The 72,089-nt window shown below is 29.5% G+C and overlaps 4 protein-coding genes across 4 annotated transcripts; 1 reads left to right on the top strand and 3 right to left on the bottom strand.

Moving 5' to 3' along the window:
- Positions 1 to 24,463: 24,463 nt before the first annotated feature.
- LOC124912896 ((3S,6E)-nerolidol synthase 1-like) lies at positions 24,464 to 30,188 on the bottom strand. The gene is made up of 6 exons (XM_047453533.1): positions 29,726 to 30,188; positions 26,010 to 26,394; positions 25,670 to 25,888; positions 25,453 to 25,591; positions 25,122 to 25,376; positions 24,464 to 24,778 (listed from the first exon to the last, which is right to left on the bottom strand). The coding sequence occupies exons 1-6, from the start codon at positions 30,186 to 30,188 to the stop codon at positions 24,491 to 24,493; spliced, it is 1,749 nt and encodes a 582-aa protein (XP_047309489.1). The 3' UTR covers positions 24,464 to 24,490.
- Positions 30,189 to 48,913: 18,725 nt separating this feature from the next.
- LOC124912895 ((3S,6E)-nerolidol synthase 1-like) lies at positions 48,914 to 52,116 on the bottom strand. The gene is made up of 7 exons (XM_047453532.1): positions 51,816 to 52,116; positions 51,222 to 51,609; positions 50,387 to 50,605; positions 50,177 to 50,315; positions 49,847 to 50,101; positions 49,570 to 49,770; positions 48,914 to 49,018 (listed from the first exon to the last, which is right to left on the bottom strand). The coding sequence occupies exons 1-7, from the start codon at positions 52,114 to 52,116 to the stop codon at positions 48,914 to 48,916; spliced, it is 1,608 nt and encodes a 535-aa protein (XP_047309488.1).
- A 12,087-nt stretch (positions 52,117 to 64,203) lies between these two features.
- On the bottom strand, positions 64,204 to 65,459 carry LOC124912894 (BTB/POZ domain-containing protein At3g22104-like). The gene has a single exon (XM_047453530.1). It carries the CDS (start codon positions 65,446 to 65,448, stop codon positions 64,204 to 64,206), a length of 1,245 nt encoding a protein of 414 aa, XP_047309486.1. The 5' UTR covers positions 65,449 to 65,459.
- Positions 65,460 to 68,090: 2,631 nt separating this feature from the next.
- LOC124912893 lies at positions 68,091 to 68,777 on the top strand. Its single transcript, XM_047453529.1, has one exon. It carries the CDS (start codon positions 68,091 to 68,093, stop codon positions 68,775 to 68,777), a length of 687 nt encoding a protein of 228 aa, XP_047309485.1.
- Positions 68,778 to 72,089: the final 3,312 nt, after the last annotated feature.

Below are 72,089 nucleotides of genomic sequence, written 5' to 3'. Positions count from 1 at the left end.
TCGGTTTTGAAATCCCTTGGTTTTTTAATTACGAAGGTTATACAAAGAACCTTCGGTTTTGAAATCCCTTGGTTTTTTAATTCCGAAAGTTTTACAAAGAACCTTCGGTTTTGCTCATTAAAAAAAAATTCTAAATTTGGTAATGGTTTTTTCCGAAGGTTTATTTGAAAAACCCTCGGTTTTGACTAATATCAAAACCGAAAGTTTTATGAAAACCTTCGGCCTCAACCTCTATAAATACAAACCCTAACCCTTCTCTTTTCATTTCGCTTCTCTCCTTTCTCTCTCTTCCGCCTCCGCCGCCGCCTGCCTCTTCCAAGCCAAGACGCGGGTTCTTCTCTTCAGGTAATTTGTTTGATTTGGTTTTTTTTGTTTTGGTTCTTGAAAGATTTAGATTTATGTTAGTTTACGTTATTTTGTTTGATGAATATATATATATACATATATGATCTGTAGGATATGGGTGATGATTCGACATGGAAGAGACTTCGGCGTACACCGGAGAAACTGCATCCGTGTTACCAGAATCTGATAACACAATCTGAAATTGCGGCACGTGAGGAAGAGGTCAGAAAGATGACGCTGGAAATGGAAGAAATCCGACTAAGGGATGCCGAAAGAGGTCGTTTGCTTAGTGAAATCAAAGCGGACCGGGCCGAAATGTCTCAGAGATTAGAGAATCTCGAACAGGAACTTGTCTTGTTGAGGAGTCGACTGAATCAACCACCCGCTCCTTCCACCCCCTCTAATAATTAATTTGTAGATTTATTATGGATTTTATGACGTACTGTTATGTTTTAATATTTATGAATTGTTGTTATTATGTTTGTTTTGTTTGGTTTAATATGTTTTATTAAATAATTATGTTTTGATTACTTTTCACAAATTTTTAAAAAAAAAACCGCATTGCCAAAACCGAGTGTTTATTTAAAAACCTTCGGTTTTGACCAATATTTTTTTTAAAATTGGGGTAAAAACCGAAGGTTTTCAAATAAACCTTCGGTTTTTGCCTAGCATTAAAAAAATCAGATTTTTTTCTAAGTATGGGAATGGGTAAAAACCGAAGGTTTTCAAATAAACCTTCGGTTTTTGCCTAGCATTAAAAAAATCAGATTTTTTTCTAAGTATGGGAATGGGTAAAAACCGAAGGTTTTCAAATAAACCTTCGGTTTTTGCCTAGCATTAAAAAAATCAAATTTTTTTCTAAGTATGGGAATGGGTAAAAACCGAAGGTTTTCAAATAAACCTTCGGTTTTTGCCTAGCATTAAAAAAATCAGATTTTTTTCTAAGTATGGGAATGGGTAAAAACCGAAGGTTTTCAAATAAACCTTCGGTTTTTGCCTAGCATTAAAAAAATCAGATTTTTTTCTAAGTATGGGAATGGGTAAAAACCGAAGGTTTCAAATAAACCTTCGGTTTTTGCCTAGCATTAAAAAAATCAGATTTTTTTCTAAGTATGGGAATGGGTAAAAACCGAAGGTTTTCAAATAAACCTTCGGTTTTTGCCTAGCATTAAAAAAATCAGATTTTTTTCTAAGTATGGGAATGGGTAAAAACCGAAGGTTTTCAAATAAACCTTCGGTTTTTGCCTAGCATTAAAAAAATCAGATTTTTTTCTAAGTATGGGAATGGGTAAAAACCGAAGGTTTTCAAATAAACCTTCGGTTTTTTCCTAGCATTAAAAAAATCAGATTTTTTTCTAAGTATGGGAATGGGTAAAAACCGAAGGTTTTCAAATAAACCTTCGGTTTTTGCCTAGCATTAAAAAAATCAAATTTTTTTCTAAGTATGGGAATGGGTAAAAACCGAAGGTTTTCAAATAAACCTTCGGTTTATACCCTACTTTAAACCGAGAGGTTTCCTTAAAACTTTCGGTGACACACAAAAAACCGAAAGTTTAACTATTAACTTTCGGTGTTACCAAATCATAATTTGGAAAATTATTTGTTTGATACACTCCAATCTAGGATCTTAATTAATCTAATAAAGTGTGTGTTGTTTTTTAAAAATTAAGATTGTGTTTAATGTTAAAATGTTTATGATTGTGTTTGATTATATAAAGAAGTGTATTTATATGTTTGTGTTTATATATGATGACATGTATGTGTATAAAGTTTGATCATATGGGTGATGTGTTAAGGTATTAAATGTGTTAAATTAATAATGTTCAAATCCATTAGAAGATTAGGAACCAATTAATTTAACAATTTGTGACATAGAAATTACGAGAGTTTAGGGTAAAACTTTCGGAAATACTCATAAAAACCGAGGGTTTTATGATTAACTCTCGGAATTAATATGTCCCAAATTGTTAAATTAATTGGTTTTTTTGGTTATAATCTAGACTCCTAACTAATATTATCAAGTGTGTGTTTTATTTTAAAATTTTAGTTTGTGTTTAATGTTAAAATGTTCAAGAATGTGTTAGATCATAAAGAGAAGTGTATATGAATGTTTATGTAGGATTATTCTATGTATTTGTGTAATGTTTGATCATATGGATTGAGAAATGTTTTAAGGATATCAAATGTGTTAAATTCATGTTGTTCATCGTTATTAGAAAGTGAGAATCCAAATAATTTAACAATTTGTCATTTTCTAAAACCGAAAGTTAAATAAATAACTTTCGGAAATATGCATAAAATACGACAGATTTACTAAAACCTCTCGGTTTTGTGCATTTAATTTTAATAGTGAAAATGTAAACAAATAATCAAAACCGAGAGTTATATGAAAACTCTCGGAATTTAAATATCCAAAAACCGAGAGTTTTCTTATAACACTCGGTTTTGATTATTTTCATAAAACCGAGAGTTAAATGAAAACTCTCGGTTCTTGGATATTTAAATTCCGAGAGTTATGCATAAAACTCTCGGGAATCAACTATTTAATTGAAAAAAAAACCCTTCTTTCTTTCTTCCCCGTTTTTTCTTCTTCGATCCGACTCTCTCTCTCCCGCCGCTTCTCTTCGCCAGCGCCGCTCTCAGCCGACTCCCTCCGCCAAGACGACACCCTTCGATCCTGAAGAAGACGACGCCGCCTTGAAGCCGCCAAGACGTCGCCATCTTGAAGCCGCCACCGGTCGAAGATCTGCCGCGGACACGATTGAAGTTCTGCTGCCGCGCCTCCGCCGCTCTCAGCCGCGCCTCAGCCAGCCTCCGCCGACGATTGAAGGTCAGTTCTTGGATTAGTGTTATATATGTTAGGATTTCAAGTTAATTTATATATATTAGTGTTATATATGTTAGATTTTAGGGTTAGTTTTTAGGATTTGTTAGAATTAGGAATTATTAATCTTATTATTGAATCTGATTGAATCTGTTTGAATGATTGATGTTATATAAGTGAGATTTGGTTTGGATTTGTTGATTTATGTTACATTTTGTTTAATTTAGGATTATGGTTTGATTTTTGTTTCACTTAGTTTAGATTGGTTTGATTTTGGTTGGAATGAGGTTTGATTTTTGTTTGATTTAGTTAAGATTGGTTTGATTGAGGTTTGATTGAGGTTTGATTGAGGTTTGATTGAGGTTTGATTGAGGTTTGATTTTGGATTGATTTATGTTTGATTTTGGTTTGATTAATGTTAACACTAGGTTTATATTGGGTTTGATTGATGTATGGTTAATTGGTTTGATTAATGGTTATTGATTTTGATTTAGGTTCGGTTATTAGGTTTGATTAATGTTAAAAATTTGTTTATATTGAGTTTGGTTTAGGTTTGGTTATTTGGTTTGATTGATAGTTATTGAGATTATGTTAGAATTGAATTGCTTCGATTAAATTTGATTTTGGTTATTAGATTTAGTGTGAAATTGTTTGATTAATGTTGGATTCATGTCGAATTTAAGTTACATTACATGGTTTGATTGTGTCTGATTTTGGATTAGGACCGTCTGTCTCTTGAAGATCGCCGGGGTTATTCCACCTTCAACTGCCTCATCCACCGTCCCCACGCCTCTCCACCGTCGCCGCGCCTCTCCATCTAAAAAAGGTCAGTTTTTAAAGATTTTTATGTTGTTAGGATTATATTGGATTTTAGGTATGAATTAAATTGTTTGAATTATGTATGATTGAAATAGTGTTTGACTAGGTTTGATTAGTTTAAAAAATTGGTTAGATTAATAATGATTGGTTATTTGAATTAGGCCAGATTGAGGACTGCCGTGCCAGATTGGTTGGATTAGGTTAGATTTGGATTGAAATGTTTATGATGAAATAATGTTTGTTTATGTGGAATTTGGTTTGGATAATGTCAGATTAGGTTTGAAATGTATATAAATGACATATTAATGTTTGTTTAGGTGGAATTTGGCTTGGATAATGTTAGATATTGTTGAAATGTATATGAATGAAATAATGTGAAATTAGGTTTGAAATGTATACATTATGTAAGCCTAACTAATTTAGACAAATGTAAGTAATTAATAATGCGGGTTGTTTTCCATTTTATTAGAAATATGGAAGTACCCGATAAAAGCTGGATGACCTTACGTCGAGATCATCCAGAATACGAGGAAGGTGTTGACAAATTCCTCGAGTATGCTGTTAGGAATACATCCCGACAAACCGTGAAATGTCCCTGCGTGAAATGCTTGAACACGCCGTTTATGGAAATAGACGAAGTCAAGACTCACCTCATCGTTTATGGAATAAATATTCATTATGAGTATTGGTATTTTCATGGAGAAAAGAGACGTACTACTCAAGTGGTTAATGAAGATGTCGATGAAGATGCCGATGACTACGATGATGATGACGACGATGATCAGTCGGAGGATGCCGTGCCGGAATTCAACGATCAGACACAGGAGATGAATAATACAGTTAATGAACAGGTCAACGAAGAACGTTATATGCACGAATTTATAAACGATATGTTCCCCAACGTTAATGACGTCCCGAGCAACGATCAACCAGTCGAAGATGCGCAAAGATTTTATAAATTACTTGATGATTCCAAACGACCATTGTATGAAGGTGCTCGAATAACGAAATCATCGGCACTACTGAAACTACTTCACATAAAAAATGTATGTCAATGGACGAATTCTTCGTTCGATATGTTGCTGCGTCTGCTTAAAGACTACATATTACCGATTGACGCTCAATTGCCAAACTCGTACTACGAAAGTAAAAAATTCATTACTGATATCGGGCTTAAATATAACAAGATAGACGCATGTAAGAACAACTGTATGCTATTTTGGAAGGACGACATAAATGAAGATTCGTGTAGAGTTTGCGGTCTTTCAAGATGGAAAGTCGACCAAACAAGTGGGACAGTTCGGGAGAAGCAAAACGGGAAATTCATTCCAAAAAAGGTGTTGAGATATTTCCCTTTAATACCAAGACTGCAAAGACTATACATGTCCTCAAAAACGGCTCCAATGATGAGATGGCATAAAGAAGGAAGAGTTGACAGTGATACGTTGAGACACCCCGCTGATTCCTTAACTTGGAAGACGTTTGATGAAAATTATACAGATTTTGCTTCAGAATCCCGAAACGTAAGACTTGGTTTATCAAGCGATGGATTTCAACCATTTGCAAATGGGAAAAAATCATACAGTGTTTGGCCCGTAATTCTCGTCCCTTATAATGTGTCACCCACGACTTGCATGGATTCTAGCAATTTCATTTTATCTATGTTAATTCCGGGTCCAAAGAGTCCGGGAGATGCAATTGACATATTTCTCCAGCCATTGATCGATGAGTTGCATGAACTGTGGCAAACAGGTGTGAAAACGTTTGATGCACACACTTCGCAATACTTTAACATGCGAGCGGCGTTGTTGTGGACCATTAACGACTTTCCCGCATACGCGAACTTATCAGGCTGGAGTACGAAAGGTAAATTTGCTTGTCCTTGTTGTAACAACGACACGGTATCCCTTCGATTGGTCCATGGTTCCAAACAATGTTACTTGGGTCACAGACGTTTCCTTCCACCGAAGCACAAATACAGAAGGGATAAAGAGTCGTTTGATGGTCGAACTGATTATAGGGATCCCCCTAGATTGTTAACGGGCCAAGAAAGTTATGAACAAGCACGAGACCTAGAAGACATTATTCTTAGTGCGGATATGAGCAAGAGAACCAAGATATATCATGAAACGCGGGGCGACAATTGGAACAAACTTAGCATTTTCTTCCGTCTACCTTATTGGAAATCCCTATTATTGAGACATAATTTGGATGTGATGCATATTGAGAAAAATATCTGTGATAGCGTGCTGGGAACAATAATGAATGTGAAAGAGAAGACTAAGGATGGTCCTAAAGCTCGTAAAGACTTAGAACTCTTGGGCATAAAATCATGGTTACATCCTATAAATGATGAAGGAGTTGTTCATTATCCAGAAGCGCCTTTCACTTTGACATCCGAAAATAAAATACGTCTTTGTAACTTCTTGAAAGATCTCAAGTTGCCTGATGGGTTTTGCTCAAATATCGGGGGTTGTGTAAATTTGGAAGAGAAAAAACTTTCGGGATTAAAAAGTCATGATTGTCACATTTTGTTGGAATACCTAATTCCTTTAGCAACTCGTGGATTGCTTCCAGAGTATGTGTATGATGCGTTAGTAAATTTGTCTCGTTTCTTTCGGTTATTGTGCTTCAAAGAGTTGATTCAAGAGGACCTGGAACAATTGTACATGGATATTACATTGACGCTTTGCAAATTTGAAATGATTTTTCCGCCGTCAATCTTCGACATCATGATGCATCTCCCGGTTCACTTGTCATTTGAGGCTTTGCTTGGAGGACCTGTTCAGTATCGATGGATGTATCCCTTTGAACATTACATGGGTACAATGAAAAGATATTTGCGGAATAATAACCACCCCGAAGCCTCTATAAGCGAGAGCTATCTTGTTAACGAAAGTATTAGCTTATGTGCCAGGTATATGGAGGAACAAGATCAAGAAAATGCACAACCTGAAATCTCGGGGATTTCAATATTTGCATCATTGGAAGACCTATCCAACGGAAAAGTATACAACTTGGATTATATAGATCGAGTGACAGCTCATTCTTACATTTTGAAAAATTGTCCCGAAGCAGAACCTTTTTACATGTAAGTTTCAAAGTTGCTGTTACTAATTAGCATTAAAGAGTGTTACTAATTAGCATTCGATCTATTTGTAGAGATTATAACAACGAGTCCAGTGGAGAAACGTTTGCCGCATATTTCAAGCATCGAGTGAGTAAATTACAAACCATATATCCTAACTCTTCTTATTTATATTAACAACTACATTTCGGATACATATATAGGTCGCCCATTTAGCAGAAAGTAACGACATATCAAGAGACCTCAAGATCTTAGGAGAAGGTCCAAGTATCTACTCGTCTATGTATGTTTGGTGTAAAGTAAATGGATTCAAATTCTGTACAGAAAAACACGACGAAGGTTTGACAACTCAAAATAGTGGGGTGGTTGTTGAGGGATACAACGGATCTGAAACTATGTCATACTACGGAGTTTTGACGGATATAATCGAATTACAATACTATTCTCACAAACGAGTTGTTTTATTCAAGTGTAAGTGGTTTGATACACACTCGGGGGAACTAGGAGTGAAAGTGGATAAATATGGCTTCGTTAGTGTAAATGTAAACCGAATATTGAAAACGCAAAGTCAAGACCCGTATATATTGGCGAGTCAAGCAAAACAAGTATTCTACGCCCCTGATATGTCAGCCCGACCCGGTTGGAAGATTGTGACACAAATAAAACCGCGGTTTACAAACATATAGTTCATATTAATTAATTAGGTAGATTTAATTATGTTTTTAACTTTATATTCATTTTTCTTACTACTTTATTTCAAGTATTCACTCATTTTTATTAATGGTGTGAATTAAGAATGTCTGAAGGTCCTAAAACAGTTTGGAAGAGTATGAGGAAGACACCCAAGAAATTGGATAAGAGTTACCAAAACCTACTTGCCCAATCCGAGGCGTTAAAGCAACGAGGATCGTCTTCGAGAGACCAACCAGCGATTCCTGTGGTCCCGATAGCTACTGCGCCTCCCCGAACATACGAGAGTGAAGACGATATTGATGACATCGCAGAGTATATAGAGAGCACATTCGCTGCTGATAACCTGCCTAGCGCTGAGGCTGAAGACGAGGGTCTTGAGGAGCCTATCGAGGAGCAGGGTGACGAGGAGGAGCACGGGACCACTCCCGACCCATCATCGACAGGTATTTCGTTTACAAATTAGTTAGTGTTTCAATTGATTGACATATTTAATTAAGATTTTGATAATTTTGAAGAATCTTCTGCCCGCAAGAGACGGGGGAAGAACAAGAATATTGCGCTGTCTAAGAGGCAAGCGGGGACGAGGATCCCTCTAACGTTTAGAGACAAGGATGGGAGGCCAGGCGGTACAGACGTGGGAAGGACACGTTGGTCTAGACATGTGGGGTCGATTATCCGGAGCCCTGCAGCCGTCTCACACCGTCTTCTCAAGTGGAAGGCTTTAAGTGCAGACCAATTGGATTCACTGTGGACTGCTATCAAGGTTAATAATCCTTACTTGATTAAACATTACGTTATTAAATAATTATTTTTCACATTTGGATGTTATTTTTTTCAGGATCCGTTCGAAGCGACTAATGGTGACATTGACTCTTTTCGAACGAGGGGGTTGGGACACGCCAATCAGATATGGGATAGATGGCGGTCGGATTTGAACACGAATTATATCCGCGTCCACAACGGAGACGAGGCGGCGGTACTGGCTAATCCTCCACCGGACTACGATAGAGACGATTGGGAATTCGTGTGTCGCAACCATTTCTTCACAGAAACGTTTAAGGTAAGGTTTCATAATTCAAATAAGAGTTGATATTAATTAATCTAACTTCATTTGTTATTTCAAATACAGAGACACAGTACTACAAATATGAAGAATCGGAAGAAGCTGAAATTCCCACATCGAACGGGAAGTAGACCGTTTGCACAAATTGAAGACGAGTTGGTAAGTAAATTATTTGTAATAACTTAATATAAAGATTGTTATTAATTATATAAATCATTTATTTCAACAGGCGATTGAAATGGGACGGCCACCGTCTGTAATTGAAGTATTCAAGAGGACCCGTACACCAAAACCGACACAAGAAAACCCAACACCCGTCCCGGACGAACACGTGCAAGAGAAAATTGTAAGTGAATTGAATATGCCTAGTTTTTTATTATATAAATGATATTTTATTTGAATTGTGCAGGCTGAGATGGAGGAGGTTGTTAGTAACGAACCCGGAATATCGGATTTTGAATTGACGGAGAGGGTGTTCGGACAACAAAAACACGGGGTAGTGTTCGGAATGGGATCAGGCGTCCGGCCCACACAATTTCGTGATGATCGTCGGAGTGGAAACAGTTCACAGCGAAACAATGAGCGCTTGTTAGAAGAGAATCAAATAATGAAGCTCAAGCTGGAGGAACTGGAGAAGAGAGATGAAGAAAGAAGGCAGAAAATGGATGAATTGCAATTGGAAAAGCAAGAAATTGTGGAAAGAATGGAGAGGGAGAAGGCAGAGATGAACGAGAGAATGGAGAGGGAGAAGGCAGAGATGAACGCGAGAATGGAGAGAGTCGAATTATATATGAGGCAACAACCACCTCCTCCCCCCACAAGCTAAGGTTGTTTCGTTTATGAACATGTTTTCAGTATAGTAGTTGAACTTATAACAAATTGTTCGGAATATTTGTTTGGTTTCGAATTTTGTAATGTTCACGATCAATTAATGTGATCGTTTATTGTATGCTGCATTTCTTTTATCATTAATATATTGGTTTGGCTGAACAGGTTTTGGTTAGGTTTTGGTTGCGAGCAAAATAATTCGCACATTTTTAAAAATTTAGGGGAAAAAACCGAAAGTAATATTGAAATCTCTCGGTTTTTCTCTTTTTCGAAAAAACGAGAGATATTAGAAAACTCTCGGTTTTTAGACAAAGAGAAAACCGAGAGTTATATGACAAACCTTCGGTTTTTATCCTAAAGAGAAAATCCGAGAGTTTTAATATAACTTTCGGTTTTCCTATTCGGGTAAAAACCGAGAGTTTTGTAAATAACTTTCGGTTTTCTTGAAAAGGAGAAAACCGAGGGTTTTGCAAAGAACTCTCGGTTTTACAAGAAGAGGAAAACCGAGAGTTATTTACAAAACTTTCGGTTTTAACCGAAGAGGAAAACCGAAAGTTTTGTATATAACTCTCGGTTTTCCTCTTCGGGTAAAACCGAAAGTTCTTTGCAAAACCCTCGGTTTTTCCACACAGAGAAAAACCGAAAGTTATTTGTAAAAAGAAGAAAACCGAAAGGTCTATATACAACCCTCGGTTTTTCCACAAAAGACAAAAACCGAAAGGTCTGTATAAAACCCTCGGTTTTTCCAAAAAAGAAAAACCGAAAGTTCTTGTAAAACCTTCGGTTTTTTCAAAAAGAGAAAAATACGAAAGTTTTCATATAACTCTCGGTTTTTCTCTTTATGGAAGTCCCGAGAGTGTCAATAGCGAGGGATGGCGAGGGTTACTAAAACCTTCGGTAAGGTGTCTTCACCGAAAGTTATAGGGTCAAAACCGAGAGTTTTAACTCTCGGTTTTGACCCTTTTTTCACCAGTGAATATTATTAAATTGTAAATGAGGAATTAACATTTTGGAGTAAAAGTTGAAGTTGAGATAAAAAGGGGTTGAATACTAATAATATTAAGTAGAATTAAGGAGGTGACAATTATTTATGTGTCACTTGATAGTCATGCAAAGAAAGATGGGTGCATGGTCTTTAACCCATTTCTCTTTTTTTGTTAGGATTATCTTCTCATCTATTTTTCTTGTTCTTAAACCAATAGCCCTCTCCATCTCCATTTGAATTGAATTTCTCTGTATCTTCTTCAAAGTTGAAGTCTACACGGTAAGTTACAACGGGAGGAAGCACCCAACATCGCTAAGGGAATTTTAGGTAAGTGAATGTATATATATTTGGCCTTTAAGGCTCTACATTCAAAAGTACCAAGGTTGATTTGGTCGAGGTAAGTGACGAGTAGTTTTAACGTTAGGTGATTCTTATGTTGTGGCTATGTAATGTAAATACAGATGTGTTATATTAGTATGTGTAAAACCATTAAGTGTGGGTAAGAATTAGTTGATGCATGTTAGGTTCCTTCCACTTAATGGATGCATGTTATGCTTCTTCCACTTAGTGAATGCATGTTATGTATTTTCCTTAGTCGGATGCACATTATGTTATTTATTGTATACTTTTTCCGAAACCTCTTAACCTATGTTAAGTAAAAAGTAAATTAAATAATATAGATGTTATCATGATTCATTATGCACAAATATATAGTTGCATTTACATCGCTTACTTAGCATTAGGCTAATAGTTCAACTTTTGTTGTAGGTGAGATTGCTAAATCGCATTCTGATGTTTAAGTGCATTCAAAGATAAGTGATCATTAGGTGATTTTGTGCTTAGAAAGGCCTATAGACCTGTATAGTACGTCAAGTAAAGTATTTTGGTAATTGTCATAGTAATTGACAACTAGATGTAGTAAAGATATTTTGTGATTAGATTTTGTAAGAAAATAAACAATTTTGCTATGTTATGTTGTGGAAAAATTGTAAGGCAATTGGAAGTGTAAATTATGGGAAGTTTGAATGCTTTTACTTTTTCTTCTTGAAAAAATTAGAAGTTAAGAATGAAAAGATATGGCAAGAACAAGAATGTTTTAAAAACCATTTCTTTTACAAGTAATACTTACCAAACCTACATGTTTCTTTAAAAATCTTTTTATACTAAATGTCGAGTCACGTGACGATCTTTGGGTCGTTACAATTATTCCTTAAGATAAGAGCCAAATGGATGACTAACAACTTCAAGTAAGCTCTCCGGATCGATCTATCATTACTAACAAAATAAAAAGGATGGGTCATGATTATGGGGCGTCATGCTACCTCTCCTTTAATTCCCAAAAATCAAAATAAAAAGGTGTAATTTATTTGATTTCTAATAAGAAGAAATTTGTTTTTCTTAATGGAAGAAGCATATGATATATTTCCCATTTCATATGAGTTGGTGAGGACTACACAAATACAGAGGCAAGATGCAATGTCAATCTTGATAGCTAGAAAGCTTATGACATGGTGAGATGGGACAATTTTCATGGTGCTCCAAAGTGATAATGGTGGTTAGAAATATAAGAATATATGAATTGAGATGTGCATTTGACAGAAATATGAGATTTATGAGATGAGAGATTGTTTGGATTGTGGAGGTTTTTCAAAGTGGAGGTAAGCTGTCATGATAATGATATGAGATGAGTTTTGGTGCAAAATACTCGAAATGAGGTCAATGAGAAACAAAGTATATTGATGGTTAAATATGTGATGATGATGACAACGATTATAAAGATGCGAGTATCTTATATTTAAATTTTGATATGTTGTATTTTATATTCAATTTTTCATGATATGACAATTTTTTTAAAGTAAAAATTCTTTAGAGTTATATTAAAACTGAGATGGTTTATTTTTAAACCTTTTTAGATAGACGATTACAAGACTAATGAAAACGATAATGATAATGATAATGATAGAGACGAAAATGTAAAATTTATTAATCCTTGCAACACAAGGGCATTATGATAGTATATATATAATAATTAATTTGAATTGTCTTGGTTTGTCGGGTTGAGAGTTGTTCTTAATTTAGATATATATGTGAGAGTAAATGTATACTTGGATTGGATCGTGGATTGACCCCCCGCCCATAAACTTGAAATTGTTAAAAATAAAATTAAAAATGTTATATGTATGTTTCGAAGTTGCAACATAACAAAATAATTACAACATTTTAACCAACTAGGGTAATAAGACTTTATAATTTAAATTCAACACTAAATTTGATAAACGTGCGACATTCCTAACAATATAAGTTAAATTCTGTAACTAACTAATATATATATATATAATGCTTAATTTTAATTTGTTTGGTTTGTCTAATCGAGAGTTGTGGATAATTTGGATATATATATGAGAGTAAATGTATATTTGAGTCGGATCGTGGGTTCACCTGCCTATAATTTTGAAATGGTTAAAAAAAATTAAAATGCTATATGTATTTTTCGAACTTGTTCTATATATAAAATAATGCTTAATTTTATTTTTTTTGGTTTGTCGGTCGAGAACTATGATTAATTTGGATATATATGTGAGAGTAAATGTATACTTGAGTCGGATCGTGGGTTGACCCGCTCATAAACTTAAAACGGTCAAAACTAAAATAAAAAATGCTATATGTATTTTTTGAATTTGCAGCTTAACAAAATAAATACAACCTTTAACCAACTAGGCTAATAAGCCTTTATATTTTAAATTTAACACAAAATTTGATGAACGAGCGACATTTCTAATAATATAAGTTTAACTTTGTAACTAACTAATATATATAATAATAATACTTAATTTGAATTTACTTGGTTTGTCATGTCAAGAGTTGTGGTTAATTTGGATATATATGTTAGAGTAAATTGATACTTGGGTCGGATTGTGGGTTAACCCTCCCATAAACTTAAAACGATTAAAAATAAAAATAAAAATGCTATATGTATGTTTCGAACTTGCAACATAACAAAACAAGTATAGCTCTTCAATCAAGTGTGTTTGGGATGTGGTTTTCTGAGGGATAAAAGGCCGATAAAAAATGATAGTGGTTAAAAAATATGAATCAAGTATTTGATTAACCAAAGTCTGAGGTCACAAGGTTAAATATCAATTGATATTGGTGGTTAGTTTGCCTAGGGATAATGAACGTGTGATTAGAATGTGGTTTACCGAGGGATAAGAGGCATGTAACAAAGTAGCATGAGGTCACAAGATTAGTGGTCGATTGAGATTAGTGGTTGGTTTGTTGAAGGAAAAGAGGCGTGTGAAAGTGTGATTGAGATTGGTTGTTGGTTTGCCAATGGATGAGAGACATGTGAAAATGTGAATAAGATTGGTGGTTTGTTTACCAAGGAATAAGAGATGTGTGAAAATATTATTGGTGTTAGTGATTAGTTTAACGAGGGATAAGAGACGTGTGAAAGTGTGATTGAGTTTGATGGTTGGTTTGTCAAGGGATAACAATTGCTAACATCGGTTTGTCGAGGGATAAAAAACTTGTGAAAGTGTGATTGAGATGTGGTTTGCCAAGGGATTCTTTGTTTTTTGAAAAAAAATGATGACCAGTGACAAAGGATCATGAGGTGATGAGATTAGAGGTCGATTGAGATTGGTGGTTGGTCAGTAACAAAGGATCGTAAAGTCACAAGATTATAGGTCAATTGTGATTGGTGGTTTGTTTGCCGAGGGATTAGAGGAATATAAGTGTGAAAGTGTGATTTTACAAGATGAGAGGTTGATTGTGATTGAAAATTGGTTTATCGATGAATTAGAGACCGATAACACTAGAATTGGTTATTAGTTTTATGAGGCTTAAGAGGTCGATTCAGGTCGTTGGTTGGTTTACTGAGAGATAGAAGATGCGTGTGAAAGTGTGATTGAGATTGGTGGTTAGTTTGTCGATGGATAAGAGACGTGTGAAAATGTGATATCACGAGATAGAGAGGTTTATTAGGATTGGTGGTTGGTTTGGAAAAGATAAGAGGCGTGTGAAAGTAATGAGAGGTCAATTGAAAATGGTGGTTGGTTTACCGAAGGATAAGAGGCCAATAATAAATGATCATAAGGTCACAAGATTAGAGGTCAAATGTGATTGGTAGTTGGTTTGTCAAGTGATTAGAAGCATGTGAAAGTATGAGGTCACGAAATGAGAGGTCAATGCAATTAGTGGCTAATTTACCAAGGAATAAGAAGTCGATAAGATTGAGATTGGTGGTTGATTTGATGAGGGATAAAAATCGGTAAGAAATGATCGTAAGATCATGATATTAGAGGTTGATTGTGATTGATGGTTAAAATTATATGTGAATGAGATGTTCATTAACCGAAGTGTGAGGTCACAATATTAGAGATCGATTGAGATTGATGGTTAATTTATCGAGGATTAAGAGGCATCTAAAAGTGCAAGGTCAAGAGATGGAGAGGTCAATTGTGATTTTGGTGATTGGTTTGGCGAGGGATGAGGACGTGTTAAAGTGTGTGAGGTCATAATATTAGTAATGATAGTTTTCCATTGGGGAAAAGAATATTGGTGGTTACATGTGTGATTGAGATGGTTGGTTGACTAAAGTGTGAAAATGAGATCACGAGATGAGAGGTTGATTGGATTGGTAGTTAGTTTGTTAAAGTGAGCGTAAAGAGGTCACGGTAATGATATTAGATGGTTGAGGTACAAAATAATCAAAGTGAGGTCACGAGATTAGTAATGAGATGTTAATTGGGGAATAAAAAATATTAGTGATTAAATATATGAATAAGTTTCTTGATTTACCGAAGAAGTGAGGTAAAGAGGTTGGTGATATGATGAGATGGTTAGTTTGCCAAAATTAATGGTAAAAGATGTTGGTATTGTTAAGATGGTTGAGTACAAAAGTGAAGTCATGAGATTTAAATATGAAAGGTCTATTATGTAAGAAAGGATATCTTTGGCTAATCGAGTAATGAGAGTAAGAAGTTAAAGAGGAAGTGGTTGGTGCTTATGAGAAAAAAGTTAATTGAATACCTTTTTATAAAATTTGTTATATTTTTTTTATGAATAACAATAAAAACAATGCATGAGAGGAGGAAAACAGTCATTAGGTTATTCCAACCATTAATGCCCCCTCATGTTCAGACTATAAATGTTGACGACGAAGCGGATAATGAAAGCGATGAAAACGTTGATGATGGCAACCACAAAGATGTGAGTATTATTTATTTCAACTTTGTAAATGTTATTTTTATTTATCCTTGCAAAGCAAGGGCATTATGCTAGTTATATATAATTTTTGTTTTTTTCGAACACTTTATTCTGAGATTAATGTTCTTGAATCACTAATTTTCATTCATGATGTGTCCGATGAGGAATTAGTGGGCTGTGAGGAAAATTATGATGTCAATGAGAATATTCAAGGAGAATTCTCAGCACATAATATGACGATGGATGGAAAGAAATCTCTAGGAAGGAGGTCATTGAATTAAAGACTGAAGTGTGGCCCAATGTGCATGAGATTCCACCCATCCCGTATAATTTTCACCCAAGTCCTTCTTCATAAAAAACTATCAACATTGTCAGTTGAAGAAGCTAAATGATCTACCGCAAAGTTCTATGCAAGTAGGAAAGCGTGTCTCAAAGCCGATAAAAAGTTATTTCGACTTAGATTTATCAATGATTGGAAAAATTATTGCTTGAAATGTTTATGGGTTAAATGATGGTGTGAAGAGAGATATCATTAAGCCACTAATGAGAACCCTTGGTTATGGCATATACTATTTTAGTGAAATTCAGAAGATTGATTAGTGGATCGTCAATGATCTATGTAATTGGCGGTTGTGTGGTTGAGAGACTCTTGATTTTATTGGGGCGTCGGATGGAATTCATATTGCATGGAATGAAGACATGTATAAGAAATTGAATGTTAATTTGGGTAGATACTCGGTTAATGTTCAATTAAGAAATTGGGAAGATAATTTTAAATGGATAATTTATATATGTAGTTTATGGACCAATTTTTTCATAATTTAAAAACAGAGTTCTTTAATGAGATGAAGAACTTGGCTAGTCTTTGAGAATTACCAATTCTTTTTGCGGGCGACATGAACGAAATTAGATTCTCGTCTGAAAGAAAATGAGTCAATAAACATAGTATCTTAATGCAAAAATTCTCTTAGACAATTTAAAAACTTGAACTTGTCGATTTGTCTTTGGATGGTGGCTAATTCACCTTTAGAAGAGGTAATGTAAATGCGATTCACGTTCATTCTTGTATCGACAAATTTATAATTAGTGAATCAATTTTTCGAGGGTTTTTTATTAATACATTTCAAAAGGTTTTTCCATGGAGTTGTTCAGATCACCGGCCAATCTTGACGGAACGTCGAATGATTGAGAGAACATGTCGTCCATTTAGATTAAAAAATAAATGGTTGATCAAGGATGACTTTATACTGTGTGTATAATCATGGTGGGTGAATCAAACATCAATTGGTTCTCCATCGAGTAACCTCTTTGTAAACTTAAGGAATCTACGTAAGTTTCTCAAAAGTTAGTTCGTGGTAGATCGTGCTTTATTTTGTGATAAAATCATTGATTTGGGTAATGAAAATAATGTCATTGATGAGGATGAGGAGATTCGTGAACTCTCCGATGATGAGGTTAGTTCTCGAATTCACATTGTTAGTAAGTTGTTCGATATGTGTAAGGAGGAAGATATTGGGTCAAGCCAGCGAAGTAGAGCTACATGGTTAAGAGTCAGAGATAGAAACACAAAGTTTTCTAATGGAATCTCTAAAGCGCCATCAATAAATAATGTGATTAATTTGATCTCGATTGAGGGGGAAGTTAATGATAATGAACCTGAAATCTCTATGAGTATTGTCAAATTCAATAAGAGTTTATTTAAGGAACCATTTAAGGTCATACCAAAATCGAATAGTATTACTTTTTATTAATTAGTTCAATGCAAAAGGATATGTTGGAGACTCATTTTACGTTAGAGGACGTTGTGGAGACCATTAAGGAGTGAGGAAGTGAGGAAGTGATAAAGCATCGGGATGCGATGAGTTTATTTTGGATTTTTTTAAAAATGCGTGGTCATTCCTTCAGACTGAAATTATGGAATCAATTGATCGTTTTTATCGATTTTCATCATTTGATAAGAGTTTGAACTATACTTTGATATGTCTCATTCCTTCATACTATTGATGTGAAAAACTTTAAGTCTATTAGTCTCGTTTTGTCTTTTTATAAGATTATCGCAAAATGTTTGATCAATAGGTTGTAGGGGTGTTAGAAACATTCATATCTAATAATTAGAAGGCGTTAATCAAATATCGTCACATTTATAATGTCGTGTTAATAGTCAATGAGTTCATTGACTCAATTACTTCAAGAGGTGAAATTGTGTTTTTGTCAAGTTAGACATTAAAAAAGCTTGGGATTATGTAAATTGAGATTTTTTGTTTGATGTAATGGACAAAATAAGAATGGTGCAAAATGGATTGGTTGAATTAGATGTTGCCTCTCGATGGTTAAATTTTTTGTCATTGTTAATGAGAATTTTCTAGGATTTTTCGAGAGCTCCCGAGGTTTCAGATAGGGTGATCCACTCTTTCTTTTTTTTTTTGTCATTATTTTGGAAGCTATCTAAAAATTATGGCTTTCTCAAAAACTCGGGACTTATCCGCGGACTGAGTTGTGGGTCAAGAATATATCATTTTTTCATATCACGTTTTCTTTTTGCAGACGACACGCTCTGCATGGTTCAAGATAAATATAGGATTTTTAAACACATTTGAAATATTTTATGGTTATTCGATGAATGTTCTAGTCTTCGAGTTAATATTAATAAGTTAGACATATTTTTTAAAATTATGTTTCAAAATGAAGAAGTATGAGGTTGACAAATGTGGTGGGGTTCAAAATTTGTGGTCTTCCGTCAACATATATTGATATGCCATTGTGTGCTAAATTACGATCCAATGTCTCTTGGGACCCAAATATCACTAAAATGGAAATTTAAATGTCTAGATAAAAAAGTAAAATAATATCGAAAGTGGGTTGACTAATCCTTATTAAGAGTGTTTTGTCATCTATGCCCATATATGAATTCTTTATTCATTTTTCCCAAAAGCATGGTGGTGAAAATGGAGGGAATAATGTGTAAATTTATATGGGGATCTTTTAACTCATTGTTTTGTCATCTAGTAAGTTGGGATAAGGTATTTTAAAGATCAAGAAAGTCTGAATATTCGAGATCTTATTTCCTTTAATAAGGTTATTCTATCAAAATTGTGTAGTAGATTTACAACGGAGCCGAATAGTCTTTGGACATCGATAATCAGATTAAGTATGGTCATGGTTGGCTTGGTTAGTTCACCAAAATGTTTAATTATCCAGCACAATGTAACATTTGGAGGGTAAATTATTTTATGCGGAAATATTTTCATGAGCAATCTAGATTCATTGCGGGGATGGTTCTCATATTAGTTTTTGGGACGATATTTGGCGCAGTGTCAAAAGTCTAGCTACGACGTATCTTGAGCTTGTTTCTATTGCAATATATATAAATGTCACAGTTAAGAACATGTTTAATCCTTAGTCTAGTGATTTCGCTAGACGAATTAGATATAGAAGTATATTAAATATTAGGGAGAGTTCGTTCCATAATAGAGTTTTACTTTTAGTATGACATAAGCAAGTGTTCCCATGTGAATAAGATGTTATGCGTTGACAAGACATTGATAGTTTCTATGTGGGGCATTACCACAAGTTATTCACTAAGATGATTCCATATAATTTTTGTTAGGAGAAACTTTGGGAGTCAAAGATTTCATACAAGATCTCGTTCTTTGGATGAAGCATTATTCATGGAGGAATTCTTACAGAAGATATGTTCATGAAAAAAAGTTAAATTATGGTTAGTCATTGTCGTATGTGTTACGAAAATGTTAAACCGTCAACTCACTTAATTTTGCATTGTCGATTAGTGGCTAATATTTGTAGTTTTTTGTAGAGTATTACTAGGATTTATTGGGTGATGCATGAGTTTTTGAGTAGTTGTTGAAAAATTTGGATTGATGCGATTGAGATGAGACATACATATTTGAGTTATCATCCCAATTATTATTTGTTGGACTATCTGGTTGCAAAGAAATCGTCGAATTTTTAATGATCATAGTTATCCGATGTGTATCAATCATAATTAGGGGTGGCCAAACCTACGGATCGGATACGATCCGGTATTTCGGATCGGATATCCGCTTTTATTTTTTTCAAAAATTGCGATCCGTATCCGATCCGGTATCCGACCACTATCCGATCCGAAAATACCGGATCGGATCGGATCGGCCAGCCGGATACCCGCTGATCCGATTTTTTTTTCATATTTTAATTTTTTTTATATACTAGAAAATTGAAATTGTTCTATTAAGGATTTCAATTATGAATAATGACGATTTGAGAACATATCTAAAGGGAAATGGGAAGAAAAACAAATAAAAGAGACATATTTTGTTTGGGTTTGTAAAGGAAAATGGGAGAAAACATAAGAAAAATGGAGATTTTGTATTTTTGTTTGGGTTTGTAAAGAAAAGAAAGGAAGAGATAGATTTTTGTTTAGTTTGTAATTGTTTAATAATATTTTTATTTGAGTTTGTAAAAAAAACATGAAGGAAAATATAGGAAGAGAGAGATTTTTGGTTGGGTTTGTATTTTATTTAATTATATTTTTGTTTGGGTTTGTTTATTTAATAAATTTTAAAAATGACCGGATCGGCTTCGGATATCCGAAATCTTTTTTGCCCGATCCGTATCCGATCCGGAAATCCGGTAAAAATATCGGATCGGATCGATATCCGAATCCGATCCATCGGATACGGATTTTTTCGGATCGGATCGGCCGGATCAACGGATCGGATCTTTCGGATCGGATTTTTTGACCACCCCTAATCATAATGCTATTATTATGACGCTTTTTGTGATTCGTTCAGGAAACAATAGAATCTCTTGAAGAGTTAATTGTCTTCTCTCGAGAACTTACGAGTTCGGTAACTTATTAATTACCAATTTTTTCTATTTTTTAATTTTTTACTTTTGTCTAAACAATTTTTTGTTTTTAATATACCTAAACATTTTAAATATAAATATAATTTTATGATGTATATATATAAATATTTCTATATAAATATTTCTAATTAAGAAAATATTAAATATTTTTTTATTAATTTATATTTATATTTAGATTCTCTCTCATTATATATATAAATTAATAATATATAAATTATTTTATGAGTATAAAAAATTGTTTTAATAACGATCAATTGATTCCATAATTTATATTTATATTTAGATTCTCTCATTATATATATATATATAATGAGATTATATATATATAATGAGATAATTTAAATAATATATAAATTATTTTATGAGTATAAAAAGTTGTTTTAATAAAATGATTAACTCATTCTGTAAAATCTTTCTTAATATATATATATATATATATATATATATATATATTAAAAATAATTATATTTTTTATCCTAAATTTTTTCAGTATATTAGATAAATTTATTAATAAAAATAATTTATCTTTTGATTTTTTTTCAATATACAATATTTATATATATCTTATTCTAATTAAAAAATATCTTTCCTAATTTTTTAAATTATATATTATATATATATATATATTATATTGGAAAAAATGAAACGATAAATTATTTTTATTAATAAATTTATATAATATATTGAAAAAAAATTAAGATAAGAAATTTAATTATTTTTGTTATATATAAAATATTATATATATTTATCATTATATTTGGAGAAAAAATATTTATATTATATATTAAGATTTATGTATAATATTATTTTGTACGAGTATTAATATATATAATATATAATTATTTCAAATTTTATTTACAAAATATATATTTATACACAAAATTATAAAATTATTTCAAAATATATATTTGGACAAATATTGTGGTCTATGGTTAAAATGTTTACATTTCATGCGAAAGACTATGGTTCGAATCCCTTTAAAAGTGAGTATTTTATGTGGGTGTTAGTTTGGCTTGAAAGATAATGTATAATAGTAGTTGGAAGCACTCACGCTAACTGTGGTTGATGAAGCGTAAGTGAGAATGTCTGTTTAATTAATAACTCAAATATTGGTGTCAAAACTTAAATGTTCATCAACGGAGGGTGAGTTTGGGCCTAAGATATTGTCGAAAAGTGTAGTTGAAGGTATCCTTCGTAAACATTGGTGTCAAAACCTAAGGGATCATCCACGGAGGATGAGTCAAGGCATAAAATTATGCCAAAAGGCGTAATCAAATGTTTAAAAATGTCATCCATAAAAATAATGTAAATAATGTATGGTGGGAACTGAAAATGGTGAGGGATAAATTTACGGAGGGTGAGTCAAGGCCTCAAATCATGCCGAAAAGCGTAGTCCAATGTTTAAGAATTATCCTTAAGACCGCAACGTTCATACACGGAGGATGAGTGCATAGTCGAATGTTTTAGAATGTATCATTTAAGACCGCAATGTTTGTCCACGCAGAGTGAGTCAGGGCCTAAAATCATGCCGAAAGGCGTAGTCGGATGTTTATGTGTATCCTTGAAGTCCGCAAGGTACGTCCTCCATGGGTTAGTTATGGCCTAAAATCATGCCAAAATGCGTAATCGAACAAAAACGAGAATGTCGGATTAAGTAACACAAACATTGATTGGTGTGAAAACATAAGGGATTCATTCACGGAGGGTGAGTCATGACCTAAGATCATGACGAAAGGCGTAGTCAAATGTTAAAGAAGGTTTATTTGAAGACATGGAGGGTGGGTCAATGCCTAAAATCATATTAAAAGATATAATCGAACGTTTAAGAATGTCATCCTTGAAGATGATGTATGGTTGAAATTGATAAAGATGAGACAATCGAATGTTTAAAAATGACATCTTTAAAGATATTGTATGGTGGGAATTGAGTACGATGAAAATTAATAATGTGTATCATTGAAGATAATATATTGTGTTATATGAAAAAATATATATATGTATGTCTCAAATTGATTTTGTATAGGTGTAGTCCATATGATGCTCACCAGGTGAGTTTGAAATTCTAGTTAAAATAAATTCAGTTACTCAATTTTTATAACCTTAGAATGAAATGAAATTAAAACTTTATCATTGAGAATATTAAATCTACTTTATAATTTATGAATTATCACGGTAGATCAATCAACTTTGTTAGGCATACTTATTAATTATATTTAAAGATTACAAGTATGCCTAATTAAAGTACGTATTTTAATTATAAATTATATGAAATTAAGTTAGACATCAATTATGTTTATCTTATGGTACATTGATGCAAGACTTATATCAAATTAATTAATGTTTTTCTTATCTAAATTAAAATTTAATTAAAGTTAATTCTTCGAAGTATTAATTTACATAGGCATATAGTATATATATATATATATATAATGGTCAAATAATAATAATATTTTTAATTTGTTTTGTAATTTAATTTTAATTTACATTAAATATAATTTTATTAAGAGGGGTGTTCATCGGTTCAGTTTCGAGTTCCTCAATTCGATTTCTTTGAATTTTTTGTTTTTTTCGTCAGTTCGAAAACCGAACCGAATTTGAATTTTATATTCGGTTTGAACTTCGAATAATTCGAATTCAAACCGAATTCAATTTTCTTTTATTTTAAACTCAAAATAAAATGTACCAACCAAGAATTGAACATGGGTTCTATACCATGATATGGTACTATTCTACCACTAGACCACTAATGTTTTTGTTTCATTTTTTATTATTATTATAAATCTTAATTCAAAATATTCCTTTTCATTTTCTTTCTCATTCTCTATCTTATTCCTTCTCCAAATTCCTTCTCATTTTCTCCCCAAATTTATTCTTTCTATTGTTACTCTTATATAATTAGTGTTTTTGAAATGTATTATTATTTTTTATAGAGCAAATTTGTAGATAAAAAGTTCACTCAAATGATAAGTTATCTATAATGACTTAATATTGTTACGAAAAAAGTGCTTATAGATATTTTCATAATTTGATCAAAATCAAATGATGTATTAGTGTTAATGTTGATGATCTCTTTATTTTTTATACAATTTTTATTTGTTTTTTATTCTTCTATTTTTTTGGTAAGAAAATAAATAACATTCCACAATTATTACATTCATTTCAACAAAGATTTTTCTAAATAATAATTTAACTCGTGACATTTGATATATATCTAAAAAATCATTCTTGTTATTTAAACTATCTAAATAAGATTTTTTTTATATATAACTTATATATTATATAATAGTGTTTAGTTCATCATCTTAATTACATATTTCATAACTTCTTCTTTTGATGTGTTTATTTATTTTCATGTATTTGGTCTATCAAGTAAGAGTTTAGTCTAAGATCATAAATTTATAGAAAACACATATTGTAAGTTCAAGTCTTATATACTCATGCATTGTATTAAAAATTATATCCTTATTTATATGATGATCAATTTTACCTCTTATTTGCAAGCTAATTATTCACACACTAATTAAACAGATGCATAAAAAAAACAAATGATCTAATGTTCTACTTCAAATATGCTACAAATTGATATAACAACATAGACACAAACATATTTTACTTGAAATATTTGTCATCTTTCCAAGTTATACATCCCATACTGACTGTATACAAGTTTATATAAAATATTAAATCAACATACAAACTCTTATAAAATATATCATACTTATGAAAATGAGGGCGAGAAATACAATTTGGTTGGACCATTTTGTAAATCATTCATTCATGCTTATGAAGCATTGTTGGCATGAATTTCTCAAGGAGCGGAAGTTTGTTATTTTGATCGTAGTTGTACATAAGAGGCACCATCCTTGCCGTATTCACACAACAATCCTTAAGGATTGGCGAGAATTGCTGCAAAGAAATCAAACATTCACGGTTAATGCATTTCCACTCATTCGAAATCATCCTCATTACGTTATTCCTCGCCATCTCTACCGAACATCCATTGTGATCCTTCATGAAGCAATCCACATACGACCCGTCTTCTCCGGTTTGATTCTCGTCCTGCAAATACAAATTTCCAGAAAATCACACGTTAATTGTGTTCTAATTATCCAGACTCAGAGTCGGCCCCGAGTTTTGAGCTGCCCCAGCCCCCGTTAGAAAAAAGCTCTAAATTTTTTGTTGCCCTAAGTCGAGTTAAACCTTTTATTGATAAAATGGTTTTTTTGTGAGGCTTAAACCCATTACCAAATAAAAGTTCTAAGTTCTTATCTAGAACCACTAGACTACAATGTCTTAGGTTCAAAATCACAATATATTTAATTAAAACCTTACTAATTTTAATAAATCAAAGTTACCAGGCTTACCACATGGCCGGCCCTGCCCAGACTATCTACATACTTACCTTGTTGCTTCCTAAATCGTCGCTAAGGCGAAAAATTGTGGAAATTGAAGAGAAAATCAAGGGAGAATCATTCAATAGATTATTAGCCGCCATTGTTGAGTTGATATCTGTTTCGAGTAGAAAGAAGAGGTGAAGTAACGCGAGAGGCACACCGGAACTGATAATCCCATTTTTCAAGTAATCTTCTGCGTTAGGTAAGTTCCCAGAAACAAACCATCTCGATTCTACTAAAAATGCATTACATAGATTCGACCACTGCAATTAAATTCAAATAATTCAAATTCAAAACAGTGCTCATGCAGTGTAATTATGAATGAAATTATATACTAACCGCCTTTCGAAGAATGTCGACAGGATTAAAACCTCTTTGATTGAATACTTTGCATGAAAAATCATTGATGACGTCATCGAGTGCCCTAAAGCAGATTTTCATGCATTCTGGTAATTGTTCTACCATTCTAAAGTCCCATCTGCTTATTTATTATTGATGATAAGATTAAACATAATATGAAAATGATGAATGGAGAATAATGTTGGATCATATATACCTTTCGATGGCTTTTGCAAATAGAGTGAGTTGGTCTAGTGACCCATAAACATCAAAGATGTCATCTATGAGGTAGATAAATGAGACTGGCTTTGTTAGTTCAACTCTTTGCTCAGAAAATTTAGGGTTGGTAATGGTTGCCATTGGCCATAAATACCATTTAGCAGGTTGGTCTCTAGCAAACTTTAGATCTCTCGCCAGCCCTTTGTCTTTCCACCATCTGATTAATAACACCATCACTTTTGTTTAAAGTTATATATATATTAAAGTTACTTTAGTTAATGAAGTTTTTTTTCCCATTACAAGATGTAACTAGCAAGTAATATTGATCAATTAATTACTTGGAGACTTGAATAACTTCCTTTTGATGCAAAGTCTGGATCATATCAAAATCCATCCTAGCAAGTTCCTTGACCATATTTGGCCATCCATCTTTCAAGCCACTGAAATCCTTAAGGAAATCTTTGGCCATGAATCTGGCCAAGCTCTTGTGATAAGGGTGCTTCAAGGTGTTGCCAACCATTCTTGCCTCACGATCACAAAGACGACCTATTGAAGCATTTAAGAACCGAGCACTGAATTCCCCGGCTTCGTCAAGCACTAAATCTTCTGAGCCGATATTCAGCTGCGATGCTTCGTATAAACCCATAAGTCCTTTGATATCAACTGTCAATTCCTTCTTGAATTTTCCGTCTTTACTGTTCTTAAATTTCTTGAAAGCGTTGTCTGATTAAAAAAAATTAGGCAAGAACATTAAATGAGTTACAAAGTATTTATTAGGCCTATTTTTAGTAGAAGATACAAATAATCAAATACTAAAAATGAGTATAATAAATAGTATAAGTTTATATATTTTATAATTTGTGAGAGGATATATAATAAATTTAATTAGTTTTATAATTTTTGGTTATTTAAATTTTTGTACTATTTTTAAAAATAATCAATATAAATTAAATAAAAATTGTTTAAAAATAAAGTTCAAAATCGAAAGAAAATATAAAATTTTATATTATTCTTTTAATTTTATTATCATTATTAATTATTAGTTTTTAAATAAATAATTGTTTTTTATTTTATATAGAATTTAATTGTAATGTATATTTTCACTTTATTTATGAATAATATTAACTGATTTTATAAAATAAAATTATTAAACAGTTAATGTAATAGTAATAAATAATATAAAATAGAAATAGAAATAATTAATAATAATATACTATTTTATAAAACTAATTAAATATATTATTTTATTAATTATATATTGAAATAAATACGGGTACAATACCTATATCATGTGTAATTCACATTAGAGGGGTTATAAATGGATGCGCACATAAAAAGTACTAGAGTTAGTTGGACAGTATTTAACTTATTTTAATTGTTAAAATAAGTATATATTTGATTAAGCTTATTTTATTTATTTAATTTAATTTTTATATTTGTAATAAGATTTAATAATTAATATTATATATATATTTATATTAATATAATCACTATAATTGTTTTTAATATTTTTTTTATTAATTATCAATAATATATAACATACTGTCTAATTATATATTTATAAACTTAATATTTTTATTTAAAATAATTTAAATGTTTTATTTGTTTAATTTTAAATATTAATAAATTATTTAAACTAAAATTAATTTATTAAAATTTATAAATTTTTATAACATATATGAGTTATACCCTTTTCAAGTATAAATTATACCTAAATAATATTATATATATAAATATTAATCAATTAAACAACTATTATAATTTATTTATATAGTGGTATACTAATGAAAAAATATTAGACATAGGTACTAATAAAATATTATTTAAACATAAATACAATTATAAATAAACTCATTTAACCCTCAATAAGTAAACAAAATTAATTTTTATTTTTTAATTTATATATTTATTAATTATATATTAATATATTTTCTCTTTTATTCTTTTTCATTAATTAATTAATTCTATATTTTTATAATTTTTTATTATTCATATACGAGTATTAATTATTAATTATTTTAATTTTATCTTTATATATATATATATATATATATATATAATTCATAGTTAATTATTTTTAACTTTAATTTTTTTATTTTTTTAACATTTTATGTTTTTTATTTATATTAACATTTATTAATAATTATTTAAAAATTATTTAGTCCCGGTAGATGGATATAAAAGTGACTTATCTTTTCAACAACAAAAATTCTTCGATACAAAAATAAATAAATTAATAATCAAGAATTGAATGAATAATAATAATAATAATAATAATAATAATAATAATAATAATAATAATAACTCATTAATCAAACAACAAAAATAAATATTAAACAAAATAATATTTTTTACTATTATAAGTCACGAATCAAAAATTAAATAAAAATTTATTAATTTTATTTTTATTCATATTAAATTAAATTAAATAAGAAAAAACTCTTATAAAAAATGAAAAATGAAATAAAAGAAAGAGAAACTAATAAAAAATAATAATAAATTTAAGAATAAAATAAATTTAGTTGGTTTAATTAATAAAAAAAAAGAGAGATAAATTATATTAATATTTAATTAAAAATATATAAATTAAAAAATAAAAAATGAACAAGAGACTAAATGAACTTAATTATGTTTAAATAATTTTTTTATTAATATATACACTTTAAGAGCGTACATATATCTATCTAATATCTATCTAAGTGAGTTTTTTTTTTTTTTTCTATTCTATGCTATATCTACATAGTATTGAAATGGAAAGAAAATAGATTTTAAATTCAAATTTATTAATTAAAATTTATATAATAAATTATTACGCAAACCCATATCAATTCAACTTATAAGTTTGAACCAAACTTATAAATTTATTTATGTTAAGTCTTCGGCCAACAAATTATTTTTAAATAGTTTAAATATAATTTTTTAAAAGTAAAATACTACAACACTTTCAAATCATGACTTCAACGAGATTGAAATCTATGTCATTTAGTCTCTTAAAAACTACACTCTTAACATCTTAACACTGAAGAGTTGAATAATTTTAATGGATTTAACTAAAAATATTAAAATATTTTTTATTTATTTTAAAAAACTATTACATCACTATAAATTAATACATTTTAATTTGAAGAGGTTGTTTGATGCTGGATTTTTAGGGATAAAAATTGTTTTTCTTTTTTTCAAAAAATGTTATGATTTGAAAAAAAAATGGTTATATATATATATATATATATATATATATATATATTACTTAAATATCCTTATTTGATAATAATAATAAAATTATAAAAATATTTAAATAAGGATAATTTTGTATATATTTAATAAATATAATGATTTGATTGATTATAAGGGCTTGTTTGATGTAATGGTTATGGGATTTTCTTGTTTCTTTTCCTAAAATAAGCACGTTTGAATAAATTTTTTAAAAAATTATTTTTCTATGGTTAAAAGTCAAAAATATTTTTTATTTTTTAAAGATAAATTATATTTATATAATTAAATTAAGGGTAATTTTGATATTTAAATATATAAAAAGAGTAATTATATGATTAAAATGATGGATAAAAAAATAGTTAGATTTTTTTTCCATGTTTCAAACAATTTTTTTTTTCTTTTATTTTCTCAAACTACTCAACTTCTTCCTCTCTAAATCTATTAATAACCCCATTAATTACCATTCTTCCTCTCTAAACATAATAATTTTCATCTCTATTTAAACCCATTAATTAATAATTACTTTATTTTATATATAAATATAAAAATATATATAATTAAAATTAATAATATTTAATTAAATAATTAAAGAGAAAAAATTTAAAATATTAGATATTTTTGATAATTTAACCGAAAAAACTAGTTTTTAAAAAGTATTTACGAAACTAGGTTTTGTAAGAAAAAAATCTAAAAAAGAAAAATCATTTTCTCAAATAAGCCCTTATTGTTTTTATTAAAATACAAAATCTATCCATGAAGATTTTATAATAATTTAACAGTGTACCCTAGATCTTCTGTCATGAGCTTGTCCATATATAATAATTAATTGAATAGTACACACCTGCAGAGACGTAGTAGCCTTGTTGTCTTAACAAACGAAAGCATGTGGAAACCTGGTAAAGGCGCCTGTATTCATCATGATTATTATTACCGTTGTTGAAATGAACATAGTGTCTCCCAAGAATGGTTTCAATTTCTTCATTGAAATGGTATTCGATTCCCAGCCGTTGGACGGCGTCGATCATTACCAGACTCTCTTGATCTGATCCCATTTTGGAAAGGACTTGTTTGGTTTCCTTAATCAGCTTCTCGAAATCATGTCTGCTGCATGCTTTAGAAATTCTATGATCAGTTGTTGTTGGGTGGTTTTGGTCATGTGGGTTGTTGTTCTTGATCATCACGATGGGTTGTTTGGTTTTATAACTCATAATATTGTTGTTTCTTTTGTGAAAATTGATTTCAGAACCATGATCAATCCTCTGGAAGTGCAATGAAGAAGACAACCCTACGAGGGTTAATGCCATTAGTACTATCGAGGTAGGGATGTTGATGATTATGATGCTGGGCAACTTGATTGGTCTACATTTATAGAATTGAACCTAAAGCCTAATTCGGGTTCAGGTTTTTAAAAAAATCTAGAGTGAGAAAATAAATAATGATTGATGATAATTTTATAGAGGTGGTGATTATTTTTGGTAAAAAGACTTAAAGGGTATTGATATATATAAATAAAATAAAAAATAATAATTTAAAATAGAGAGTATTTTAGTATTTTGGTTAATGAAATAAGTGATGTGATGATTGAAAATTAATTAATTTGAAAATTGATTTTGATTAGGTTTTTTGAAAAATCAAAGAGAATCAGCCCTAAGTTTGGTAAGAGTTAAAAAATAATGATTATGACAGACTTTGAGAAAATGATAATTGTTTTAGGGGTAAGATGATTTACATGATATTAATAAAAGATAAATTCGGAAAATATATGAATTTGTGTAGAAACATTATTGCCTAAGAAGATCTTCGAATAATTAAGTATTTTTTATATAACTAATATTATTCTCATATTATGTTTTTGTGTTTTACTTATTTTCAAAATAAAATAAAATAATATTTAATGTTTTGTCTTTAAATAAAGAACGAAAATAAAAATGACTGACGAAGTATCCAGTAATTTTGATTTCTTTTAAAGACATGCTTCTCTTTTATCGGGGCAAGACAACCTATGAAATTGCATAGAATTCACACCTTTATAGTTTATAGGACACCCATTTTTTAATATTTAATATTATTATATTATCAATCTTATTTTTTTATTTTTTTCTTATTTAATATTAAATATATATTATACAATATATATATATATAACTTTTTTTTATCTCCTTTTTAATATATTATTTCTGTATTATAATAGATTATCTATTTATATCTCATTTTATATTATTAAAATAAAATAATTTATTATTTTAATGGTTTCAAAATTTAAATTTGTATTGGGTCCCAAATTCTCGGGTCCCACAATACTTTTAATATTTGTGTAATAAATTAAAATTTAATTTTTTATTTTATTTTATAATTAGTATAACTGTTTTAATAATCTAGGCGACAAAAATAATGCTTAGGTATCCTATTTTCAGGTCGCCTTGATTTCATCAAACGGTTGAAAATTTTCGTACGATACACACGAATAAGAATAAAAATAAAATAAATTAAAAAAATTATAATAATATTTATTCAATGTTTAAAATTATTAAAATAAAAATATAACGTTCTTATTCCACATTTTATTCATTTCGATAAAACAACTTATTTTCTCACATGTTTCATCACATAATTTTTCCGAATGAATATCTCATTTCGTGACTTTACACTTTCATTTTGTCAATCAAATATTTGATTCATATTTTTTAATAATTAGCATCGTGACCTCACATTTTGATCAATTAAATATTTGATTCATATTTTTTTAACCAATTTCAAATGATACCGGTCTATTATCCCTTGACAAACCACATCTTAATCACATTTAGGTTAAAGATTGTACTTGTTTTATTAGGTTGCAAGTTCGAAACCTACAAATAACATTTTTAAATTTATTTTTTACCGTTTTAAGTTTATGGGCGGGTCAACCCACAATTCGACCCAAGTATCCATTTACTCTCACATAAATATCCAAATTAACCACAGCTCTCGACCCAGCAATCCAGACACTTTAAAAATTAAGCATCATTATATATATAGATTAGTAAAAATTTGAACTTTTATTGTTAAAATGTCTCGCGTTTATCAAATTTGGTGTTGCATTTTAAATATAAAGTGTTGTTAGCTTAGTTGGTTAAAGGGTTGTACTTGTTTTGTTAGGTTGCAAGTTCGAAACCTACAAATAACATTTTTGAATTTATTTTTAACCGTTTTAAGTTTATGGGCGGGTTAACCCACAATCCGACTCAAGTATCCATTTACTCTCACATAAATATCCAAATTAACCACAGCTCTCAACCCGAAAATTCGGACACTTTAAAAATTAAGCATCATTATATATATATAGATTAGTTAGTTAAAAATTGAACTTTTATTGTTAAAATGTCTCACATTCATCAAATTTGGTGTTAAATCTTAAATATAAAGTGTTGTTAGCATATTTGGTTAAAGAGTTGTACTTGTTTTTGTTAGGTTGCAAGTTCGAAACCTACAAATAACATTTTTAAATTTATTTTTAACCGTTTTAAGTTTATGGGCGGGTCAACCCACAATCCGATCAAAGTATTCATTACTCTCACATAAATATCCAAATTAACCACAACTCTCGATCCGGCAATCCAGACACTTTAAAAATTAAGTATCATATAGATTTTAGTTGAAGCATACATGCTAATTTCTAACCGAAATGTCTAGATCTCTGTATATTTTTGTTTTCTTAATTGTTTTTTTAATAATTTTATAAAACTAATTATAAATATTATTTTATTAATAATAAATTTATATATAATGTAATAAATACATGTATAGTACCTATATCACGTGTAATTATTCGGGTTATTAAATGGATGCAAGAGTATATGAGTTAGTTAGATAGTATTTAGTTTATTTTAATTGTTAACGTTGTATATATTTGATTAATTTTATCTTATTTTTTTATATTTATAATAAGATTTAATATTTAATATTTAGTGATAAAATGATTTTTTTAAATTATAAATGAAGTCATAATATAAATTAAAAGGGAGTAAAATGATGTTTGGTTAGGTTGAATAATTTCAATTTAACTTTTTTAAAAGTGGTTTATTACTCAGGCCTAATTTGATTAGATTTATTTCCAACTTAATAATTTTTTATTTTTATATATTTATAATAATAATTAATGATTATATATTTAATATATATATATATATATATTAAAATTAACCATTATAATTTTTTTAATATTATTTTATAAATTATCAATAATAAATAATTCATTATTTAATTATACATTATTTCATTAATGATATAATTTAAATGAGAGGATATATATGTATTATGAAAAAAATGTGAGCCTTTCTAAATATAAGGAAACTACAAATAATATCAGAAAAGAAATAAACAATAAATAGTAGAAAAAAAAATATTAAAATAGATCAAATAAACATAATTATGAACTCCCCAATCCATTCCAAGGAAAATGAAAAAGAATAGTGTTATGGATAATAAATATATGCACATTACAAATATATATTATACATATATATATAATATTTTTTAATTATATTAAAATATAAATTTATTTTTCATAATAATTAATAAAATTATAAAAATTAGAATAATGAAAAATGATATATATATATATATATATATATATATATATAATAATAATAATAATAAAATGTGATGACTACGAAAAAATTAATAATATATGTTCAAATATTAATATATATATATATAAATAAATTTAAATGTAAAAAATTCATTGATTATATATATTTAGCATCCATCTAAGGCTGAATTAGTTTGATTCAATTTATTTTCAGTTTATTTACTAAATGTTCATATATGTGTTATAAGGTGTCGGATATATTTACGCGTTACGCGACGGGGTAATTTCACACATTTTCTCTTCGCGCGACGATTATGCCTTTCACGTTCGCGACGGAGTAATTTTGTCAGAATATTTTGAAATTGTCATTTGCGCAATTAAATTTATGCACTGGTCACCAACGCATTTAAGACCCTTTTTAGGATCAGTCAAATTTCCCGTAAAAGTACCCTTTAATAGTATTTAGCTTATTTTAATTGTTAACCTTATAATTATATATATTTGATTAAGTTTATCTTATTTATTATATTTTTTTATATTTGTAATCAGATTTAATAATTAATATTATATTTATATATTTTATTGTTAATCACTATAAACATTTTTTTAAATAAATTTATAAATTATCAATAATATATAACTCTTTATCTAATTATATATTTATAAACTTAATAATTTTTATTTAAAATAATTTGAATTTGAATTTGAATTTGATTGGTTACATTTATAGAAGTGAATTGCTCAAAAGTTAGGGCGGTAATATATTATTTAATAACCTTGTTTATTTAAAAAAATAATTACTATAGGGATTTTAAGAAATGATAATTTTAGTATTTTTGGGGGTCAACTTATAAGTTTAATAACAAATAAAAAAAGTATAAGGTCTCACACAAAATGCTTAATTAAATCATGTATAAAGTGTCACAATCTTTCATCTCCCATATCTTCTCTTCCATTAGATAGGAATAGACAATGTTATTAAATTGTGTATGACTTCTTTTTCTTGATGGACAATGTTTTACATGTGTGGAGTTCTTTTTCATTATTTTGATTTGTTATTCAACTTTTGAGTTAAATATTATCTTTGAAAAAAGTTTTTCTTCTTTTCCATTAGACGAGGACGACAATGTTCTACAAGTTCGAAGCTTCTTTTCATTATTTTGATTTTTTATTCTACTATTGAGTTAAATATTATTTTTTAGAAAAAAAATTATTCTCTTCCATTAGATGGATGAGCACGACAATGTTTTATCTGTACAAAACTCTTTTTCATTATTTTGATTTGTTATTCAACTTTTGAGTTAAATATTATCTTTTATAAAATGTTTTCAATTTTTTCTATTTATATATCTTTTGGTCGATTTCGACTTCCATCATTAAGAAGTTTTTCCATCATGGGCTTTAGACTTATTTTTAGTCAAGGGATCAATCATGTTGATTTCTAGCTGAATATCGTGGATAAAGTCTAGTAGTGTGTCAGTGTCAATTGTCACTTTATCGGATGTGATCATGTTGACTTGGTTATCCGGTAGAGGATTTTTGGCTATCTCAGACTTGGCGATCACATTTTGATCTATCAAGTCTTGGATCAGATGTTTAAGGACGCTACAATTATCGGTAGCATTTTTTTTGCTTGATGATAATCACACCAAGCGTTCTCGTATTTCTCCAAGAGTGGTCTGTGGACACTTGGGCAAGGGGTTTGATAAGATTCTTCTCCGGGAGAATCTTCATTTCCTGACTCAAAGACATTCCTAGATCAAAGACTCTATAAGGTGTGGGTGTCTTTGGAGGTGTGGGTTTTGTATGGTTTGATGTGCCCGTCTTAGCCAGTGGAGGCTTGTTTTGGCTCGCCTTCTGAAGAGACCGTTATTGTTAGGTAGTGGTTACCTGGTGTACTTCTGTTTTTTCCTTTCTTGGGAAACGACTTGGAGGTGGGGAAGTTTTGACCGATTTTCTCTCTCTTGTTTTTTTCTCGATGGCACCATCGAGATAATTGTTAGTCTTTAGAAACTTCTTCATATTTTGAAAAGTTTTAACGACGAATCCAATAGAATATCATATATTAACACTTTCTAAGATCATATTGATATGTCGTTGTTCGCTTAGGAGGGAATCAATTTCCTCGACGACAACTTTCAATCATTCGATGAACATGGATAATTTCTCATTTTCTCCTTGTTTGATATTTTCAACCTCTTTTTTGGTAGTTCTAAGTTGAGATGCATAGAGAAGTGTTCTATGAACGCTACAACTAGTTCCTCGATGGATTGTAGATACGTTACCTTTTGCTTGTGATACCAGCGTAGAGTAGCGTCATCGATGTACTAGGAGAATAAATGGAGAACTACTGGTTCTCCAAGTCACAATGGAGTCATTGTAGAAGTGTACATCTCGAAAAAGATAGAAGGATCGTTTTTCCGATGTACATTGATATGGATGGTAATTTGATGCCTAATGGAATGACTGGCCGTTCAACAGTTTTCATGGCATCCTTCTAGTTGTAGTGTTCCTCAATGCTTTTACAGTTGAGTACTTTCACATGTGTTCCATGTTGTTCCTGTGTGGTTTGATCGAAATCTTCTTCGAAGTATTTGTAAAGAGATATTTCCTCTTGAGTTCGAGGACCAATATGATGGGGATTGATGGGAGTGAACATGATCGAGATAGACTAGTTAGGAAATCGAGAGGAATGGGTCATGTTTTGGGATGTGGACGGTATTTGTTAATTAGCTAAATAATTTGCGATCAACGCGAGTTGTTCCGTCACATGTTGCAGAGATTCCTTCATTTCCCTGAATTCGGTCATAAAGACCATTTCAGATGTTGGTGCTTCTTCAGCCATATTGTGGCGAATAAAGCGTCCGATTTTTGGATCTCTTTTTCTGGGGACCGTATCGGATGTCGCAGTCATGGACTGTTGCGAAGAGAAAGAGGTGAGGGTTTGAAATTGTAACAAAGTATAATGCAATGTATATGCATGTCAATAAATCTTAGGGATTGAACATCTCCTTTGTGATTCAAAAACTCAACATAGAGTTGTTATACAAAACACACTCGTTAAGTTTGTTGTAGATATATCTCTTGTTAAGATTTACAGAGAGAGTCTAAAGGGAAAAAATGTTGATAGAGGTCGTAGGCTTTAGATCATATTGTATCATGTTCCTACACTGAAAGCTTCATCCTCTTCCATATTCTTAACCTGCTTGTATTCTTCAAGAATGACATTCAGGTAGTTCTTTCGCTTCTTTAGGATTCCCATATGGGAGGCCTTGTGCCACTTCTCAAAATATTTCACATAGGCCTTGTGGTCGATTGGCCTGTCTATAGCGATGACATTTATCGTATAAGGGGGCATAAAGTCACGACCAAACTATTTGAACAAGTTGTGAGTGTAGTGGGAGGTGACCCATTCCAAGCCCATAAGCATGATCATAGGTTCATCATCCATTATATAAATCATCTTTTTGATGGGATACCATGAGAGTAACTCCCTGACTTCGTCGTCATTCTCTACAAGAGATTGAAGAAAAACTTTCCTCATCCTTCGGTATTGAAGAGAAGGGAACATGATGTCTCTAGGACATACTGGCGGTAAGCATTCAAGTTTTTCGAGCAGTAGATGTAGAGAATTAGAGGTGGACCTCTTTTGCTCACGATGAAGGTTAAGAATGAATCATTCAAACCCATCAGCGTTTCATCCAGAATAATACATGAGGGGTCTTTGTTTCCCCTACACATGTGGTATGCAACGTCCATGATTTTGGAGGATGGCTTGTCATCCGCTGGAGCTAAGAAGAAGTGAGCCAACATGGAAGAGACCATAGTTAGGGAAACTTCTTCATTTATAACCTCCATCTTTATCCATTTTTAGAAGTCGATGACATTTTTCTTGAGGATCGTCCTAAATGTTGTCTTAGTATATATGTATTCCTCTTACAAGAGTTTACTCAAGGACATTGATTCTACAAATGGTTTCATATGTAAAATATTCTTGTTATCCATCATTAGGATATATCAAAATTCTTCTATGATCGGGCACATTTGTCTTTCTCCCATAAAGTAAACTCGTCCCACGGGGCTCCACCTCTTTGCATTTGCACCATGAAGGTGTTATTTATCTTAAAGTTTATAAAACTCATGATGGGTGTTAGTTCATATATTCCATAGTTCCACTCGTTTTCTTGAAAGTTATCAATCCATTGGATCAAGACGACAACCTTCAGCATGCACATCTTGTCTGAAATTGGAAATTCAAAACATTTACAAAAATATGTTTGTTTTGAAGAAGGAACATTTTTAGATGTTCACTTAGACTATACATGCATACACATAATACACATAAAGTAATCACATAAGAGTTGTAGTGACGATGTTTAGTTATTTGGACACGACAAGCAATTGGCTTGGAGAGAGTATCTATGTGTTTTGTGCTAAGGAGAATCATTAGAGAGTATCATTCACCGATAGTGGAGGGGGTAAACCACCACCATAAACTAGAGAATATCAACTCAATTAGGAATTTTCCCCCACCTCCACAACGCCTACGTCCTATCGGACGGCTCATCGCCAAAGGGTGGGGTCGATCCCTTGCATTATGGTTTTTCCTCTTGCAACATCACTTATTTGTAACATGTTGACGTTCCTCATCGACAATCTTTGCACATAGATGTAAAAGTATATATTTCAATCGTGCACTTCTTTGCAAGTAATGTTAAGGTTATATACCCTTTGCAGGTTTAGGCATTTAGTAGGATAAAACTTATGCATCCCTTAGGTGTTGTACCTTTTGGGATCCTATTAAATTGAAAATGTGATAAAAACATTTTTCAAAAAGTCAAGTTTATGTTTTCGAGTTAAACATTTAAATCACAGTAGTGTCGCTAAAAAGCTGCAACCCCCGGAAAACCCTTGTCCTAGAAAAGCTCGAGGTTCGAGAAATTTTAGCATCGGTTTGCGTGTCAGGAATAATTTTAAAATAAAACATTATTTCAAAATATTTTAATATCCATGACAACTTTGAAATTAATTATAAAAACAATTAATTTGGGTTAAGTTTAAATAACTCTCAAATTTGTTATAATCAAATTGAAATTTGATTATTTTGGAAATATGTGTTTAAATTAATTAAAAATAATTAATTTAGAAGATTATTTATTTGAAAATAGAGTCGTATATTTAAAAATCAATAAAAGGTGTACATGTACAAACATTTTTTTCACTAAAGTTTCGTTTAGTTCAAAGTTTGGTGATATTCGAGAAAGGGCTCTGCGCTTCATCCTATATACTTGTTTTAAAATGGTCTTTACTTTATAAAGTCCTGGCTTTTGAGAATTGATTATATAATGTTTTACTTAGCCAATTATTCTTCCTGTTCTAGACATGCACATGTTTTTTTTTGTATTTAAAAATTGTCAACAATATTTAAATGTTGGTACCTATTGTTAATGACGATGACTAGGGATGAATATACCTGAAGAACATCAATTTAAAAAGTATTAGGGCTTAAAATAAATCTCAAACAAGCATTCAATAAAATATTTTTGTAGAAATATCCTAAAAATATTTTGAAATCATTTTCTATTTTTTTGGATTTTTAGAAAATTATTTGGGGTTCCAAATTATAAAAATAATTTTGGAATTTTAAAATTGGAACTTAACAAGCCTTAGAACCAATGTCCTCGATCTTGGGTTCGTTTTCATTGGTCGGGCTAACAAGCCCTCGGTCCTAGGTCAGGTCTCCATCAGTCCTAACTTAGGATTCTCGGTTGGGCACTAAAGCCTCTTGGTTCTTGGCTATAATTCTCGATCGCATGCCAGAATTGTCGATTGGAGTGCGGAAGCCACCGATCCTAGGTTCAGGAGTTCTGGGTTGGGTGCAAGACTCCTTGGTCTCAAGTTTAATTTCTTAGTCGGATGTAAAAATTATCGATCATTGTTGAAAAACCGCAGTCAAACCTCTTGGTCATGGATAAAAAGTCTCGGTTGGACCTCTCGGACTTGACCGAAGATCCTCGATCTGTCGGTCCTCAAGAACATTAAAATTACAATTTTGATTAAAGCCTAGATGTTTTGATTAAAGGGCTTGGGTAACTTCACAAAGCTCCCAGGAACATCATGAACATCATTTCAAGGTTCAATTCAACCTATATGATGTTCAATTTCATCAAAACAATTTAGGGATCACAATCGGGTTTTAGTTTTTAAGCTATAATGAAGTGTAAGAAACTTGTCAATAGTTTCCTTATACTTCATATGATTGATTGATATCAAAACATAAACACTAGCTATTCTTTTTTTTTAAACAACTTAGTGTCATTTCATTAAAAAAACTAAAATAGGGAAAAAAATACAAAAGTTTAAGATCAGATATAGACAATTTCTAGATTTGACAATGATACAAAAGTTGAATTACAGACAACAACAACAATCAGTTAGCGCATATAGCGTTTTTATTTTGATTCTGCTTGTTACTTTCTCAAACGAAATATCTCATATTTGGCAGAGCTTTCTATTCTTTTCTATTCTTTTCATTTCTTTCGATTTCACTCTAGGATTGAATGAGTGCATTTCCATCTGAAGTTATATCTCCCCAAATATCTTCAACAGTTCTACTTCTTCCATTGTGAGTTTTTAAATTTCTTTCTTTCCAGGTATTGTAGATTACTACTTCAAAGTAGCATTTCATCATACTTACATAGAAGGATATTCCTTTTACTTTATTCTTCATCCACTCTTGGATTTCTTCCCATATTCCTAGAAAGTTGATGATGTTCATGTTTGCAAAATACCTCCTTTAGATTTGTATTACAAAAGAGCATTCCCAAATAAATGGTTTACACTTTCCTCAACTCTCGAAAATAGGACACAGTTGATATCAGAATGTTTATGTATTTTTTAATTTTGTCTTTTGTTGTCAATTCATTTTGACCAATTCAAGAATTGGAAATTTTCATTTATTTTGAAATATTTGATTTTTTCAAACATGATCCAACTAGGTGCCCAACATCATTAGAAACATATCGGGAAACTTTCTAGACTACTGTTCTTGAGAATTAGTTCAAAAACAGAAAACCCAATTTAGAATTTTTCCAAATTCAAATTTGGGTTTTTTTTAAGATCGATTGATCGATTCTAGCTTTCACAAAAGCTTTTAAATGATCCTAGGATCGTTTTCCAATAAAGAAATTCAACAACCAGATAATATACAAACTTATAAAAATTAAAATATAAAAATTTCAATTTAAAATTGAAAGATTGAATTAAAGGATGATTGGAAGCATACCAAAGATTGGAGAACACTCCTTAGACTTTAAGGAAGCTTTTGGGATGTCTAGATCCAAACTTTAAGGTCTGGAACATAGTTTTGAAAAATCATGAAACTTTAAGCTGTAATGGCGGATTTTATGAAAATCCCGATTGAGGGCTTGAGATGTTATCTCTTAGCTTTGGAATTATCAAGTTCTATTGAATTAGTCAAACACTCATTATTGTATTTTGGCTGTTCTTGATTCAACTTGTTGATATATGTCGTAATTAAGATCTTAGATGCAGGGGAAATGATCACCAAAATAGGGTGATCATTTCACTTTTCGAATGGAGTGAAACAATCCAGAAACGAAAGAGTTCCATCTTTGAGAAATCAAAGATGGTGTAGTTCTTGTCTATCCGACGATCGCGAAGAAAACGAAGATCCTAAGAGAAACGACGTCATTTGGGGCGTGTTTGGCGAACGTGGAGCGTTCCGTCAACGTTCTATCCGTGTTGGAGGTGACGACTTTGGAGAAGCCCTATCTAATGGCTCTGGCTCCTACCGCAACAATTTTCTAGAGTTCTACTACACCCGATTGCATATTTAATTTTTATTTTAAAATCTTAAAAGTTTATTTGAAATTGATTTTTCTTTCACTCCTTTGGCTTTTAAATCTTCAAAATACACAAAAATATTTAAAGTTAATATGACATTTATTTTGTCAATTTATTTATTTTTATTTTTATTTTATTTTTTTGGGTTAAATAAATAATTTATTTGGGATAAAATAAATACAATATTTATCCTAAATTATTTATTTTTAATCTTTTTGATTTTTCTAAAATTAATTTGAGATAAATGTACAATATATCCCAAATTATTTTATTTATTTTATTTATTTAGCCATTATCTTTAATTAATTATGATTTAATTATCATAATAATTAATCTTATTAATATTGTTTAATTAAGTTTTGAGTTAATTATTTTAATTTTATTTATTATCAAAATAATTATTTTAAAATTTATAATTTGGATAGGAATATTTGTAGTGTTTACACTTTTACATTGAAAGTTGATTAAATTGATTAATTTCTGATTTTATTATTGCCACTAATAAATAATTTATTAGCCAATAATCAACCCAATTATCATAGAGTATTTAGATTCCCTAAATGAAAAACTAATTTTTTGGAATATCTATTTCAAATTTCAAAAACTCATATTCTAGTTTCTTTCTCATTACATTGAAAATCTTTATTGATTTGGTGCTTTCTCTTTTTTAATAAGACTTATTATTTTTATTATCTATCTTTATTTTAATTTAAAATTTGATCTCCATTTAAGAAAAATAAAAATCACAATATTATATATTTAATGAAAATGTAATCAAATTTGTGTACTCAGAACGATCCAGAAATACGAGTTGGAGCACGCTTAAGAAAAATTTGAGTGGGATTAAAAAAACTTTGGGTGTGCTTAAGAAAATAAGCAGAAAATTATGGATAAAACGATAATCGATAAAGGCAAGTTTTGTCTTTTTTTTTTAAGTTAGATAAAAATATAATGTATTTAATTAAAATATTTAAGAAATTATAATGTAATGTTATATTTGTATTGTAAACATTTTTGGTGAGCCGAACCCCTACATAAATCCACCCTATTAACCCATCTTTCAAAATGATATTATCTTTTTACATCCACATATTTGCATTTCTTTCCATGGAATATAGAGACAACAAATAAAAATTATTAGAATAAATTTTACTTTCCAAATATGTTTGTGAATGAGATGAATCCTACTCAAAAGTTAAAACTACACTTTTATGAAAATGATGAGATGTCTATTTTCAGTTTTTTTTAAATAGTTGGTTTTATTTATAATATTTGTATTTATTTATAATCTTTGAACATTTTAGATTTGTCTTGATCTTAATTAATTTTATATACAAGAAATAGACTCCTAAATTTCCCAATTTATTACAAAAAAATTATGATAAGACTTGATTTTATGTCAAAAACAAATGAAAAGCAATAAAACTATAACGATAAAACACAGAAAAAAAATAATATTACAAAAGAAAAGTTCTCCTAAATGGAATTGACATATACAAGCTAAATTCTTGTGATTGTAGCATGGTTATATTTTTGTCTTTGCCAAAAAATGATTATTTCCTCAACACATTATATATGATTGAATATAAATCTTTTTTCGTCAAATTATAATTTATATTATTTTCCCCAAATGTTCTAAATAAGGTGTGCCTTGTTAGAAAATGAGTTATTTGGAAATGATTAATTTATTGTTAAATAATCTGCTATGTTTAAATTTTGATTGCTAGATGTAAGATGTTTAAAAAATCAAAACACTTTCTATTTAATTAAATGTTTTCTTTTATTTTTACCTTTTAAAAATATTATATATATATATATATATATATATATATATATATATATATATATATATATATATATATATATATATATATGAATTTATAATAAGATTAGTATGCCCTTAGTAAGTCTGAACTTTTTATAAATAATTAATGACGCTAATCTCTTTGGATAGGCTTAACCTTTTGAAAGTAAAACCTTTAATAGAGTTTAAATACCCTTCTTATTCTCAAATAAACATATTCTATGCATACATCATCTTCATAAGCACACAAATTAATAATCAAGCAACTTAAATATTATTGTACCAATTATCATGGACAAATTATTTTTTGGGTTTCTCTTTGCGTTAGCTCTTCTCATTTCTCGTAAGTTTACTCTTTTTATATTATTATTTATTATATAATTGAAGTAATAAACCTAATATAATTCATAATGGATTAACGAATACTTTGTTTTTGAAAAAGAAGAGTGGTGGAGTGACGCTAGGTTATTGTTGGAAAATGAGTTATATTTGAAATTTTTTGTAAAACAACCTATTTGGTTGATATTTTGAATTCTAGATCAATATAAAATGTAAAACAAAATTAAAATACTCATCTATTTATATGTTTTCATATCTTTAAAATTTTAAAAATGATTTAAATAAAATAAAATATTTGATTGTTTTATTTTATAATTGAATTAGAGTTGCATAAAAAAAGACCTTTAGTGATAAAATTGGTTGGAACTTTAATTTTAAACTTTCTATTTTTTAAACTTAATCAATGATAATATCTAGATTTGATAGGCTTAATTTAGAAAAAGTGAGAGAGATAAAATCATCTTTAGGTTAGTTTAAATACCTCTTCTCATTTTTTTTATTAAACATACTTCTACAATATCATCTTCATATGATAAACACAAAGCATCAAATAAGAATTTGACAAATTAAATAGTATCATGGACAAACTACTTTTCAACATTATTTTGGTGTTAGCTCTTTTTCATTTCTTGTAAGTGAATTATTTATATCTTTCTTTGTATTATGATTGAAGAGAAACACAAAATATAATCAATAATGAAAGATTGAATATTTTGTTTTATAGAAGAAAGCGGTGTAGTGATGATAGTTAAGGCGCAACTATGCGAAACTCCAAGCAGCGATTTTCACTATATTTGCACTTCAAACAGAAATTGCGCTAATGTTTGTCAGGGAGAAGGCTTCACAACTGGAGAATGTGAAGGGGTTCGTCGCAGATGCATTTGCAAGAAACCATGTTAATTCTTAAATTGTGCTATGTTGTTTGCTACTAATAAAGATCACAAATGCAACGGGCATTCTTAAAAAAGATGAACCTTATATTCTTAAATAAATATTGAATTAAGGTGATCATCCTAAATTTACATAGAATTTATTTACATCTACAATTTGTGTAATGAATTAAGATTAAAGAGAGAACTTTTTAAAAATAATATTAATTAGATTCAAAGTTAAAATTTGACACCTCTTATGAGTAAATGGAAGGAAATAGAACAAAGAAAAACAGAATTTTAATGTGCAAATAAACTTAATATTAAAAATCTTTCTATAAAATGGTATAAATAATATAAATGGAAAAGTGACTAAATTGGAAAAATAAAACCCTACTTTCTTATTCTAATTTTAGTTTATCAACCATCTCATACACATTTATCCATCAATTTATTCGATATCTCATCTCGCGACTTTACACTTTTATTTGATATACCCAACCATTTCCAACATTACCAAACTCTTTTACCCTCACTTTGACCCACCAATCCACAAGATATCGACCTCTATTTTTGTCTCATCTCGTGACCTTACTTTTACTTCGACTAACCAACTATCTCTTTCCATATTTATCCACCAATCCTCGAACGAAATCTTATCTCGTGATATTACTTATTGATTTTTTTAATGTTAGAGGATGAAGTTTCATTTTAATATAAGTTGTGTGATTTATTATATATATATAATAGGATTAGTATGCCCTTAGTAAATGAACTTTTTATAAATAATTAATGAAACTAATCTCCCTTTTGAAAGTAAAACCTTTAATAGAGTTCAAATACCCTCTCATTCTCAAATAAACATATTCTATGCATACATCATCTTCTTATGCACAAAAAATAATCAGGTAACTTAAATATTATCATACTCGCCAATTATCATGGACAAATTGTTTTTTGGATTTATCTTTGTGTTAGCTCTTCTCGTTTCTCGTAAGTTTACTATTTTTATATTATTTTTTTATTATATAATAAGAAGTAATAAACCTAATATAATTTATATTGAATTAACGAATACTTTGTTTTGATAGAGGAGAACGATGTAGTGATGTTATGTTATGGTTGGAAAATGAGTTATATTTTAAATTTATTGTTAAACTATCTATTTGAATGATATTTTGATTGTTAGATCAATGTAAAATGTAAAACAAAATTAAAATACTCTTTCTATTTATATTTTTTCATATCTTTAATATTTTAAAAATGAATTAAAAAAAATAAAATATTTGATTGTTTTATTTTATAATTGGATTAGAGTATTGTATAAAAAAAACCTGTAGTAATTAAATTGGTTGGAACTTTAATTTTAAACTTCCTATATTTTAAACTATAGTTAATGATAAAATCTAGATTTGATAGGCTTAATCTTTAAAAAGTGAGAGAACAAATAAAATCATCTTTAGGTTAACTTAAATACATCTTCTCAATTTTTATTAAACATACTTATACATCATCTTCATAGGATAAACACAAAGTATCAAATAAGAAGTTGACATATTAAATAGTATCTTTTAGCATGTACAAACTATGGTGTTTTCAATATATTATGATTGAAGAGAAATATAAAACAAAATTAATAATATAAGATTGAATATTTTGTTTTATAGAGGAGAGCGGTGTAGTGATGCTGGTTAAGGCGCAACTATGCGAAACTCCTAGCAGTGATTTGCACTTCAGAAAAAAATTGCGCTAATGTATGTCAGGGAGAAGGTTTCACAACTGGAGAATGTGAAAGGATTCGTCGCAGATGCATTTGCAAGAAACCATGTTAATTCTTAAATTGTGCTATGTTTTTTGCTACTAATAAAGATCACAAATGCAACCTGCATTCTTATAAAAGATAATCCTTCTATTCTTAATTAAATATTGAATTAAGGTGATCATACTACATTTCCATATAATTTGTTTACATCTATAACTTGTGTAATAAATTAAGATTAAAAAGAGAACTCTTTATAAAAATGTTAATTAGATCCAAAGTTAAAATTTGACCCCTCTTAAGAATAAATGGAAGGAAATAGAACAAAGAAAAACAGAATTTGAATGTGAAAATAAACTATTAATATTAAAAATGTTTCTTTAAAATGTTATAAATAATATCTATGCAAAAGTGACTAAATTGAGTGAGGAGTTTTGTATTAAATAGTTTAATATTTGAGTTTTTTCTTTATTTCTATCACTCATACATTATATATTCATCTATGTGATTTTACAATAATAATTTTTATAAATTTTAAAATAGTTTAACCAAATATATATATATATATATATATATATATATATATATATATATATATATATATATATATATATATATATATATATATATATATATATATATATAATACTAATTAACAAAGAGTTTACAAGATCCATTTATCACGTACTAGACCTATTATGTAATTAAAAAACATGCATGTTTGGTTTACAAATCGGTTTAATACGAGTAATACAGGAAATATCGAAACTGTTCACTTTTTTTTTTTGTTATAAATAAAAAATTATAAAGTTTAATAATAGATTCTAAGTTCTATTTACATATAATTTAATCAACTAAATTATACTTTTTTTTAAATATTTTGTAACGTTATAATATTATATATTTCAAATGTTTAATTAAAAATACATAAAAATATATTTAAAAATAATAATAAATCATTTAGAATACCCAACTATTTGAAGGGTGGATATATATATATATATATATATATATATATATATATATATATATATATATATATATATATATATATATATAATAGTTATAATTAATAACACTACTGTAATTTTTTTTTCGTGTGATGCACATAACAAAATATTAAAAATTATTTTAATATCTTTATTTAATGGGTTAAATACTACCTCACGAATAATATTATAATAGAAAAATAGATTAAAACTAATTAATATAGTTGAACTTTTTCCTCTTATTTTTTATTCTATTTTTTTTTTTTGTTTGGAATAGAACTAGAGATATAAATAGTATAAAATAATACATTTTTTAATTTCATAAAATAAATCTTATAATTAATTTTTGAATTTTTTAAAGTAAATATGTATATATATATTTAATAGATATAAATATTAAAATATTTTTTAATTTTCCTATAGGCAGCGGCCCAATTTGACCAAAAACATAATTTCATTAATTTGTTTACCTTGGGCATTCATAATTGCAACATATATATATATATATATATATATATATATATATATATATATATATATATATATATATATATATATATATATATATATATATATATATATATATATATATATATATATATATATATATATTTAATATGTGCCATTAGGGAGCTGTGTTTAATTAATATTATTTAATGCATACTATGAACAAATTCATGATGCTGTCGTGGCTCATGATCAAGTTCCCCTTCCTTATAACTCAATTATTCTCATTCCCTGCATTATTTGACCAGCTAATTAGCCTAATACATGAAGGCTCTTATCATTTTTACTTTTTAATACAACTCATAATTAAGTGTTTGTTATGTGTCAACGATTTATTTGAAAACAAAGATATTTGTTAAATCTTTAAAATATGAAGCTGTGATAAGACAAGGTATTTAAAAATTGTCATTATTGTGGAAGGTTTCAGGATGATATTGTCTTGAGAAACAATTACAAATAGGGTGATTAATATATAACAAGAGACAAGAAAATTTATTTTATTGACACATACAAATTATTATTTGTTAAGGATTTATTAAAGTGACTTTTTTTATATAGAATTTGTGTGCTATTAAAAACCTCTCATTTTGTATATATTTTTTTGTTTTAAAATGATTCATGTAAAATGATACAAATTCCTTTAAACCTAACTACAAAATTATTAAAAAAAAAAAATTATTAAAAAATCACAGACAAAAAAAGTTCACCAATAGATAAAGAATAAATAAACAAAACAGAACAAACTTTCACAGCACGAATGTAATCGATAAGATTAATGAGTTTATCGATCGTTTCAACCGGTTTATCCAATGAGACTTCCACAATTGTAATAATAATAAAATTATAGATTAAACGAATCGGACGACAAACTTAACAAACTTTTACAGCACGGATGTAATCGAGAAGATTAATGAGTTTAGCGACCGTTTCAACCAGTTTATCCAATGAAACCTCCACAATTGTCATAATAATAAAATTATGGATTAAACGAATCGGACGACAATGTTAATTGAACATTCTACGGTTCCTTTCAAACCAAATGGTCCACCAAAATATAAACGAGATATGAACAGAACGACTCAGACCAATTGAGTCACCGTCTCTATCCACACTTTCCAATGACAAAAACTAATGATAGACTATAACATAACACACTGAATATTAGTCACGTTTCATAATAGGCTCCAAATCGCAACTACTTTATCATAGTATAAGAGTAAGTGAGACACCGACTCCGCCACTTTGTGACACTTTCTGCCACAACTCGTCATATTACACATTTTTTATGCATTTATCATCAATTAAAATCTCTCAATGCATTACACTCTATCTAAAGAACGAAATCTTCAATAAGAACATAGAGTACCACAACTTATCCCATATAAGGTCATAAGGAGTATTCTCCGCAATCAAAAAGTAATAGTTATCAATCTGAAAATTATCAATATATTGTCAACACAAAATATCACACGAAAAATTATTCACCTCTTTATGCCCGTTGTGGTTCAACACTTATCATATGCTGTTAAATCCTTAGCATTCATTCTTCTTATATACCTGATTCTGCTTGTAAAACCATTAGAACTCAGGTCGAACATATCATTGACTGAAACATCTCTACATCTAGCACTCGAAACAAAAATTGAGAATGATGAGGAAATATTTATGATACTGTAACATATGCCATCCCAGAAAATGGTCGAAAGTACATCGTCAACCGAAAATCTGCATCGTTTACCACGAGAAGATTTTCACATTACCGAAATATCACCCCCAAATATTGCATTCATTATCCGGTTAGTAGATGTGGTGAGTTAATTAATAGACCACGCATGCTCATACTTTCCATAATAGGAGGAGAACAATATTACATATAGGTTTGAAAATTTCCACAATTAATGTTTATTATCAAACATTTTTAGCGTGAACTTTTCAAGGAGCGGAAGATTGTGATTTTGATCGTAACTATACATAAGAGGAACCATTCTCGCAAAATTCACACAAGATTTCATAAAGATTGGCGAGAAATGCTGCGAATAGATAAGGCATTCGCGGTTAATGCGTTTCCATTCATCCGAAATCATCATCATTACACGATTCCTAACCATCTCTTCTGAACATCCTTTCTGATCTTTCATGATGCAATCCACATACGATCCATCTTCGCCGTCTTGATTCTCGTCCTGCCAATACACATTTCCAGACAAATCACATGTTAATTATGTTCCAACTACCCAGACTATTCACATACTTAATTACCTTGTTGCATCCTAAATCGTCGCTGAGACGAAGAATAGTGGAAATTGAAGAGAAAATCAAGGGAGAATCATTCAACATATCATTAGCTGCCATTGTTGAGTTGATATTGGTTTCAAGAAGAAAGAACATGTGAAGTAATGTGAGAGGCATGCCAGAACTGATAATCCCATTCTTCAAGTAATCTTCAGCGTTAGGTAAGTTCCCTGAAGCAAACCATCTCGATTCTATTAAAAATGCATTGCATAGACTCGACCACTGCAAATTCAAATTATAATTCAAATTCAAAAGTGCTCATACAGTGTGTAATTATGAGTGAAATTATATACTAACCGACTTCCGAATAATGTGGACAGGGTTAAAACCTCGTTGATTCATTACTTTTTTGGAAAATTCATTGGTGACTTCATCGAGAGCCCTAAAGCAAATCTTCATGCATTCTGGTAATTGCTCTACCATTCTAAAGTCCCATCTACATAAAATTATTGATAAAAGATTAGTAAAATCAAAGATGATGAATGGAGAATATTGAATCATATATACCGTTCGATGGCTTTTGCAAAGAGAGTGAGTTGATCTAGTGACCCATAAACATCAAAGATATCATCTATGAGGTAGATAAAGGAGATTGCCTTTGTTAGTTCAACTCTCTCCTCAGAAAATTTAGGATCTGTAATGGCTGCCATCGACCATAAATACCATTTAGCAGGTTGGTCCCTAGCAAAGTTCAATTCCCTCGCCAGACCTTTGTCATTCCACCATCTGGTCCATTAAAAAAATCTTACTAAAAGTGAACAAAAATTATTTTAGTTCTTTGGATGGATTTGTTGTGACTTCTGAGGCCTTGTTTGATATGAGGTAATTTGAATATATCTAAAAGAAACTAGTTATTTGAAAATAAATTTATTTGATACATCTTTTTCAATAACCTAGTTTCTTCGCCGAAAGTAGTGCTAAAGGTAAATATGATGGAGAGAATCTAGAGGATTACTTTGATTTGGCACGAAAGAGAGAAGATCAATCATTCCAACAAAATCATTAAAAATATTACTTAGAAATATTAAGTAAAAATTAAATACTAGAAATAGGAAGGGCACAAACTTTTTATATATTTTAACACTACACTGCCACTAAAGAAATTGAGCTTTATTAACTATTAGTAAAAGTTACTTAATTTCTTAATAAAATTATAGGATTTTACTAAAGAATATAAAATAGTGTAAGATATTATGATAATGAAGAAAAGATGATCTTATTAAATAGTGTAAGATGTTATGATAATGGTATTGAAGAAAAAAAAAATTATGATATTAGTTTGTATATTTTTAATTTTTTACTAGAAATGTAATCTTCAATATAAGATAATTAAATATTTTACTTGGAGACTTGAACAACTTCCTTTTGATGCAAAGTCTGGATCATATCAGAATCAAGCCTTGCAAGTTCCGTAACAATATTTTCCCATGATCCTTTAAAGCCATTGAAATCCTTAAGGAAATCATTGGCCATAAACCTAGCCAAGCTCTTGTGGTAAGGGTATTTTAAAGTGTTTTCAACCAATCTTACTTCCCTATGATCATAAAGATTAGGCATCCATGATTTCAAGAACCGAGAACTGAATTCCTCGGCCTCGTCGAGAACCGAATCTTCCCAGCCCATATTCAACTGTGATGCCTCGTATAAACCCATAAGTCCTTTGATATCAACTATCAATTCCTTCTTAAAACTTCCGTCTTTGTTGTTCTTAAATTCCTTAAACGCATCATCTGGTTAAGTCAATAAGAATTAGCCAAAATTATGAAAGGGTTTATTAGTTCAAATATATAATAAGAAAAGAAAGAAAAGAAGATCTACACACATGAGGAGACGTTGAAGCCTTGTTGTCTCAACAGTCTAAAGCGAGTGGAAGCATGGTAAAGACTGTATTCAGTGTATGATCATCCGCCATGCAAGTTGAAATCAACATAATGACGGTTGCTAAGAATGCTTTGAATTTCGTCGTGGAAATGGTAATCGATTCCCAGGCGTTGGAGGGCGTCGATCATGACCAGACTTTGATCTCGTTGGTCTTCTGATGTCATTTTGTAGAGGACTTGCTTGGTTTCCTTTATCAGCTTCTCCATATGGATGTTGCTTCTGCATGCTTTATTTCTATGATAAGTTGTTGGGTGGTGGTGGTGATGGTTTTGGCCATGTGAGTTGTTGTTGTTGACGTTGCAGACAGCAGAAACAAGAGTAGTAATCCGGGATCCAGCTTGGCCGATGATCGACATTTTGGAATTTGTAAATAGTTTATTTGAAAATGGTTTTCAGTAGACAACCCCTCAAGTACTATATACTAGCTAGTTTAAATGCAATGGGGGCGGAAAAGACAAACCTTGGAGTTGGATGATGGATGTCATTATTAGTGTGTTGTGTCAGTGTGTGTGAGAGGGAGACTTGCGTGTCAAGATTGTGATGATGCTAAAAATATGAGGGGGCAGTCCCTCAGTATTTAGTAGAGTATGATAGAATGATAGAATGATGTAACGTGGAATAACTATTTTAGATAGAAAAATTATTGAAAATAATTTAATTTAATTATTGTAGGTTCATTAGTGTTTTTTTTTTTATAAAAAACACTATGATTAGGTAAAACTTATACCTATTATAATTGGGTCTTGTTTGAGGAAAGAGTTTTTTTTGGATTTTATCCCGGTTTTATTCAAAATAATCTTGTTTGATAAAAAGTAGGAAAAAACTGGTTTTTAAAATTTGAAGACTAATTTGACCTTTGACTTTAGAGGATATGGTGTAGGTGAGAGAATGATGGTTTAGAGAGAAAATAAAATTAAATGGTAGTTTTGGTATTTAAATAATAAAGTTATTTAATTTGATGTTGGATAATATGTTTGGGATTTGAAATAAAAACTGGATTTTATCTCAAAAATCCTTTCATCAAACTAGGCCTAGGTCTTACACCAAATACAAATAGGTATTAAGTAACAACTGTGTTAATAGATCAAAGGAATTAATAGATATTATATATTATTAATAATAAATATATTATTTATTTATTAAATAAAATAAAATAATATATTATATGTCGACATTATCGGATACAAACGTAAATCAAAAATAATTGTTCAAGCGGCTTCGGCCAAAAATGTTTGAAACGTTAGGATATTTTTAGAAATTATGTGACATGACAATGAATACATATTTGATTAAATAGTCTAATTTTATTTATAAAAATAAAATGTTAAAATAAATATTTTAATTGATTAAATATTCTAATTTCTTTTATAAAAATAAAATATTAAAATAAATATTTTAATTAATTCAACATTATAGTTTTTTATATAAAGATTATGTGAAGAATAGTTTATATATGAATACGCATTTTAATCTTTTATATAGAAGTTATATATGAATGATTTATTCAATTAAATACTCACAATAATAGTTATCTTATTAATTTAATGATAAGTATAACACAAGAATTGTGTAACAATCTCTTGATTAATTTATTTTTTAATTTCATTAACATAAATGTGTGTTTTTAAAATATACAACACGAATGTGTTGTCAAATATTTTTATTGATAATAACACAAATTATTATTGTATATATATTATGATAAATAAAAAGATGATTTATTGTTAGAGAAATATGTTATCTATAAAAGATAAAGTTAAGTAACTTTTTTTTTGAGAACGCTGGGTTCCGCTGCCACACACTTAACCATTTAACCAGACGCATAACTTGTCGTCTGACGGGCTCGAACCTAGGACCTCATGGAGGCCTGGGGGATATCCATCTCTTGTTGCCGCTAGGCTAGAAGAGGGGATAAAGTTATGTAACTTAACATAACAAGAAAATGTTTTGTTTATATTTACTTAGTTGGTACTCAATTTTATTTTTTGAGGGTTTAAAATCAAGAGACGCATTTTTCTTTAATATTATTTTCATATAAATCTGAAGAACAAATATCTTCAAAATTAATTTATGAAATAAATTAATAAAAAAATTGACTTGTAAAGTTTTGTATGACTTATAACAATGTTTAAAAAAAAAGTCAATAAATGTGACAATTGTGTATATCATAAAGACAATGAAAATGGTTATTTCATTACATGTCTTTATACGATATTTTTATCGTTTAAAATTACAATTAAAATGATTAAATCTACCAAAGATTTAAATTGCACTAAATTAGGTGTCATGAAAGACTTTACATCTACAAGTGAATATGTTTACATTTGAAAGTGCAACTATATGAGTGAAAATATTTTAACGAAATTATAATTGATAGATTAAATAATATAATTTATATTCATAAATTTTTGACATATATCAAAAACATATATTTTTTGTGAAATATGTAATCGTTTACAAGAAGTGATAATAGTTCAAAGACATTTTTTAGTTCAAAGACATTTTTTATACTAGTTAGACAAATAAATAGTATTTTTCACAAAAGAATGTTTAAATAATAAATGATAATTATGTATGAATGATCAGGCTTGTTAGAAGATATTTCAAGATTGTCTAAGAGGAAATTTCTAATTATTATGAAAATAATTTGAAATTGACAAGCTTAGATTCAATGACAAATCTTAACATACATGTCTTAGACATAATGTCATTAGACTATATTAGTCAAGGATAATATTATGGATCCACTAACCAAATTATTGAATATAGAGTTAGTTTGAAATTTTTCTAAAGACATGAGACTACTATAAGTTTGTATGAAGGAAAGTCCAACCTATACAGACTAGAGATCCCAAAAACTAGGTTCAATTGGACAACCTAATTGTACTAACTTAGAAAATGATTGTTGAGGATTAATCCTATAACGAAACAATATATAATTTGACGAGGATAATCATATCTCTCTTAATGATTCTTTGTGAACAAAGAGATCACATATGTGAAGAAGAAGTGGGGTCGCATCGAAAGAATTGCACGGCTCAATTCTAAACCCTCTCACAGAACCAGACGCATGATCCATGGCCAAAACGGACACAACCATGAGAGTTTGACATGTATCAGGAAAAATTCAATATAAAAGTGTGTAATCGTTTACACAAATGGTAGAATAGTTCAAAAATATCGAGTCTACTAATTGAATAATAAAGTTATATACTTTAATAAGGGAAGGTTCAAAAGGTTACACTTACCTATCCTATGTAGAATTCAATTATTGAACCTTTCACCGGATTAATCTTTAAATTTTCATTAATGTGGGATTGTTAGAATTTTAAACTAATTTTATTAATTAAATGAAAATGTAAATTTGAATAAATAAATTAAATGTAATTTAATCAAAATAAATATAAATTCATACCAAATTCAAATGTGAATTTTTGGTGAAATTTAATGTCAATAGATAAGATCAAATGTCAATGGACAAGATCGAATGCCAAGAGTCTGGAAATGTCAAAAGTCTAGGAATGACAGTCATTGGAGAATTATCAACCGTTTGATTGATAAATGAATTTATTGTGATGGTTTAATTTCCAACTATATATATCCCTCCGGTTGGAATTCTTTATATATCTAATATTTCTTCTTCATTTATTTTATTATCTCTTTAGAATTCGAAAGGTTTTTCTTTTATTTTCTTGAGTGTGTTTCGAGTTCTTCACTCAACTAAGTGTTTTTTGAGTTTTTCACTCAATCGAATGTTCTTCAAGTTCTTTACTCGTCGTATTTTTGTTGAAACTCGGTGATCGATTTAGGTATTTTGTCAAGTTCACTACGTAGTGATTATGGTGCTGAGTCACTACTAGATTCGTTGTACCATGGGAGACAGGTATCTGTGATAAGCTCCAACACAAGGGGAGACAGTGTAATTGTTGTAAGGGAAATTGTGTTAAGCACAATGTCTCGAATCAACATTGTATTATGATGATTTCGTTCTTTATAATATTGTATTTAATTAATTTATTTGCATCATTATTTATATATATATGTGTTATTTCAAGACGAGATATCTAACCAAAATAAAATTGTGTATATATTCAATGCACGGCTAGTTGCCAAATGTTTTAGATAAATTATGACGAAACATTTTCACTAGTTGTCATGATTAGATCCAAAAGGTTAATTTTAGTTGTTACCGCATATTATGACTATGAGATATATATGACAAATAGATATCACTGCTTTCCTAAATGTTTTTTCAAAGAGGATGTATACATGACACAAGCTCAAGGTTTTGAACATCCAAATGATGCTCGAAATGTATACAAGCTTAAGAAGTTCATCTTTTATATATTTTAAATTATTATTTTTTATTTTATTATTATATATTTATACATTTTAAGTCTTTTTATTAAAACAAAATACATATCACCTCAAAATTATCACCGATCATTATTTTTCATATAACTATATTATTACATTAACTAAAATCCGAAGGGTTATAATGGAGTAGAAAAAAAAAATCTTTTAAACTTAAAGTATGTTTAATTATATTTTTTAGTGTTAGTTTATTAATTAAAATTTCAGTAGATCATTACTTAACGCTGATAAATTCATCTAATAAATAATTCAAATATAAGCCAGTCTTGCTAAACAAATTATTTTTTAAATAATTCAAAAATAATTATAAATAAATAAATAATGTTGTTAAACATGTTATCGAATTCATAAATTGGTTTTAAAATAATATATTTTAATTTTAAGTGCTTTTTTTTAATTTATTCTATTCAAAATGATCCATATATAATTATTTAAAAGTGTACCCTAGATCTTTTGGCATAACTTGTCCATATATAATAATTAATTGAATAGTACACAACTGCAGAGACGTAGTAGCCTTGTTGTCTGGTTATAAGCTATTAAGATGAGTAAATGTTTAAATTAAATTTGTTTTAATCAATTAAAATTTTAAATTAAATTTGTTTTAATCAATTAAATTTTTAATATTGATTATTAAAATTGTAATATTGATAGTATTGAATTAAGTATGTTTTGAATAAATTATTTAACAATTATTTTTAATTATTTAATAATTTTTTTATTTTATTTATTGTTAATTTTAATATATGTATTTATTTTTATTTATAAATAGCTTACTTATAAAAAAGAATTATAGTTAATTTTGTTAATAATATAGTTTTTTATTTATAATAATATTATATACCAATAGTAATTCTAAAGTGGCTAATAATTCAAATTTTTTAGTTACGTTTAAAAACAAATATATATATATATATATATATATATATATATATATATATATATATATATATATATATATATATATATATATGATTCCTCAAGTGAAAAAAGTGAAAGAAAAAAAATAATATATAAAAAAATTGATTGCCTAAATTAACAAAAAAAATAATAATAATATATTACGGTGATATAAGTAATTAAAAAAATATGAAAAATATATTTATTTGAATATTAGAATAATTCTAATCAAATTCTCATTTTATTTGATGTATTTAATCCTTATTGATCATGCATTATTATTATTATTATTATTATTATTATTATTATTATTATTATTATTATTATTATTATTATTATTATTATTATTATTATTATTACCGTTGTTGAAATGAACATAGTGTCTCCCAAGAATGGTATTCAATTACTTCGTTGAAATGGTATTCAAATCCTGTCATGTCATTTCCGATATATATTTATAACAACAAATTTATGTTCTCTAATAATTTATGGTAATAAAATAAATTTTATTTTTTTAAATAAAGTGTATTAATATTTAATTATGAATTAAGTGATTCTATAAATTATATAAATTAGAGAGTGAAATGATATTTTTAAACCGGATTGAAAGTCAAGAGCTCTTGTTACCGAGTGCGTTAGCTTATCTATGTTCGTTTACACCTTAGCCTACATTTCTTTGCTTTCACATCGCACACGTCAATGATCAGTTAGACCAGACCCGGATTGAGACCACTACTCGCGTTGGATGCCCAGGACCGGCGATAGTCGTGAACTCCATCTGAGCGGTATATTTTTTGATATTCTCTTTAGTTGCGCAGTCGTGAAAACTAAAAAATCTATGGTTTCCCGGTAGAACCCTATTTCGCCCAAGTTGTTGCGGAACCGGAAAAAAGAAGCGGTTTTTCATCAGCTAACTTACCCTTTTCCCAGAGACCACGGAATTGTATCGTCAATGGTGGTCCAGCTATGCAACGATTTACTTTTATCAACCCTTTTAGAAAGTTTTCGGCCTACTGCTGATCCTGAGGGCAGATCCATCCCGTCGATATACTATTTTAGCTCACTTCCGTTTTAGAAGTAAAATTGGATTTTAGGCCAAAAAAGAGTAAACAACAATGTCAAATCAGGCCGCACCTTGCCTTGAAAGAATTCAAACGTGGCCACCAGCTTTCTAAAAATAAGTAGCATTTATCCCGTGCATTTGCACGAATAATAATATAAAAAACCGTGAAAAAAATATTACAATAAAAATGTGATAGCATTTTTTATTTTATTTTTAACTATTTTAAGTTTATAGGCGGGTTAATCAACAATCCGACTCAAGTATCAATTTACTCTCACATTGTAGAACGATCTCTAAAACAATTGATACAGTTTGATTCATCAACTCAATTAGTTTGACCTTTAGAGTACACTTCTTTCCTATATTACGAATGAAAAAGAAAATATAAATACTACCATTAAAGTGGCACAGACGAGACTTACTATATCTTTATGAATTATGTCTCATATCTCTATAAATATGACATAATTCTTCCATTATTGGTCACTAATAATAATAAAATCTATAGCGAATAGTCAAAAGAGAATTATGTCCGATTAAAAAGTATTGATGAACCACCGCGTTCATCAAATTTGGTGTTGAATTTAAAATATAAAATGTTATTAGTCTAGTTGATTAAATGTTTGTACTTGTTTTGTTAGGTTGGAAGTTCGAATTATACCTATAGCATTTTTTATTTTATTTTTATCCGTTTTAAGTTTATGGGCGGGTCAACCCACAATCCGACCCAAGTATTCATTTACTCTCACATATATCCAAATTAACCACAGCCCTCGACCCGGAAATCCGGACACTTTAAAAATTAAGCATCATAATATATATAGATTAGTTAGTTAAAAAGTTGAACTTATATTGTTAAAATGTCTTGCGTTCATCAAATTTGGTGTTGAATTTAAGATATAAAGTGTTATTAGCCTAGTTGATTAAAGGGTTGTACTTGTTTTTGTTAGATTGCAAGTTCGAACCATACCTATAACATTTTTAATTTTATTTTTAACCGTTTTAAGTTTATGGGCGGGTCAACCCACAATCTGACCCAAATATCCATTTACTCTTACATATATATCCAAATTAACCACAACTCTCAACCCGACAATCCGAACACTTTAAAAATTAAGCATTCTTATATATATATATATATATATATATATATATATATATATATATATATATATATATATATATATATATATATATATATATATTAATTAGTTAAAAATTTAAACTTATATTGTTAAAATGTCCCGCGTTTATCAAATTTGATATTGAATTTAAAATATAAAATGTTATTAGCTTAGTTGGTTAAATGATTATACTTGTTTTGTTAGGTTGGAAGTTCAAATCATACCTATAGCATTTTTAATTTTATTTTTATCCGTTTTAAGTTTATGGGCGGGTCAACCCACAATCCGACCCAAGTATTCATTTACTCTCACATATATATCCAAATTAACCTCAGCTCTCGACCCGGTAATCCGAACATTTTAAAAATTAAGCATCATTATATATATAGATTAGTTAGTTAAAAAGTTGAACTTATATTGTTAAAATGTCCCGCGTTTATCAAATTTGGTGTTGAATCTAAAATATAAAATGTTATTAATTTAGTTGGTTTGATGGTTGTACTTGTTTTGTTTGGTTGGAAGTTCGAATTATACCTATAACATTTTTTTTATCCGTTTTAAGTTTATAAGCGGGTCAACCCACAATCCGACCCAAATATTCATTTACTCTCACATATATATCCAAATTAACCACAACTCTCGACCCGGCAATCTGGACACTTTAAAAATTAAGCATCATTATATATATATATATATATATATTAGTTAATTAAAAAGTTGAACTTATCCCCTCTTCTAGCCTAGCGACAACAAGAGGTGGATATCCCTCAAGTCTCCATGAGGTCCTGAGTTCGAGCCCGTCAGACGGCAAGTTCTGCGCCTAGTTAAATGATTAAGTATTTTTACGGGCTATGTACTTAACCCGCGGGGATTAGTCGCACTCCATAGAAGCAGCGGAACCCAGCATTCTAAAAAAAGGTTGAACTTATATTGTTAAAATGTCCCGCATTTATCAAATTTGATGTTGAATTTAAAATATAAAATTTTATTAGCCTAGTTGGTTAAATGGTTGTACTTGTTTTGTTAGGTTGGAAGATTAAATCATACTTATAGCATTTTTAATTTTATTTTTATCCGTTTTAAGTTTATGGGCGGGTCAACTCACAATTCGACTCAATAATCAATTTACTCTCACATATATATCCAAATTAACCACAGTTCACGATCAATTCCGAACACTTTAAAAATTAAGCACCATTAATTATATATATAGATAGATTATTTAAATAATCGTGATCTATCTAGTTTTGATTAGTTTATTTCTAGCTTATTGTTTTTTATTTTTATATATTTGTAATAATAATTAATAATCATAAACTATATCATTAATTCTTTCATTAATTATAATACTAATTATTATCTAATTATATACTATAAATTAGACCGCACTGATGTCATCAAACATTAAAATATGGTTCAAATAGTTTTGTTTTGGGACCATTGCATATCTGCCAATTGGTACTTGCTAGCCACAAGATTATAGATAAGGATTGTCGTCTGAATAATTGGTTTTCAAAACATTTTAGTTGAAGTGTGAATGTTAACAGAAAGACTGAAACATATTTGTTTTCTTAATTATTAATTTTTAATAATTCAAAGAATAACCAAAGAAAAATCATTAAAAAAACATAAAAATTATAAAATAATAACAAATTAATTGTCCCAAAAGTTTTCCAGGCGTGGATCCTATTACCAAACCCGCTTGAAGTAAAAATATCTATAAAAAAAAAAAAAAACTTTACACAACTCCTTTTGAGAGGGCACATGGGTGTAACAGGATCTAGTAAAAGTTTTTAACCAAAATTTATATAAGGTGAGCAAACATTACACTCAATTTGTATTACCCAACTCATATTCAGCCTAAATTAAATATAATCAACTTATATTTTTTATTAATATGAGTTGGGTATGGGTTGGGCCGAGTATAATTTGAGTAATTCAAATTAAATTTTAATTTTAACATATTTATTACGTTTTTAACTTGTTTAAGATATTTTAGCCCGTTTAACACAATTTTATCATTTAATACATTTTTTACTTCATCAATACTTTTTTTAACTCGTTTAACTAATATTTGTCTCGTTTTAACTCGTTTAACAATTATTTAATTTATTTTGATCCGTTTAATACGTCGTTAACCTATTTAATACGTTTTTGACTTGTTTAACACATTTTTGACACATTTACCATGTTTTGGTTCATTTAACACGTTTATGAAATATTTAATACTTTCTTTTATTCGTTTGATATTTTAATTAATAAATTTATCAATAAAATAATATGTAGAATGAATAAACAAGGCCTTAATTATGGTAAACTTTATTTATTTTTAAAATCAAACTAGATATTAAAGTGATGAGATGTGATATTGCTTAATAAAATATTATTAATAAGTTTAAAAAAAAATTATGGTATCCCCACCGATTGTTTCTCTTTGTTAGTGATGAGAATGTCAAATAATAATATAATTAGTATGAAAAATGTGAATTATATAGACTGTTTAAATAAAAAATAATTAAATTTATTAAATTTGAATAATTTAAATAATTTTAACTCAACTCAAATTAAACTCAATTAAACAAACTCAAACCAAATTAACTTACTCGAGTTTGGGTTAGAATTGAGATTACCCCCAACATATTTAAGATGTCATAATAATGTAAATGATTAACCTGTCTATTTTTATGATTAGATGTTCTTCCCAAAAAAAAAATTTTGAAGTCATATTTTTAGATATTTATCCCATTATTTTATAAATCTTAAATATATCACATTTTAAAATAAATAAAACACCAATTAATTTTAATTAAGATACAATTTTATAAATTTAAATTATCAACAATCAAAATTATTTTATCATCAGCCATAAATAAATAAGTCAAAAAGTTAAATTTTATATTTTAATTTAATTTAGAAATAGAACATATTCCCCTGTAATTTTCATCCATCCAACTTTAAGTAAACTCTTTTCAAATTTAAATGTGTCAGTATAAATATTATTTTGAACAATCAAATTCTTGTAAAACAACATATAGTTTTATTTTATTTTATTTTATCAAGGTACGTTCAATGAGACATTATAACATGTGCAATCAATTAAACACAGTAATATAGAAAAGTCATAACATAAACAAAAAAACAATATAGAGTTAGATATCTTAAATAAAATCAGATTTAGCGACAGTTTTATTTCTTGTCGCTAAAGACCCAAAAAATAATTTGTGGGACTTTAATTATTAAAGTGTCTAAACTCTAAAATAATAACAATAGTAAAGAATTACTGTCGCTATTGTTTTGTAGCGACACTAATTAATATATAACAACATTTAAAAAAAAAATTAATTTTATAACTGTAACCTCTTCTTAGCATTATTTATTTATTTTTATTAATTTTATATATAATAAAATTATATATTTAAAGTGATTTTTATTTTACAAGTTTATAAATATATTTTAAAATTATAAAAAACAAAAATTATATATATTATATATAAATATAATCTTATAACTCAATGATTCGTTATCACTTAAAACATTTAAGGTTGAAGTCAAATGAATGGTTACAAGGAAATAATAACTTTGGACATTTAAAAAATATAAAAACTTGAATAATCTGTCAGCATCAAACATATCCACCACCATTTTTTTAATAAATATATATTTAAAATTTCAAATAAAATTTCTTTTCTAAATAAATTCAATATTTATATTACAGAAATTTCTTGGTATTGGCAGCGGAATAATGTAGACTGTGGACTCATTAAATATGTATCCGACAATAATGTATTTTTAGTTTAAAAAACAATGTTTAAAGTGATTTTCTTGCTTACTTCAAGAATGTTGGCTGTTTCAATAGTTTTGGGACATGTCAATGACATTTATTACCTCTTTTTTACCCATAAGAGACATTCCAATGGACTTAATTGCTCGACTTTATAAAATAAAAATAAATTAATTACATTGGCATTGTAATGGGCAGATATTTCTTTTTATTTATTAAAACTTCAAATGTAATTTAATATTTATATATAATAAAATATATTTATATAATAGTTAACTCAAATGGAAACAATTTAAATATATAATTGCATTTTGAGAAAAGGTTTTTTACTTAGAGTATAGGCTTGGGTAAAAAAATTATTAATTGTTTCTAGTATTTAAATAAAATAGACATATATAATATTTTAATTTTAAAATTAACAAATAATAATAATATAGTCTAAATTGTTAACTGTGTTTTTTTAATAAACTTAATGTTCTAGGTCATTGAATTTCAATTTTTTTTAATTTCCTTACTTTTGTGCATGTGTTGGATGACCTCATGTTGAAGATTTAGAATAATAATAATTAATTTACTCAAATTTTAACTAACGTAAAAATAGTCGGCTAAGGTTATTGATAACCCACAAAGATATAGTATACAAAAAAATATATATAATATTAATTAGAAACATCCAAAGATAGGCTCAATGCTCAATTAAGGACCTCGGATTTAGGGGAAAAAACATGGATTAAAAACACTAAACATTGTCCTAAAAGACTGCTATAAGGATTCTTCCCATTTTCCAATGTCTTGAAGTTTCACATTTTATTAATGAACTCACAAAATGTCTTAGAAGTTTCCATTGACCATGGCCATATATATTCATCATAAGCATGTAAAAGGCTATAAAAAGGTTACAACATCTATGACTAGGTTGACTATCTAATAAGAATATAAACCAAACAAGACTTTACCCTTTCCTTAGTGAATCATAAAAAAATGTTGAATAGACATGGACAATTTAAAACAAAATAAAATGTAAAGTGAAACACAAATAAGATTTTCTATGCAAACTATGTCTATAAAGTCTTCTTCAAGCGTTATTCATCATAGCTCAGACCACATTTTATGTAAAAACTTGAACTCATAACTATAAGAACATTAATTATTATGCTTAAATGAGATCGCAACTCATACTACATTAAATTGGTAACCATGATTAAGAACATATTACATGTAATGATTTGTGTTTCCTCTTGTTACATTGTTTCAACTTCTCCATTTCCTTCGTCGACTTTCTAAATTCACAAACATATATTCTCAATCCGTCTCCCATCGCGCAATGGGCGTTTGCACTATGATCATCTCTCCCACTTTTAGCGCGGGCCGAATCAAACAAGACCCGAAAATAAACCAGGCCTTTCAGCCTATCCTCTTGAGAGGCAAGTACATTCATCAACATTCTTCGTGGTATATGTTTGTTTTGAAGAAAGTAAGCCAATGTTTCTATCGAAACCATCTCATAATTCAAAACAGAGCATAACTCCATCTTCTCCATTTCACTTAGCTTGCCCCCATTACCATGAACATCAAGATAAAGATCAATCGCTTGACAGATACTATCATGAGATTCCCTTGCAGAATCTGGTAAAGCCATGGCTAAAGCCAAAAACTTTGAAACTCTCAAATATGGATCTGGAGAAACTTCCATCAAATACAAATCCACCAATCTCCCAACCTTCTTCATTCTTATACCATCATCATTATCATAGTACATCAATCCTGAACTCATAATTCTTACAAACGATTTCACCAACCTAAGAACAAGATTCACATCAAACATCATCAATGGCGACGAGGACATCACTAGCAAGTCGTCTACTTTAGCTTCATCAAGCTTACTACTAACCATTAACTCCAATTTCTTCATACAAGATGTCCTAATTTTCAACCGCAAAGCCGTTCCCAGCAATCCAAAAAGAGCTTTACAGGGAATGAGGTTTCTGTCGAGACAGAACAATAGTTTAATCACGACCTCAACCGCTCTGCGTTTGTCGAGTTTGAATTCTTTTGATCGTTGGTAGTGGAAAAGAAACAAACTTATAATCGAGTGATCGAATTTTTGAACCAGCATTGTTTGTACAACTTTCTTGATTAAGAATGTGTTCATAAAGGATTGTTTCATGTTTGTTAAAAGCTCTGGACTTTTCCAAGAAACAATGGATCCTTCAATGTATCTAACTGTCTGTTCAGCTAAATCTTCCATTTTCAGGTAATCAGCAGCAGATTTAAGGAGAAATACGTTAAAAGGAGTGGTTTTTAGAATCCTGGGATTGCTGTAGCAGAATCTAAGAACAAGCTCAAACACATCGGCTCCACCTGGAAAATCATGGAATATGATTTTCGGGTTTTCCTTCATATTTCTGCATAATTTCCTTAATGTTCTTGAGCAAGAGGAAACCATTTTCTGGGGAAAGTGAAGGAAAGGAAAAAAGGGTTGTCTTAGAATTGTTTATAAGATTAAACGGTAAGAAATGAAGTTTTAAATAAACTAATTACCTTGTTTAGGAAGAAAGTTTGTTCTCCATTTACATCTATTTCAAGATCACAGCAGAATTCTTTCATAGCTCATATGAACAAATTAATCCCAAAAGAAAGAAAAGATAAATGAGTAGCTTGTAAAGGATCGTCCTCCGGCAATGGCGGTATCGTACAAGACTGGAGCTTTGATTTCCAAAAAGGAAGGGTTTTAAAGCTGAGTGAAGAAGACAAAGAGAAAGAGACAAACGAAATGGAAGAGAAAGAGAGAAGTCTACACTGATTTGATCTCTCCGAAGTCAAATCTTCGAAACAAAACATGTTCACTATTTTGTATTAACTCATTATAAAGGAGGGAGGGATGGGCATGGAATATCTTAAAATCGGAAACTAGATATTAAAAAATATATATTTAATATTTCAATAACTTATTAATTATTTTTTTTAATGTAATTTTTATGATTATATTTAAATAATTTTTAATATAAATGAACATTTTAAAAAATATATATACATTATATATATCTAAAAATCGGAAAACTCGAGAATATTTGGAATTTGAATTTAAATTTGAATTTGCAGTGGTCGAATCTATGCAATGCATTTTTAGTAGAATCGCGCGAGATGGTTTGCTTCAGAAAACTTACCTAACGCTGAAGATTACTTGAAGAATGAAATTATCAGTTCCGGCGTGCCTCTAACATTACTTCACCTCTTCTTTCTCCTTGAAACCGATATGTACTCAACAATGGCTGCTAATAATCTATTGAATGATTCTCCCTTGATTTTCTCTTCAATTTCCACTATTCTTCGTCTCAGAGACGATTTAGGAAGCAACAAGGTAAGTATGTGGATAGTCTGTGTATATATAATTGGAACACAATTAACCTGTGATTCATGTGGAATTGTCATGCATTGGCAGGACGAGAATCAAACAGGAGAAGACGGGTCGTATGTGGATTGCTTCATGAAGGATCATAAGGGATGTTCAGTAGAGATGGCTAGGAATCGTGTAATGTGGATGATTTCGGATGAGTGGAAACAGATTAACCGCGAATGTTTGATCTCTTCACAACGTTTCTCGCCAATCTTTACGAATTCTTGTGTCAATTTTGCAAGGATGGTGCCTTTGATGTACAACTATGATCAAAATCATAATCTTCCTCCTTGAGAAGTTCATGCAAACCATGCTCCATATATAGACATGAATGAAATGTTCTACAATATGGTCTAACCCAACCAAATTGTATTGTTTGCTCTCATTTCTATGATACTAGTGTGATGCACATGTATCATATAATAAACTCGTGATATTGGTCTCTTATAAATCAATTTTATAACACTTTAGTTACTTTAGTTGGTTAACATACCGATGTATGTATGTATGTTTGCATATTACTTTATATAACATATTTACTTGCAAGTGTGAGAATAAATAGAGCCTTCAAATAAATAAAAAGGGAAATTTTAGTATCATAGATAATGCTAACATGTCAATGCAAGCAAGGAAGATGTGTGATTCTTATACATGTCAATGTAAGACAAACTCTCATTTGATACACCAAATGCATCAAGATACAACAGTCAAGTGACATATTAAACTAAAGTGATGAAGTGGAGTTAAAAAAATAAAAATTATGTAAAATTTTGACATTATCCTTTAATTTTTTAAATTTAATTCACTACATATTTATGTAATTCTCAAAGAAGATAGAAAATCATGTTGATTACCGTCTAACTCATAATCTCTTCTTCATTTTCAAATTCATCTTAATTCTAAATTCAGAATTAATTCCTTACATAACATTAAAGTCGACTATGGTCATTCATGTCTAATCCTGGATATGATGCCTAGGAGAAGGTTTGCGTAGAGTTCTCAACTCATAATATTATTTTGAATGAGTATAGATCTATGATGTAAGAAGTTTTGAGGTGTACCGGAGATTCGTGAGATTCTCCCATTTTCATATTGTTATCTTTAAAATGAAATAAAGAAGATTGTTTCTCCTAATGGTAATAATATTGAAAATGTGTTTCAAAGCGTAATAAGACGTATTATCATTATTTTATCTCAATGATTGGAAAAATTATGTCGTGGAACGTCTGTGTGATTAACGATAGTACAAAACACAAAACACAAAATGATAAAGTCTTTGGTTGGCACTTTGAGTTGTGGTATTTATTGTTTCAGCGAGACTACAATGCATCATATGAATCAATGGGTTATTCAAGACCTCTATAGTTGGAGATTGTGCGGTTGTGAGTCTCTTAATTTTGGCGGGGCATTAGGTAGGATTCTGGTAACTTGGAATGAGAATTTATTTGAGAAAATTGACGTTAATATAGGTCAATTTTCGGTTAGTATACAATTTCCTAATCATGGGGATAATTTTTGTTGGGTGTTTTCTGTTGTGTACGGATTTGTGCTTTCTAACCTTAAGTTTAAGTTTTCAATGAGCTTGTGGAGGTGGAAAGTACGTATTTGGGATCTACCTATTATTTTTGTAGGAGATATGAATGAAGTTAGAGTTTTATCGAGAAAAAAGGGCATGTAGACTCATAAGGCATATGCGTGAGTTTTTCGAGACAATCAAAAGTCTCGAGCTCATCGACTTTCCTTTGGAAGGAGGGCAATTCACATTTAGAAGAGATAACGGAAACGGTGGGAGTGTGCAATCCCGCATTGATAGATTTCTTGTGAGTAACTCAATTTTTCGTGGTGTATCTAATATATTTCAGAAGGTCTTACCATGGAATTGTTTTAATCATCGTCCTATCCTTATTGAGCGAAGGGAGGTGGTTCCAACTAGTCGGCCTTTCAAATTCGAGAACAAGTTATTAACTAGAGATTGTTTTAACTCGAAGGTGGAAGGGTGGTGGACGAGTGAGATTATGTTTGGCTCTCTATCCTCTAAGCTATTTATTAAGCTTAAAAATCTACAGAAGTTGCTGAAAAGTTGGTTTGTGGGTGCATTATTTTGCTTCAAAGTTGAGATTTTAAGTCGTGAAATTTTAACAATTGATGATGCGAAGGAAGTTCGTGATCTCTCTATTACGAAAATTTCTACACGAATTCATCTAGTGAGCGAGTTGCTTGAATTATGTAAAGAGGAGGAAATTGGGGAGGGACAACATAATAGAGCAATTTGGTTACGGGAAGGTGATAAAAACACTAAGTATTTACATGGCATCTCTAAGGCACAATCGAGAAATAACGTTATTAACTCGATATTCATTGTTAGTGTCATGCATTAGAACAAACTAATTATATCTAATAGTATTATTCAATTTTACAAAGATTTATTTCAGGAACTATTTCGGGTTAGACCAAAGTTAAATGACATCAGTGTAATTTGCATCTATAAATACAAATGAGAAACGCATGTTGGAAGCTCTTTTCTTTATCGAGGAGGTGGATGTGGCAATAATGGATTGTGGTAGTGGTAAGTCCCTCGGGAGTGACGATTTTACTTTGTTTTTTTTTAAAAAGGCTTGGAGTTCCTTAAGGCCGTTATTATGGCGGCTATGAATCATTTCTACCGATTTCCATCTTTTGAGAAAAGTTGGAATTCTACGTTGATTGTCATAATTCGTAAGGCATTTAGAACTATCGATGTGAATAATTTCCGAACCATTAGTTTGATTACACCATTTTATAAGATTATCTTGAAATGTTTGGGAAATAGAATGCGTGGAGTTTTGGGTACGGTATCTTTGGCAATCAGATGACTTTCATCAAATACCATCAAAATTTTAATGCGACAATAATCGACAATGCGTGTATTGATTACACTAACTCTAAAGGCGATAAATGTGCTTTTATCAAACTCGATATCGAGAAAGCATATGATCATGTTAACTGAGAGTTTCTTTTTGATATTATGGGTAGAGTGGGTATGGAGGAGAAATGAATCGGATGGATTATATTTTGCGGACGACAGCGAAATTCCTTGTTATCATGAATGTGAGCTCTCATGGTTTCTTTGAGAGTTTAAAGGGTTTAAAATAAGGGGGCCTCTTTCCCCTTTCTTATTTATTATTGTTATGGAATGAATTTCTAGAATAATGTCGTTTGCCAAAAATGCGGGGTTGTTTCGTGGGATGGAGTGCGGTGCGAGACGATCTCCGTATATCTCACTTATTATTTACAAATTACACCCTTTGCATGATTCAGGTTACTAAGAGAAATGTCAAGTACCTTCGTGATATTCTTTGGTTATTTGGAACGTGTTCGGGACTACGTGTTAATTTGTACTAGTAGAAAATATGTAATTACCGAGGAGGCTCACCGAGAGAGATTCAATGCTCTTGGAAATTTATTTTTAATCGAGAGCATTTATTTTCCCTCGCGAATATATAACAAGGTCACCGAGGGAAGTAATTATTTCTCGCTGATAGAATATATTTCCGATGGGAAAAAAATGATCTTAAAGATGTGACTTGAACCAACACTAGTACCAGCAAACAACATCTTTATCCGATGAGATTATCCATGGTTCAACATCCGAAAGCAGCAACAACAGAAGAAGCACAATAGATGATATATATGGTGAATATGATGATAAAGAGATAAATATGGAAGAATAGTTTGATATGGGTTTGACATACCTTGAGATGATATTTTCAGGTATATCAGAAGAATCATTGGCAGAGGCCTTTTTCGCTAATAAGGGAGACTTGGAAGCAACTGTAGAAATATTAAGGCAGCTTGAGGTAATAATAATAATAACTCCATGTGTAACTTCTTCAAGTGATAAAATTTTAAAGTGTGTTTTGAACAGATGAACATAAATGATTGTTGTGAGCATCTTCCAGACAGCTTGAATATTCGTCCACTGATTTATTCACATTAAGAACTACCATAACTATTAACGGGTAATCAAGCAAGATAGCATTCTATTATGTAAGTGGATCACTGATTCTTAAGCCTTATGTAAGACAGTGCAAGAGGCAATCGACAGGCATCTTATTCTTTTTATAATTCATTCTTTTGGTTGTTCGGCTAATATAGTAACGGGTAAGTCTTATAATCTCTTAGTTTACAATTTCATTCATAATCTGTTACATAATCTCTATCTATTGATAGTTAGGTACTTATGCTTAACTGATTTACTTTTCGAAGTTAGGAATAAAAATGATCTATTTGTGTTTTATTGGTGTACTTTTGCAAGTGTTAAAGATTTAAAACAGCTATTGCTACTTGATTTCATTGGTGAACTAGAAAAACTTAATAGGTTATTGAGCTATAATATATTGATGCATTTGTTCAATTAAAATTATTTATACAAACTGTTACTGTCTATTGTATTGGCTACATTTGCTCAATTAAAATCTAGTGAGTTGTTCAATTAAAATCTGACAAACCAATCCTTTATGATTCATCAGATATAGGGCTGAATATAGATGTTTAGCTAAAAAACCGAATTAACCTCACCCACAATTACCCTAATGCCTTTTAGACTCTCAAGGCTTCTTCGAAAGCAGCTTCTTCTGAAAATCTTTTGGGTTTAATAATCTAGTATCCTTATAGTTTATGTACAAGTTAAACAACATTTTGTTGTGCAGTAGAGTTTTAGTCTACACAAATATTTGCATCAAGTATCAATTGTTGTTTGCATTTCAAATCTCTTTGTCCTGTTCAAATTTGGTTATTTGCAACTGGAATATATTTTTTTATTGTAATTTTGTCTATTTATTCACAAACTTATGAAATGCAGACACATCACTGTGTTAAGATATCACCAGTTAATTTGACTTATTTGATTTAATATGTATAAATTTAGTGTACAGATTGAGATTGAGAGGGGTTTTACCATCTATTGATTGTGATTACATGTTTGAAGATTATTATATCAATTCAGATATAATTGACATGTAGTGGTGTAAATTTGAAGATTATTATATCAATTATATTCATACTTCTTTTATTCTTTAGCTTGATTGTCATATTTGGAATCAACAATTGATTTTTTACTATGACTATGTAGGTTTATACAATGGCTTGGGCTGGTTGACTACAGGTAGGAAGAGCTCGTTTTGGCATTTATGAAATTCTTACAGCTTTCTATAAAGGTATATAACAAGTCCCATATTTCATATCAGGTTCAATGCTTGATCATAATAATGTGTAAGGAGCAACATAGCAGCGAAAGGAGCAAGAGTACAAGCAGTTGCGTATTAAATTACAAGAGAAGGCTTTGAAAAGAAAACAGTTGGAGTCTTTAGTACTTGAGTCACAAAGAGAAGCACTTGAGACAAAAAGACAAATGGAAATACAACTGGAAAGACAAAGAGAAGAATTGGGATATCCTCCACCTCAGGATCAGTCTGGTAGATATATTACTTAGACTTGTTTTTATCTTTTAATATTTTGTACGTTATATTGAATAATTGGGCTTTTGGGTTATTAGATTATTGTATTTTTTGATTAATTGAGATTTAGATTTATTAGATTATTGTATTTTTTGGATTATTGGAATTTTGGTATATGGAATTTGGTATTTTTAATTTGTTTATGATTTATGTCTGAAATTGTTTGGTTTAAATAAGTAATATTAGGTTTATAAT

This window comes from Impatiens glandulifera, chromosome 8, assembly GCF_907164915.1.
Source record: "Impatiens glandulifera chromosome 8, dImpGla2.1, whole genome shotgun sequence".
NCBI lineage: Eukaryota > Viridiplantae > Streptophyta > Magnoliopsida > Ericales > Balsaminaceae > Impatiens > Impatiens glandulifera.
The sequence above is the reverse complement of the archived record's forward strand: the minus strand, read 5'-3'. Positions and strand labels throughout refer to the sequence as shown.

Bases quoted from the DNA above. Each gene is read 5' to 3' on its own strand.
- LOC124912895 (XM_047453532.1), bottom strand. From the start codon at position 52,116: ATGTCGATCATCGGCCAAGCTGGATCCCGGATTACTACTCTTGTTTCT. The intron at 50,606-51,221 runs GTAAAATATTTA...TTAATGGACCAG, and splicing joins GAAGTTGTTCAAGTCTCCAA to ATGGTGGAATGACAAAGGTC. The intron at 50,102-50,176 runs GTTAGTATATAA...TTGAATTTGCAG, and splicing joins TCCACATTATTCGGAAGTCG to TGGTCGAGTCTATGCAATGC.
- LOC124912893 (XM_047453529.1), top strand. From the start codon at position 68,091: ATGCGTGAGTTTTTCGAGACAATCAAAAGTCTCGAGCTCATCGACTTT.
- LOC124912896 (XM_047453533.1), bottom strand. From the start codon at position 30,188: ATGGCATTAACCCTCGTAGGGTTGTCTTCTTCATTGCACTTCCAGAGG. The intron at 26,395-29,725 runs GTGTGTACTATT...TTTTTTAATCAG, and splicing joins AGGCTACTACGTCTCTGCAG to ACAACGCTTTCAAGAAATTT. The intron at 25,889-26,009 runs GTAATTAATTGA...GTTATTAATCAG, and splicing joins GAAGTTATTCAAGTCTCCAA to ATGGTGGAAAGACAAAGGGC.
- LOC124912894 (XM_047453530.1), bottom strand. From the start codon at position 65,448: ATGGTTTCCTCTTGCTCAAGAACATTAAGGAAATTATGCAGAAATATG.